The sequence below is a fragment of the Photinus pyralis genome, unplaced genomic scaffold (genome assembly GCF_008802855.1).
Source record: "Photinus pyralis isolate 1611_PpyrPB1 unplaced genomic scaffold, Ppyr1.3 Ppyr1.4_LG8, whole genome shotgun sequence".
NCBI lineage: Eukaryota > Metazoa > Arthropoda > Insecta > Coleoptera > Lampyridae > Photinus > Photinus pyralis.
Window position 1 is genome coordinate 21,822,054 of NW_022170819.1, and position 70,605 is coordinate 21,892,658.

Here is a 70,605-nt window from a genome sequence, read left to right on the forward strand (position 1 = left end):
GCAAACAGAAAACGTGGCTTTCTGGTGGGTTTGTTTTTGAAAGAGAGTCTTCTAACGTTGCAAAATAAGAAAGAAAATTGTATCGAACAGTTATCCCAAACGTACAGTTTATTCAGGTTCTCTTCTGATGTTTTAGATACTTCTGTCCGTTTTTTCACACCTGCCAGTTTGTAACGTTATTTTCATGCCGATTGATATTACTGATTTAAATCCAATTTAAGTAACTGTCCTATTTGCTATTATTTAAATTTTTTCGCTGTAATGTAAATTTAATATTCTTACGCCACCTGAGTGTTTACTTTGTAGTCCACTAGTTTAGAAGTAAGTTGTTCCTGGAGTAAATTTGTACCAAGTGTTATAGGTTTCTTTCACCTAGTTCTATGTTTCGCCGACAGAGGTCGTACAGATGTGTCCCATGGAAATTATAATTCTTCTTAAGTTTTATTAATTTATTTATTTTTGCCTTTACTTTAGAGTGCGCGGGAATTCAGCCAAAGCTCTTTATCTTGCGCGCAGTTGTATTTCTTTCTCTTTAAGTGCAGTTCCTGCCGTATTATTGATTGCATGCAATTTTTTCTTCAATACGCCACTACTTTTACTGATTTTTGTCTACCTGCTTAAGCGATTAGTGTTTTGGCTTTCCCATATTATTTTTGGACTGGTTTCTCCCTTTTTTCTGATAGCTCTATTGAAGCATCTTTCCGTATTTGTATTTGCATATGAACAATACGAGGTATGTTAAATAAACACTTGCTTTTAGACAGGTGTTGTAAGGATAACCCGGGGCCGATCAAAATGTTGCTTTTGCTAGTGTGAAGTCATTCGAATTATTGATTCTCATTGAGTACTAATTACAGTTTTAGTATACGATTAGCCTGATCAGTGTCAGACGTTAGCATTACTTACGCAATATATTTTGTGCCGCGCTATTCACTACCCCTTTTATTTGCTTGTTTGTGCTGTCTATTACAGATTAGGCTGAACGCACCATTTGGAGCTCAAAAGGTTGCGACCCGAAGTTCAAAGGCAAATTTTTTTATTCTCATTGACTCCTTGATATGTTTGATTACATATTGGTTTTCGATACAAACGAATTGTAATTACTACCTCCATTTAACGGTTATAGCTCCGTTGTTTTGTGCGGAAACTCGTTTTGATATTGAAAACACCGCCGTTTTGACATGAAAGTAACGGTGGCTCTGCTTGTGAGTATGGGGTAAGTCAAGATTGCAATTGCTCCTCGACTTCTGCATGATGCTATGTAAACATACTTAGTAGTGAAGTCATAATACATCAATGACGTATGCGCAAACTAAAGAAAATCCTACTACAACATTGTTTAGCAAGGGTTTACATTCTTTTATTTATAAAATAGTACGAAAAATTATGTATAAAAACGTGTGTAGAAGGTAAAGGAATACAACGAAAAGCTCTGTAATTTCATGGCATTTTGCTTGCATTTTGTTAATCATTAATCATCAAGTTTTTCCTTTGCTACATTTACACTTGTCGTAAAAAGAAACGCGTTAAAAATGAATGGGTTGGGTATTTTTTCACTCTCGTACCACACAGCGAGCATTCCCTTGTGTCACAGTTACCTATGCCCAATTTTTGTCTTAGGGCAACGAAAACCCTTCCCGCCTGATTGAATTTCCGATTAGTTCCCGGTCGATTTTCAAACGAGACACGAGATGGAAATGACTTTTATTGAAACTCCCTTTTTTTTTGTCAAGTTGAAGTAATCAGGATTCAAACCCGTTTGATTGTTTTACTCCTCGGTCCCGTTGTCACTTTGCATTTTCCTGATTAAATTTTCACATCTTTTGTAACTTCGCTGGAAATTTTCCCCCTTTATAATTTCAAATTTCCCGTCATATAAGGCAATGGAAATGATGGTTCCCCCTGGTGTAACTTTTTCCTCTCGCGGCGTCAGTGCAATTTGAATGCATTTGAAGTTTTATCGTAACTCACTTTACGGAGGACGTTGTTTTGTCATGTCACAGCTTCAAATGTAACAGCTATTGGATATAAATCTGACACGGGAACAAAGCTGTTCCAATTTAAAAATTAAACGTTAATTGGATTCGTAATTACATTAGTTTATATCATATGTATTTCAAACAATGGTATTGGATTTGCTACAGGCAACTAGTAATCGATTATTACAAGTTAATTGTGATTGTGTAACGTGAAAGGTGAGCTTTCAATATAAATCAAATTCAAGTTTTGAGTACTGCTGCAACGTTACAAACAGAAACCGATCTTTCTCGCTGGATTCACGTTTTGTAATAGCGTTCATTATACATAAAATTTAAAAAAATACAGACTTACCCAGTAAATGTGTTTTAAATAATGTAGACGTACCTGAAACAAGATTAAACATTGTCAAACGGTAAAGACCATATTACGGTAGAAATATAAAGAACAGTAATTGCGATCGTTAAATTTGGCATAGGTAATGGCTTACGAGTTGAGTAAAAGCATAACAAAAACACTGTAAGATTTTCATAAGAACTGACACCACTTGCTCTTTGGCGGTGGTGCGTTGTCGTATTTTTCGGTGGTGCATGATCGGTGGATGGAAGAAATTTTGGAGTTTGTTGGAGTGAGAGTTTGAAGTCGTCATAAGAAAAGTAATTGTTTTGTACGAGTTAGTGTAAAGGTTTATTTTCTTCATTACAAAGGAGTCATTATTTACTTAGTGAAAGATCCTCGTAACAGTTGTAACCTTGGACGAGACGACTCCATCTATTGTTGGAATTTGAACCAAATTTTTTACCGCGCCGTGGTTATCGGTTGTCGGCCCTTGTCGTCCTCTTTCGTTGGTGAGCTGTAACAGAGTGCATTTCGTTAGAAAAACCGTTGAGGCGTTAGTGAAAACACGTGGAATTTTAATTGCCGCCATCCATATTTTATTCATTTTGACAATTGAATTCATATATTTGAGGGATTCCGCAGCATTGTAGGGTGGATATAGTTGCGATCTTTTTTGCTTCTTCGTAAGTGCGCCATTTGCATTTTATGTATCTACTTGAAGTGCATCTTTCTTTAGGTTTCGGTGGATATAATATTTGACACATTGTAATTTTCCATCGACGACTGTTGCATTGGTCTATAATTAGCCCTCTTATTTAGAGAGGTATGTACATTTTACGTTATCAACAAAGAGGGTTACCTTTGATTTTCTTTTAGGGTTCAAAGTCTCGTTTTAATTCTAGGGTTCAAATCCTAGGTTGATTTGTAATTATCAGATTAAAGGACCAGCTTCAACTTCAACTCTCTAGAACCCTTGAAAATGGTTCGCGGAATCTCTCAACTCTCCTTAAAAGTCCTCCCAAAAATATTAATGGCTGGAGATTTTCTTAGAAGCTTCCTTTAAAAAACTTTCTATGAAATCGTTATCCAAAACCCGAAATTTTTATAGAAATTTCCTTATAAATCCTCGAAGAGTTGGTTCGTTTTATTTGAATTGGTATCTCTGTGTTGCTTTTCCTTTTAGAAATTTTCAAAATGCGCAATTCGTGTTTAAATATTATCGCATTTGTAATTTTTTCAATTTAGATAAAGTGTTAGAAGTCAGACGCATCTGGTCGTTTGCGATAGGGAGTTTTATCCGGCGAAAATTAATTACACACGTGTTTATTGCTATTAAGAGATACGGTGTTACGAAGAATTGCGCGTTTCATCTGGAGCAGTGGGGACATTTGCCGCGTTCCGTTTTGATTGGCGAGTTATTTTATGGTGACAGTGGTGCTTCCTTAAATACTGGAGACACAGACCCTAGTTTATTTAAACGGAATAGAATATTGCCTCTCTGCTTCCCAAATACAATCGGCAAGGATTTACCTGGCGACGCCCTTTAAGGAAACTTCGATACGTTTTAAGCGACTTCTCCCCTTAAGTCAGTTGAATCGAAGGGCAGGTACGGACATGCTGATTCTTGGACTCAATTCCGATCTATCGGCCGAATGCATAAACGCAAGATACTAGTGCCGTATAAGGTAGGTTATAACCCTACAAGGATCAACGACACCAGTAATAAGCGAATAAGGCGGCAAAATGAAACTAGCTACCCAATTAAAACGTCTGGGAAATAATGAAATAAATGGAAAGCTCTCTGTGAATGAAAACAAATCGGAAATAAATTAAAATTGGGTTTCTAATCTGGGTTATAATAATGCTTTGTATGGAATCTGGTTCTGGTTTCTGGTCGTTAAGAGGTGCAGGATTTCAGTTCTCCAAGTCTTAACAATCATACTTTTATAGGGACAAGGAGAAGCACAAAACAGATGGGATATTGACTTCAAAGGATGAGGATGACAATAGGCGACATCTAACGGAGGAATTTTACAACACATGGTTTGTCATCTAATTCTGTGTTATAAGGCAAAGTAAAATTCAGAAGCTGTCGGCGTTTGCTTGAGTTTAGTGCGCCTTTATACGCGGAACCTTGTACGACCAGATTATTTGGATTATTTAAAAAAATAGCTGTAAGTATCGTAAGAAGGATGACTTATGGTCAGCGCAACCTCTATTTGATAAATGTGGCTGGTCGCGATTGTGCACGGATGGGTGCAAGGATCTAAGGGATCGTGTTACTGCAGTTAAGTTGCTCTTAATTAATTAATAGACCTTTAACCTGAGTGTCTCCCACGTGTAGGTGGTGAGTGAATTGTACAGGCCGTGTTAATGTTATTTATGAGGATGAGCCTATGACGCGGTCTCGTGTCGCACCCAATTATTATGATTATACCGCTCAGTGACCTATTTAATCGGCTACTTTCCCTATTAAAGTACCAAGCTTCACAATTACAGTAATTTTAAGATTTCGTATTTTATTTGTCGAACGCTTGCGTGCGGGGTAATACGTCCATACAAGATTTGTAAGCTTTTCTTTCTTGCAGGTGTTTCTTTTAGAATAAATTTTGTCATGCCAATTAATTGTGTGTTTATTCTGGAACTCTTTTAGAATCCAAGCTCGTATCTACTTTGCATTCCTCAGCAATGTTGGTCCATTAATAAATTAAAAATAAATCCTCTGCGTTTTATTTTGCAGGTCTTTGTTTTAATCAATTTAATAACTTTAATGTGACATTAAATTGTAGCTATACTGAATTTCAAAATAAATTTACTTTTGACTCTCTGGAAAGGCTTTAAATTTAAGCTTAGCCTAAACCTTTGTGAACATTGTAGCAGTAAAGGTTCATTATCCAGATTTTATTTTTAACCAGCTTCGTCGAACCAAATACACATCAACAAAGGGCTTCTCTCATTTCTTTTCGTTTAATCTTTCCGAAAAATATGTTTTCGATAATTTTTGATGACATAGATTTTTGATGACAAATTAATCAAGTAAGAATTTTATTCCCCCATAGTGTCAGTGTTAAATTGCAAAGTGATTTAATCCAGATACATTCTCCTCATTTTCTTCTGGAATAATCGGCAAGTAATCTTCAAACGTTTACCCTCAAACCGTCATGAAGTTCCCCGTTATAGTTTCCTTTCATGTTCTCCTCAAAATGTTTTCACGTTATCTTTTCAGTTTCTTTTTCAATATGTATTATTTACAGTCTATTTTTTATGTGCATTTAATTTTGTTTAGGAAGCACCCGTTCGTACAATTTCAGAAAAATCCGTCCATTATATGATAGTCGAGTCGTTTTAACTCGTTTCAAAATTTCCCACAATTAGAAACATAACCTTCGAAAAAATTCAACCGCTAAACGAACTCCCGTTACAAGAACTTTCTATGCACCCCAAGCCCTTCTCTTCCTATGAACATCCTTCCAAACAATATTCGCCATCTTGAAAAACTATTTGTGTAATTCTCTAAATTAGTTCTGGAAATTTGGTTAGAAGGAATCATTTTTGGAATATTTGTTAAAAAGGTCCTAGAAATTTTTTTCAGAAACTGTACCTACAAAACATGTTTTTTCTTTTTAGAAACACATATTATTCTCTATTTCCTTCGTAAAGGAGTCTACGGATGTTCTATTGGAAAGCTTCTTAGGTCGCTTTTTAATTATTGTACAGAAATCCTTCCGCTGTAGATTTTCTTATTAAGAGATAGTTTCCCAAAAACTTTTTTTACTCTTTTCAATTTTGTTTAAGTAAGATGCCGTTTGGATTAGTTAATACCCCCACATTTCCTGAATTTTACAAAAAATCCTCACGTTGTATTTTACAAACATTTTTCGACAGACAGAAGGTACAAGAGAATGTGCAACATGTCAAACAGAAAGATCAATGAAGCACTTGCCCATACTCGATCCTACAAGAGACAACTGAAGAATGATTACTAACAAAGTTGGATCGTCTAGTGAAGTTGAATTAAAGGTTCTAGAAAATGAACCACATTGCGCGTTTTAACATTTCGAACTAATGGAAAACTCATTACCTACTGAAAAACAGTGAACTCCACTTAGACATTTAATGAGGTTCGATTTGCAATATAAAGCGCAATAAATCAGTTTTATTTTTCTCCTTTCCAAGTAAAAGCGAAAGAAAATGTAATCAGTTTTAATACGATTTTGGAATATACGGTGGGCCGTTAGGTAGCTATATGACGTAAATCTCAATGTGGATGTCAAACCATTAAATCTCGTGCAGTCTTATGATAAATCGCTTTAGTTTCGGTTTTATATCGGTAATGTTTCCTAACGCTGAGCATGTTGGAAACGACTATGGTGTGGAAAATACACGTGGACAAGCCGAACAACTCAAACATGTAATTTTTTAATGAAGTAGGTTATATGGACTATAAAATGGTTTATCATTTATATTATAGGAACTATGAGCTGTTCCAAAAGGTCATGTTCAAAGCTGAAGTGAGTGGTTGTTGTTGCACAAGTAACTGACACATTTGTTTTTTCCTTATTTGGTGGGTTCCCCCACGGTGGGTGTTTGGGAAGTAGAGGGATGTAGGGGAATTAGTCTGAAGCATTTCTCAATCCCGGGGGCCTCGACCAACTTCCCAAAATTCCACCTGAAATAAATCTTGGACACCAAAAAAATCTGAATAAAACTTTCTCCGTGTTAAATTGATTATGTGGCGATCCATGGGTGGATCTGGAACGTTTGTTTTTAGTTTACATGGTGATAATTTCAATATGTCATTTTAATCAAATATAAAAAATGTTATTAGTGTTATTTAATTCTATTCTAAACGCTGAATAGTGACCACACTACATTGGTGACCCTCGATAAACAACACACCGTCATTAAGAAACAAGGAAAATAACAGTTATCTACTGACAGGAACAGGCATACAGTTATATCTCCATAAACGTCATATAAATCAAACAGTAAAACGTTTGCATTTTTACGTTTAAAATGGCAAATAACAATGATGCATCCGAAACGAATACTCCAATCTTACCGCCAAGTACATCGACTTCTGTTACGAGCACAGCTATCGAGAAAATTACAGTCAAACCACCCGTATTTTGGGAGGAAGATCCAGCCTTGTGGTTCAAAGTGGTAGAAGCCCAGTTCGAGCTATCGCGCATAACTGCAGATACCACAAAATACTTTACAGTCGTAGCTGCATTAAGTCAAAAAGCACTAAAACTGGTAAGCGACATTATCACATCACCACCAGAAAACCATAAATTTGATACACTTCGAAATGCACTTATATCCCGCCTCACGGAATCGGAAGATGCGAAGCTACAAAAACTGTTACGCGATCTTGACTTGGGCGATCGTAAACCAACTCAGTTACTCAGAGAAATGAAGACGCTATCCGGTACCAGTATCTCCAATGAGTTGCTAAAGAAACTGTGGCTACAGCGACTTCCCCAACAAGTACAAGTAGTTTTAACAATTAGCTCTGAATCGTTAGACAATTTGGCCATCATGGCCGATAAAATTGTTGAAACATATTCTAACTCGGTAGTAACAGATGTCGCCACACGTGAAGTGCAATCAAATTCATCACGCATGAATACCCATCATGAAACCGATTTAGATAAGAAATTAGAAGAATTCAAACGCGATATTTTTCGTGAGCTGAACAAACTTCGTGGACACAGGAACCCTATTCCGCGAAACAGATCGAAAAGCAGAACGAGGGAACGATCTAATGCTACTCCACCACCGGAGGGATTATGTTATTACCACCGCCGTTTTGCAGAAAGGGCAAAGAAATGCACAAAACCATGTGCATTTGAAACAACTGCGGAAAACTAACAGGTCCGTCCCAAATAGCGGTATGCGACGGTCCCTTCACTCACCGCTTATTCATTTATGACCGGATAACGAGAAACCATTATTTAATTGACACCGGTGCTGACGTTTCCGTAATACCTGCCAATGTCAAAGAAAAAAATGAGTGCAACCGCGGCTCGCCATTATACGCAGCGAATCATTCAACAATCCACACATATGGCACACGTACTATACGTCTAGAACTAGGTCTACGTCGAAATTTCAACTGGAAATTTATTATCGCGGATGTGAAGAAACCCATAATTGGTGCAGATTTTATACATTATTATGGATTAATAGTAGATGTAAAACGGCGACGCATCATCGATCCGTTAAGTTCAATTCATTCACTCGCACAAATATCTAAAATCAATACACCATTGTCTCTCACTCCTATCTCAGATAACATAGGCAACCACAGCATCGTAACATTACTACGTAAGTTCAAAGATATAACAGTGGAGAAAATATTTTCGCCCGATACTGTGAAGCATAACGTTACACATGTTATTGAAACTAAAGGTGCACCAGTAACATCAAAAACAAGAAGACTTTCTACGGAAAAACTGAAAATCGCTAAGGATCAATTCGAGTTCATGATGTCCCAAGGAATTTGCCGGCCATCGGATAGCGAATGGGCCAGTCCACTTCAATTAGTTAAGAAAACTAACGGCCAGTGGAGACCCTGTGGAGATTACCGTGGTCTAAATGCGGTCACAGTCCCCGATAGGTACCCCATACCACTCCTAAGTGATTTTACACACAATCTGAATGGATGCAAGATCTTCTCCACACTGGATTTAGTGAGAGCGTATCATCAAATACCAGTTGAACCAAGCGATGTCCCCAAAACCGCCATATCAACACCGTTCGGGTTGTTTGAATTTACTCGCATGACATTCGGTTTGCGAAATGCAGCACAAACATTTCAACGGTTTATACACTCGGTTTTACGCGGATTAGATTTTTGTTTTTCTTACATTGACGACATTTTAATCGCTTCTACAAACGAAGTAGAACATCTGAAACACATCGAACAAGTTTTCCAACGTCTTCAACAGTATGGCCTTGTCATCAACACAGGAAAGTGCGTATTTGGGCAACCCGAAGTTACATTTCTCGGACATTCTGTTAATGAGAATGGAATTGGACCGGCACAGGGACGTGTACAAGCCATCGTAGATTATAAACCACCACGAACCGTTAAGGACCTAAGAAGATTTCCTAGGTATGCTGAACTTTTATAGAAAGTTTTTACCGCAAGCTGCTCGAAACAAGCACCACTCACTGATCTTTTGAAAGGTTCTACAAAAAATGACAAAACTAAGATAGAATGGTCCACCAGCTGTCGCACAGCATTCGAAGAGACCAAACGACAACTAGCAGAAGCAACAGTTTTGGCTCACCCAATACCCGAAGCTAAACTAGCAGTAATGGTAGACGCATCGGACATAGCGATTGGTGCAGTCGTACAGCAGGCAGTACGAGGCCATTGGCAGCCCCTCAGTTTTTTTTCCGCAAAGCTTACCGACACGCAACGTCGATACAGCGCATACGACAGGGAATTACTGGCAGCGTATTCAAGCATTAAACACTTTCGACCCATAATAGAAGGCCGTCCGTTCACATTATTTACGGATCACAAGCCGCTCACATATGCCTACCGACAAAAACCGGAGAAGGCATCCCCAAGACAACAGAGACACCTCGATTTAGTGTTCCAATTCACCACAGATATCCAACATATTTCGGGTAAAGATAACGTGGTAGCGGACACACTTTCGCGAGTGGAACAATTATCAATTCCTAGTACCATTAATTATGAGGAGCTCGCAGATGCACAAACGACGGATGAACAGCTCACAAAACTTTTACAAGGAAGTACAACGTTGCAACTCAAACGGATCTCGATACTTGGAACAAATAAAACAATTTACTGTGACGTTTCAACAGGACACCAACGCCCGTACGTACCGAAGAAGTTCCAAAGAACAGTTTTTGAAAGCGTCCACAAATTAGCTCACCCAGGTATAAGATCCGGCATAAAGACTATAACAAAAAATTTTGTATGGCATAATATGAAACGCGACATCCATCACTGGACAAAAACGTGCCCCAACTGCCAAATTGCAAAAATAACACGCCACGTAAAATCGCAAGTTGGAAAATTTCCAGAAAATATCAGGAGATTTGAACACATCCATCTAGACATAATAGGCCCACTACCAACGTCTGAAGATAAGCGATACTGCGTAACGTTAATCGACCGATATACGCGATGGGTCGAGGCAGTACCCGTTGCAGACATCCGAGCAGAAACAGTAGCTCGTGCCGTATTTGACAATTGGATAACACGATTCGGGACACCAACTACCGTTGTCACCGACCAAGGTCGCCAATTTGAATCGACCTTATTTTCTGAACTCGGTAAATTAATAGGATTTAAACGACAACGCACAACTGCATACAACCCGCAAGCCAACGGTCTCATCGAGAGATGGCATAGGACTTTGAAGACCGCAATTACATGTCACAACCAGCAGAACTGGACACGGATACTTCCGATTGTCTTGTTAGGACTACGCACGGCATTCCGCGAGGACTTCAATTCAACGTCGGCAGAACTGGTATATGGAACAACTATAAATTTACCAAGTTGCTTCGTAACCTGCGACCAGAGCTCTCAATCAATACAATCAGAGTTTGTGGTACAATTACGCAAACATTTCAATGAAATGCAACCCATTCCTGCGACCAACCACGCCAAACAATCCGACATCTTTGTGTTTCGAGAGTTGTCTAGCTGCTCACACGTACTGGTAAGGAAAGACTACGTACGATCTCCATTACAAGCACCATACGAAGGCCCCTATGAAGTGCAAGATCGAAATGATAAATATTTCACTATAGAAGTTAAAGGCAAACTCAGACATGTTTCCATCAACCGACTAAAACCATACTTTTGCGAGAGTAATGATTACACTCAAACTTCCTCACATTCTGACCCGACACCGCATAGTTTCATCGAAGTGCCAGATAAACCTAAGGTGAGATTCGCAGATACCCCAATGATCACAAAAGCGGGAAGAATTATCAAACCAACGAACAAATCGCTGACGTGACGTTAAATCGTGCATTAGCATGCACTGGCGGGGGAGTACTGTGGCGATCCATGGGTGGATCTGGAACGTTTGTTTTTAGTTTACATGGTGATAATTTCAATATGTCATTTTTAATCAAATATAAAAAATGTTATTAGTGTTATTTAATTCTATTCTAATGAATGAAAGATTTACAACAGTGCTGTTGTGAAGTACCTACCCATTAGTTAACACCGTAACACAGTATATTGAAGGATATACTGTGACCGTAATCTGTACCTAATAGCGAAGCAAAATTAGCGATATTACAAGGATTTTATGGGATGTTATAGTAATAACGATTTAAGTTCGCATGCAACATTCAACATACTTAATTGTTTATTGAAATTGACATGATGAGAAGTGCATTAGCAATTTTTGGCAAATTATAGGTAGTTGTGCTGCTTACCCAACCGAATCGCAACGGAAAGTAGGTACTTACTGAGAATTAGGATTGTCACACATGAATTCTACCGTATAATGTAAGGTATAATACTGTACAACTTGTAATACAGTTAAATAAATATTCACATTAGCCGGCTAGATAAGGATTTATCAGTTTTGTGGAAAGTGATGGGAATTTCCAATTACAGAGCAATGAGGAAAATCAAAAAAGTCCTGTTTATACTTACATTAATGCTTTCAAACAATACACAATACACGTACAAGCAATTGATAAACTCACACAATAAAGCGTCATTAGACTAAAGTACAAACTGTTATGACTGAGAAAAGGGGGGAGACTTGAATTAAAGTTATAAGATAATATGCTTTCTCCTCCACGTAATAGAAAACTACAGTTGTTTCATGGAATATAAAACGAATTTTGAGTAAAAAGGGTATATTTCTTGAATCTATGAGGCGACGCATTAGCATTTTGTTCCAAGTGTAGACGCATAGGAATTCATTCAAGAAACTGCCCTTTTACTCAGTCAACTACCAATTCAAATAATTACAGAGGGTGGCCCAACAAAAACGAAACAGACTGTATAACTCGAAAAGAAATAGTTTTTGAAACTAACGCAAAAACACGTCGACCTCCGTTGGAAGAGGCACATCTTTTACTTCAAAATTTACACCCCTGTTGTCAACCCCCTAAGCAGAGTTGCCACCCCTTCAATAATTTTAAATTGAACATTGGGTCGAGTGACACATCATTGGAAAGGGATGTACACTACACGCCTATGGTTGAGTTTTCAAATTCACGCGGCTCGTATATGTATCCATTCGCATTGGGCCAGGGGAGAGACTGTACCTGAAATGAGTAGGTATTATGACATTAGGGGTAATCAAAACGGACTAGTCCGAGGACGGGGTGGTAAGTAATGATGTGAAATTTATAGAATTATTTGTTCTAGGACTACTGTAGAAATACCTCAAATAAGAGAAATTTCCACCAAGAGAGGGCGGTAGTCTCGACGCATTGTATTTGGATAGTAGTTTAAGGGCCGCCTGAGCCAGACAGTCACATGCCGCGCCAGGCGAAAGTGAGGTTTGCGCGCACGTGTACGAGACGTACTGAACAGGTAAACATAAACAGATAAACAGGTAAACAGATAAACAGGTAAACAGATAAACAGGTAAACAGATAAACAGGTAAACAGATAAACAGGTAAACAGATAAACAGGTAAACAGATAAACAGATAAACAGGTAAACAGATAAACAGGTAAACAGATAAACAGGTAAACAGATAAACAGGTAAACAGATAAACAGGTAAACATAAACAGATAAACAGGTAAACAGATAAACAGAACTAGCTTTATTTTTAAAAAAAGAAGCAGATCTTGTTTACCTGTTTATCTGTTTACCTGTTTATCTGTTTATGTTTACCTGTTCAGTACGTCTCGTACACGTGCGCGCAAACCTCACTTTCGCCTGGCGCGGCATGTGACTGTCTGGCTCAGGCGGTCCTTAAACTACTGACATTAATTCCTTGGGAAAATTGGTGCTACACTGACTATGGAGTAACAGTTGTTATTTAGAAACTTAAGTTAAATCCTTGTACATCGCAGTGTGAATTAACACACCTTCTTTATCGACACCAACCTCATCAGTATAGATCCACACACCGCCAAAGGCGCCAGTTTGCTCAAACACGTCACATTCATGCCCGCGCTGTACTGAGTACTTTGCCGCGACAAGACCCGAAGGTCCTGCACCGACAACTGCCACCTTCATCTACAAAGATTACAAACTTAAGGTTGATATTGTTGCATTGCGATTTTGTAAAAAATTTCACTTAACGCCAGTCTAACGTTATGTAACATAACATAGTAACTGTTACATACCATAGTTATATAACTATTATATACCATATATGGTAAAATGTTATACTCAATACTGCAGCTTTCAGGTACATATTTTGTGGTTAGATATATTGAAATAATGACAATTTGTTGATTTAACATTGTAATAGATGCTCGCTTAACCGTTTTCAAAAGTTTTATTTTCAAAATTGTATTTTATTCAACATAGGAAAATTTACACATACCGCTTCATAGCGAACGTGAACAAAGGTATGCTTGGAATAAGAGCGATAAGAAAGTATGCATTTTAGAGAAAAAAAAAAGTTGGTGAGACCGAAATATAAAGTGGGCTTTCGGCAGACGAGGTCATACTTTCTAAGAATTAGCACGTATTATTTGTGTGTGAAAATTTTGCATAATAGCGGTTATTTGCAGCTAATTTCGCGAGTATCATTTAAGGCGCGCCAAAATTTTTGTGTTTACCAACTTCATTTTGAGTGAAAAAATCTAAACAAGAATGTAGTTGCTGTTTTTAAATCGCGTCGTTCAGAAAAGGTTATTGAAATCAGACTGGTGAGAGTGTGAGTTGCCTGCAAGCTTAATTTTATGTTAAAATAGAGGTTAGCCTATTTCGTAGCATTTCGAGTGATAAAAACTCATTGTGATAAACAACCAAGTTTGTTTTTCAAATCGCCAACAGTAACGGCCAATTAAAATTTGAAATTTTGTTGTCCATCCTGGCTCGAAATGGGGTATAATCAGTTTATTTAATGGCTCATTAAAAGCATGTCGTATTCTAATACAGCGCATTCACACTCAAAATATTTCTTTTTAAGTGGCATAAATTCGAGCGTGACGAAAACTTTCAGCGTAACAATCCAAAAATCTGCAAACTATAATTTGATTTTCCAGATGCTCGAAAAATGAACTAAAAAATGGTGGGTTCAAAGTTCCTTACATATTTAGTTAATCATTTGTTGATCAAATCACCCACCAAATTCAAATTTTGAATGGTGTTTGATAAGAGATCATTATACAGCCTGATACACTTTCATATCTAGTATGTAGGATTTATTTATAACAGGGCTGTTGTGAAATAATAGTTAACGCTATAGATAATAGCCAGAAAGTACAAGTTAAAACCGAGGATTACGATTGCCACACAGGAATTCTGCCATATAAGAATAATACTACACAACGTGTAATACAGTTAAATACATATTCCGAATAGTCAGGATTTATCAGTGGGAATTTCCAAATGACGGACCAATGAGGAAAATTAAACCATTCCTGACGTACTTACATTAATGCCTTCAAACTATACACTACACAAGCAATTGATAAAATTAAATGATCACAGAATAACATCATTAGACTAATTTTTTATTCAATGACTAAAGTACAAATTGTTTTGGCTGAGAAAAGAGGGGAGACTTAAATTAAATTTATTGTTAAAAAATTTCCTGGTGTTGCAATTTCCATGTCACTTAGCGTAGATGAATAATCATCCGTCCTAAAGTGCAATTTTGTATCTTTTTATACAGCTGAGAGCGTGGCGTTGTTGGACGACGTATACATACAAAAGTGGGAACCAGAACAGTCGCTGCGAAATAGTGGCCTGGGAGCATATTCGCGAATAACAGACCCGTAATCCCTTTGGAAAACTCCTCAACATTAAAAAACTGTTCATGCAAAGAATCGAACCAGAGCCGCCCGGTTGCAAGCCGAGTATCCTTGCCACTAGACCATTATGGCACAAATTCAATTCTGATTAAACTGAGTTTGCATTCCGAAATAGTTGTGAGGAAGGATTAATTGTCGCATGCATGCGGGTGCGTCTATCGTTTACAGATATGCGTGCACGGTCGTTATGAAATATTGACCGTTACAGTACCCCCTTTTTGTTTTTGAAAGTAAAACAACCAAATGCGATTTGAAAAACGACAAGTTAAAAATAAACAAGAGCTTATCCCCAAACGATTTCTAAAAAAAACAAACCTACAAAACCAAATTCTACCCTTTAAATTTTTTTTCACAATTTCACAAATCAACCCTACCAAGTACCTCTTGTATTTGACCTTAGTTCGATAAAACTTTTCCTAACTCGTCACAACTTACCTACTAATTCAAATAAAATCACACCTACACCCATGGGTCCTATTTAGTTATTCAAACCGTGCCTTGTTTTGGTGGAGGAAAAATAGCATACAGTGCCGTGGAAAGTACCCACCTATTGCGCTATATACAAAAAACTGTATCTAGAAACGCCACTCTCTAGACACCCAACAAAGAAGTATTGGACTTAAAAGCGGGGGCAACAACCACCCAAGACTCCGATTTCCGGTAAGCGGGACGGTCTAAAGGACCTACGGAGGGAACCTTACACTCGCCACTCTGCGTTTAAAACATCGTCTGTCCTACTCCACCCGATTATTTTTTAATATCTTCCGCTAACCGTCAAATGTGGGAGGACCTTCACCATTCCTAGCGGTCATATCTTCGAAAAGAAACAAAAACCTTTATATCGCGAACCCTACCGACCCCTTACGCAACTCGGTTCCAAAGTTGAAGAGCAATACTCGGGTCCACCCCCTAATCATTCTAGTTTGCTAGGCTAAACTGCCTGACTTTGTCATCAATCTAAACTTACAAATAAACGGTATGGTAGTAGCAAAAATTTGAACCCATATGGTAGTGGCAATTCACAAAGAGCCAATGTCAAAGATGCAACAAAAGATTTAAAAATGATCATTAATATGACTTTTTTCCATGAGGGGCTCAATCCTCACCGCGAAATACTTTATTTTAAGAAAAAAATTAGATTGTTATACGGTTATCTAGACATTTTAGAAAATATAAATTTGAGAAACATACCACAACTATATAACTCACGGATTTTAAAACAAAGAAAACAGTTGGGGTAGGGTGGGACTTTTGATTAGTCGCCTCTTACGACACGCAGTACCCTCTGCGGTAGGGTTATTGTACTGGTAGCTGTACTACTCCCGCTCCTACACAGGGAAAATGTGTAACAGAGATTTCACCTTGTCTCTAATTTGTTGTTGAACGTTACCCTTACCCCCTGTGCTACTAGGGCAAGAATTTCAATGAAACGTGACCACAATTATTACAAATACGCTCGACTGGTTTTACAGGGTTTTATAGTCAAATTATTTGTTCTATATAAAATTTATTTTTTGTACCTACAATTTATGTTGGTTCGACAATACTGCTTTAGGGTATTGTTACTTCAAAGTTCTCATCGTCAATAATTCTATAATTCATACGATCTCTCTTAAGTAATACTCTTTCAAATATTTTAAAAAGGACGGGGGGTAATTTAAAAACGTTTGCAGTAACCGCAAGATCTTCGGCATATATTTCAGCTGCTCTACCGTTATCGATTCTGTGAATGTGCTTTTTCGGGACATTTTCTTTGTGTTTCATTTCAAGAAATTTCTCCCATTCCTCTAACATTGCTTCTTTTGAGGGAAGTTTAAATTTTTCTTCCAGTAATTCCATTGCAAAACGAACCTGAAACTATTACTTATATACCTCCTAGTTTTAACGTACTTACTTGCAAGTCGAAGGTAGTGGGTCCTATGCCAACGTACGGAAGAGCGATAAAAAACATTGTAGGGTGCTCAATGTTGACGATTTGTTTGTATAAAGGAGCTATACCGTTATTTTCAACTTTAACCCCGCATCGTTCGGTTAAAAAGGGGCAGGTATACAGGTACCCTATAAAAGTGGAGCGTCATGGTTAGGTTTTATTTCGTCCGATTTCAGTCAGTACCCGAGCAATAAACTACGCTGTCAATCTGCTCCATCGAGCCATCATTGAAAAGTGCACTGCACTTAGTAAATCCAGTAACCTCGGGTTTTTGAGTAAGGTTATCTGGGACAACAACCTTTAATTCTTCACGCGAACTTATATAAACCTGTAAAGTATTTTAGTATTTGATTGCCTGGAATTACTATACGTACATGATTGGCAACCTTACAAATGAGTGTAGCGATATCCTGTCCAGAATGGTGACCTCCCACTATTAAAACTCTTTGTCCTTTGTAAGGGTCGGTCACTCTAAATGCGTGGCTATGTATTTGACTGCCATTAAACAAATTCTGTCCCGGAATTTTGGGGATGTAACCATCCTTAAAGCGACCATTACAAACAAAGACGCAATCGTAGCAAGTGCTGGTTTCAGTGTTCGTCTTGAGATTTTTAACTTTTAGTAGCCACTGGTTGTGTTCCATTGGATTTACTTGAGTAACACGCATGTGGTACTACAATATACATAAAAATATTCTTTGAACATTAGAGCTGTACTACCTACCATAATTATCTTGTTTAGTCCAAACATTTCAGCGTAACTCTGGTAATACTCAAGAACGTGATGATGAGCAATATACGATTCTTTCAAAGTTATTGGATAGTGATGATCTGAGTACGTCATTATTTCTTTAGGGACATTAACCCTAAACATGAGGGTGAAGGTGGTATTACATAGAATTGCAATATCGACTTACACTAAATCCTTGTAGATACTTGACTGAACCTCACTGCCACCTTCGCCTTCGCTGTACACCCAATTGCCTCCCAAGGAACCTGTTTGCTCAAAGACATCACACTCGTAGGATTTCTGTAATGCATATTTCGCCGAAACTAAACCCGCGGGGCCCGCCCCTATAACTGCAATTCGCAATTTCTAATTAAAAATCAGTAATAGTTTCAATTGTAATCGTTGATCTGCTTACCCGTTTCATACTATAATGTATGGATTTGCGACTTAATATGATATGATATCTTACAAATGGTTTGGTGATTAAGAGATTTAAGCGTCTCGACTTTACGTGATAAGATACAATAAGCTATGAAGTCAAAAGTTGGTTGAAAACAATGATTCGGATAACAGACATCGGATTGGTTCAAATTTCAAGTAGTATACAATTACTAGGGGATCATTCACATTATCTTACCATATGATACTGCATTTCATAACTTCTGCGAGGTTACAAAAAAATAATGATTGGCACACCATGATATGGAGACCAGTCCGGCTATCATTTGTAGGATGTCACAAAGTTTTGGTTTTTCTAATGGAAACAATAGCTTCTTTAACTTTTAACATTGGAAATCTGTATGGTTTTGTTTCGTATATGGGTATCCAGTTTCGTTCAAGCAGAAAAGACAACGGTGTCGCATCAAGTGACGATTGTATCGTACTCCGACCGTGATCGGTATTGTTTTGTTGATTTGTTTTTTACGTATGGCGTTATTCGGTTATCACTTTCAATGTCTTCGAGGGTTCCTGGATTGCAGCAACACAACTGTAAACGATTACTAATGGGCAAATATAGACCATAGCAGCTATCAATTAGCGAAGTCCCGATTGAACATGATATTTCTCATAGTAAGCGGGTGTATAATTTGAACAGCGCAACCTGAGGAGTCTATATATAAGTATAACCATAATATAACACAAGTATAACCAAGGAGAAACGTAATTTATTTATTTATTGTCCCTCTTGTTCTGGGCCCTCAACAGGATTTCGCCCAATTACAGAGTGACTCGTTTTAGAGGTGCCCCTGCATTCAGAGTAATCGTAATGCGGTCAATAGATAGGATCAGGTCGGGTATTTACGGAATTTAAAATACACGTATTTATTGTTTATTTTATTATTACAGTTTACTGATTTAAGGAACTAAAGCGTCACTGTTCTTACCGGGGTTATTAAACGGCAATGGGAATGAAAAGTGACAGTAGACATTGAATTATCAATATTATCTTTGACCTTTAATCAAACACTTAGTACTTTCGTGTGGACTTTGATTGATTGCAGACAATAAATAGCAATTTAAAATAAAATGATTGTTGATTCAAATTTACAAAAATCGATCCAAATTCCACTTTATCTTACATTTGTCTTTACGATGTGACAAATACTAAAGTATAATATCTACGTCGTGGCCACGTTTCCTCTAACTTACTCCCTACCTCATTAACATGTACTGATGTAATCATAACTCGGTTTGCAGTTTTAAATGTTTTGAAGTCGTATTTCATTGTATGAAAATTTACGTATTATTCGCTTCATACGAAAGGTAAACGCTAATTTGGGTATTGCGATTAGCGAGTGATAAAACGAACGTATTTAGAAAAGCCTGGGCTATCTGCGAGGTTGCATAGAATCGTTGGATCACAGCGGGCTTGGTCAGACATTTGCTTTGGTTCCGATTGGTCTTTTTACTTGGACCATTGACATGAACTTATAAATTAAGATGGACTGCTGATCAAACAGTTGCATAGCGGTAGAAATGGCCCTAGCATGGGCGCGGCCATGATGTGCATTTTTTAGTTATTTTCTAGGGGAATTTTCCTAGTGCTCAAGTTTTGAGACTATTGCAGCCTTGGAAAATGACATGTGTCACAGTAATTTATTTAGAAAACGTGATGTTAATGCTTGTTTATTAGTTGATTTGAATTTCGCGCTAAGTGAGTGCACATCATGGCTGCCCCCATGCTAGGGCGTTGCGAAGAAATGGTGACATAAACAAACTCATCGGCCTAAAATGGTCTTCATGGAAAATCAGAGACGCTTAAATAGTATTTAAAATGGCATTTGCTCACGAAAAAGTCAAATACTAAGCGGAAAAAAGAGCGTGTGCAGGGTCGTTGGAATGTCGACTCCGTTTGTTCTTGTTTCTTCGAGAATTTGAAGCAAGTTTTGAATGCAGTCGACAAGCTTCATTGTCCGGAAAATTTCCATACGCGAGATCTCCACAGTGGGGGATGTTGCCGTATCACCCAAAGCGATCCAGTTTCCATTTTTTCTTGGAGGGAGCAGTACTATTTGTAACCTAAGGAAAAACATCTGTAAGGTCCTTTAAGTTTTTTGAATTGTAAAAGATATTGATCCCTTGTCAGTGGATGTGTATTTAACGTAATCGCAATATCTTTAAAGGGACCGATCTGTGGAAATTAATTGCATGAAACAGACTTGTATTGCGTTTAATGATTATAATTGGGTCCATACATAGTAATCTGTTTTTTCATTAGTTGGGGACTTATATTTAATTTAGTGATAATATTTCTTTGCATGAATTCAAATTTTGTTTAAATATAAGGCGTGTCTAAGTACTTTATGTAAAAGTTTGTCATGAGTTTATTGTTATTATAAAAAATTTAGATAAGCAAACAATTGAAACTGATACTGGGCCACGATATAGGGTTTGTATTTACTGTAGTTATACGAAACAAATCAATATTTTAAATCAGAAAAAATGTAAAAGACTATGGAATTGGATCACCTTTAGTTTGTCAATATATTCAATTATATATTTTGGAATTCGTATTTAAGCGTGAAGTTGTGATATTCAGATTTAAAAAGGAGATATGAAGCCAAACTTCTCAAGGTAAGGGGTATTTAAATTTAGCCGTGGGTAAAATTACTTGTGAAAAATTTGTATCAGTGCCGTAGAGGATCAATTTTATTCAGTACACTTTACTAAGAACTGAAATACATTTAGTCAATGTCGTGAGGATGGTATCTATGCTGGCCACAGCAAATTTTTTCAAAAGGCTTCGCGTATTTTCTTTTTCCGTACTGAATATTTGCTTGGTTCTTTTTTTGAACACAATTATTTATCTCCTTAACATGACGCAACCGGAAACCAATGATCCGCAAAATAAAGATTCTTAAATTCATTCGAAACTATTGTCTTTAAAGCTTTGCAAATAACAAAATATTCGAATGATCAACCCTATAAGGGGACTACTGTGGTTCACAATGTATATAATAATATATAATATATAATAATAATAGGTTTGAAAATGTTGGTTACGCCAAACTTACTCGTTGACTTGTAATTGCTCCTTATGCTGCTAACTCGTTGCATGAACTTACCTTCGTTCTTGCCTATATAAATACCTGATATGTATTATGTGGTAAATAATGGGAACGTTGTGCTCAAATAAAGTGCCAGTTTGAACATCTGAGCAAGATCAAAATCGATACGTTACCTGAATTATAGCTTCAAATCAATAAATACTGTCAAGGTCATACATCATCTGCTTTATTTATGATGAAAACAATCCAATTCAAGGTCATACATCGTCTGCGTTAATTATGATGCAAACAATTTCTGTCTGAAATCTAAATCAATTCACAAACTGAATGAATATTCTAATGATAAATTGAACTATTATAACGAAGGCCTCCTTCCAAATCTTAAATCCTTTTAACATCAATCTTTGATTTGAATGCCACTACCCCATAAAATACGGCGGTTTGATAGCGAACAACAAAAGCTTTTCATGAAAATGCCTGAGTCTCCAAATACGAACATAAGTAGGTCGAATAATTCGTCCAAACTGGTCGAATGGCGTTGAAATGCTGTTTCTAAACGTAGACCTATTGCTCATGTGTATGTAAAACATTCTTGGAACAATATTTGGCGCTTTTCCACTGAATTTACCTAATTATACGTCACATAAAAATATACCAAGCACGCGTTGCGTAAACGCCCTCACGCGTCTCTCCCTCCCGCGAGTGACTCAATGTCAAATCTTGGCCACTATAATACCTATCATAAAAAAAGAGTACTCGTATAGTTAAACTGACATATTAAAGGTATATTGATTCTACAGGGTGTTCAGGGAGCAATTGTGTGGTACCCCGCGAATAATGAAATTTAACCCTGTATCTTGGAAATAAAGGATGTGTGGTAGAAGAAACATTACGGAATGATTTCCTCAAACGTCTCATCGTCGATAATTCGATAATAGTAACGTGCTCTGTTGCGTAAGACCACCCTTTCATATAGCTTGGAGATCACATTCGGGATCCTAGTTATTTTGGCAGTACTTGCTAGATCCTCACTGTAGCTTGTTGATGATTTACCGTCACCTAATCGATGAGTGTGTTTCCTAGGAACGTTATCTTTACTTTTGTTTTGTAGGAATACGTCCCATTCCTCCAACATTTCGCTTTTCGAGGGTAGCTTGAATTTTTCTTGAAATGCGGCCATTGCAAAGCGAACCTGTGCTATCACTATATCATTAATTTCAGTATGTACGCACTTACTTGTAGATCAAAGGTAATATTGGATGCGCCCAAATACGGAAGACCAATGAAAAACATTGTTGGGTGCTCAATATTCACAATTTGCTTGTATAAAGGAGCCACCCCATTGTTTTCGACTCTAACGCCGCAACTCTCCGTTAAAAAGGAGCAGGTATAGAAGTACCCTAGATACGGAGTTTTTTGTAAATACGTGCGTTGTTAGTAATTGCCCTACCTGTGCAATATATTACACTGTCGATATGCTCGACTGATCCATCGCCAAAAACTACACCGTCCTCCGTGAACTTAGTCACTTCAGTTTTCTGCGATACGTTAGGGGGGAAAACACCTTGCAAGACTTCACGAGAACTTACATAAACCTGAAATTTGAATTACGACACTCGATCTCATTCGTTGCCTCTATACGTACATGTTTGGCAATCCTGCAAATCAGTCCGCAAATATCTTGACCGGAATGCTGACCGCCCACTATTAAAACACTTTGCTCTTTGTATGGATCGATCACTCTGAAAGTGTGACTGTGCATTTGTCGACCTTTAAACAAACTTTGTCCAGGAATTGTCGGAATGAACCCGTCTTTAAAGCGACCATTGCAAACAAAGACGCAGTCATACTGTCCAGTCGTTTCGGTTTCTGTTTCCAGATTCTGAACTACCAGTAACCATTTGTCACATTCGATTGATGTTATTCGCTCGACACGTGTGTAGTACTGAAGTGATATTTTTGCTCACTTCCGAAAACGACTGAGATAGCTACCTGAATGTGCTTGTTTAAGCCAAACTTTTCAGCGTAACCATGGTGATACGCCAAAACTTGATCGTGGGTAATGTATGATTCTTTGACGGTTGTTGGGTAATGATAATCTGAGTAGGTCATTAACTCCTTGGGGATATTAGTGCTGAAAATACGAGCGATATACTTGCTCATCTAATAAGTAGACTTACACCAAATCTTTGTAAACACTGGATTGGACATGCACATCATTAGTATTCTCATTGTACACCCAATTACCACCCAAAGAACCAGTTTGCTCAAATATGTCACATACGTAGCCGTTTTCTATTGCATACTTGGCTGCAACTAAACCTGATGGCCCCGCCCCAACAACGGCAATTCGCATTGTTTCAGTTGTAAGTTATTTGAGACATTACCAGCACTTATCCAAACACTATCGATTTGTAGCACTTTTTACATCGAACCATTTAACTATTTTTAATACAAAGGGTCGTGATAAGATGGGACTCAAAGTACACTTAATATGAATGTTAAGATATCGTCAGCAATGAGCAGTAAGTGTTTAGTAAAATTGCAGAGTTATATACTTAGCACACTAGATTCGAATAGTGGAATAATCGAAATATGAATGTATTTAAATTCGAATATTGGGAATACTCGAATAATCCAACTATTCGAATATTCAAATATTCGAAACTGTTGGAATATTCGTGACTATTTGTGCCATTTTCTAGCCGGTGAAGTGCACGGTATGTGCCGCTATGGTCGCTTTAGGCTTACAAAGATTTGCTTTACAAATTTTCCAGTATAGGAAATTTTATGTGTACCGCTTCATAATAGAAAATATATATATATATATATATATATATATATATATATATATAATCAATAATCCCTTTTTACCATATACAGTAGAAAATAACGGAACTAAAATGCAGTAGAATGGAGCGCTTTAAGATAAAAAGCGAGTGTGCCAGTAGATAAGACTCAAACGTCACAGTGTTGCGGGATCTGAAGACCGTTCTTACTGACCATGGGCTTGGCGACTGTATAAGGAAAAAATTTGGTGGGAGAGGGAGATTCTTCGCTGAACCTTCAAAGCGAATCTATGTAACTTGAGCGCGGCGTTTAGATCGCGTAACATTTATTTTCAACTGAAAGTTTAAACAAAAATTTGTATAACCTGTAACGAAGCACTAGGTTTTCCTACCAGCATTAATGAACACACCGTACATTTCGGAGTCTACCAGCTTTAATGAACATCCGGTATCTAGAGGCGCTTCGTTACGAAAAGTTGTGTTCCGGAACTCTTTATTTCTTTTAGGAGTTGAAAACAGAGGGCAGAAGTAGCTGCTTTCATTTCTAGAGCCGATGAGGAAACCAGTTGCTGCATTATATAAATTATCATTTTCTAATTATTTCCGAAATTGTTTTGATAGCATCTAACAGCCCTCAGCACGGAGAAACAAGGGGGAAAAATGGCAGCCAGTGAGGCAGCTGTTATTATTTTATACACAACTGTATTTAATCACACAATCAATTCACTGATAACTTCTTAACGCGATCTGTCAAATTAATTAATATTAGATGTGACCTAAAATTTACACGGCTCAATCAAAATTCTTTATTTAATAAATATAATTTTTATAGTCAAAAGTGCATTTTCTATTTTTCAATCGTTTCCAAAATTTATTAGAGAGACCACTGGTACAAACCAACCAGCCAAATCGGTCTGCTCCTTACAAAATTATACGTAATTCAATAAATATCGATTTTATTGCCAAAAAGGCATTTGCAGTTTTCGAATCGCTTCCAAAAGCTTTTCAACTTTCGATACCATTTAAAGGAATATCTGCTTCAAATTTCAACCACAATGGTAGGGTAGTTTCGGCTGAACCTTGTTTACAAGAATCATGCCGCACGCAGATACACACTACGTACATACAGACATTTTTTAAAACCACTGTTTGGACTCCTAGGACCGTAAGTAATCCGATGGTTTCAGTTCCATTAATTAGGTATTGGTCGACTTCAGTTTCCCTGTGTTAATTTAAAACGAGAATAAAAGATGCAGTTTAGTTCATAATCGCAGACCTGTTGCGATTGAGCCGAAATTTCAGGTATCAATTGGCATTACTGGCCTACCGAATTTGGAAATTTCAGTCTGGTCATGTAAATGAGCATAATTAACCGCAGTTAATTAATTGAGTTGCAGTAACCTCGCCTGATTGGATTGAGTCTTATGACATTAGAAGCGCGCTTAATTGAGCTAAATTTTAAGACGAATTATAGATTTTATGTTTATCGCAGGTCGCACAATTAAATAAAGAAGTTTCAATTTTTTGATGTAAACAATTGAATACATTTGGGTAATCCGAGTTCCTTTCCACATCTTTTGGAAAGTTTCTATAAGGCAAGGGCTCGCGTATTTTTTATCTGTCACCGTACCGATAAATTTAGAGGTAAGCGTTTTATACTTTACATTTCGTTAATTATAAGGGGGGTACTGCCTTGCTTTTCCCGTATTTGATTTCCCGTAGCTAGGGCTAATTAATTATTGCTTTGTTGCTTGCGTTTCCGTCAGGGCAATCACTACCCTGCATGTGTGCCGTGATTTTGTTTAGTTGCTTCTCAGAACGTAACCGTTCCCCGAATTCTGGACTAAGCTGTTCCTTGAACTGACTGCCTGTGGCTGCCGATTGTGGCAAACCTCTTCTGGTGGCGTTCGAGTCGGTTCGTCCGTCTGTTCCACCGACCACGTCCAGTTTGCCACCGACTGCCACTACTTTCGCCCGCCGGTGTGGTTTAATCCCAATCATTTGTAAATTTATCTATTTTTCTTTTAATTAAATTTTAAATATGATTCCTTAATTACATTGTTTAATTTGATTGCCATTTTTTTAAAAACCGATAAAAAGTTTAAAGACGATTAATGAGTGCTTTTCCTGGCTGTTAAAATTCTAAGCATACAAGGGGAAAAATTTCCATACTACGAAACATTGGTAAATTATTCCAGTGAGTACACAAAATGTCAACTACTACATTTCGAGAAACCTAAAGCCACGTTTCTTCCTTATTAAAATCATCAACCATCTTTATTTCATCAATAATAATAAAGCAGGAGAAGGGACGATTACTTTATTATCAGGTAACAAAAGATCGATCTTGGGATAAGATAAGTTACTTGAATTTTTGGAATGTGCTACAAACTGTTGGTGTTACCGATTCCAAAGATCGGATGTGGTCTTAATAAGTTACACTGCAGCTTTGTGCAAAATATCCTGGAGTTTGTGTTTCAAGGTCTGATTCACAAAAGTTCCATTTCCGTAATTGTTTATGTAGAGTTCCGCTTTGTATACAGGTACGAGCTTTCTAATTTCCATATGTAACATTAATAATAAATTAATAGTAATGAAATAATAGGACTACTACTAGCTTATGGGTAGTAGATTTCAAAATTTTCGTCATCAATAATTCTGTAACATTTATCCAATAACCTTTGTTTTCGCGATTCTTCATAAATTCTACACAAAACCGGAGGTAGAGGTTTAATTGACGCAATTTGCGCAACTTTTGCCCAATATTGCTCTTGAAATTCTCCCATCCTGTGTATGTGCCGTCTTGGAACGTTAAGCTTTTCTTTCTCTCTTATTTCGTCGTGCAGGTCCTCCAACATTAGTCTCTTTGATGGCAATTTGAAACTCTGCTTCATCGCCTCTATACAGAATCGAACCTGAAGCAACGCATTAATTAATTGATATCTCGATGCTAGAACTTACTTGTAGGTCAAACATTGGTATTGCACAAACTATAAATGGGATACCTATGAAAAACATTGTGGGATGGTCGATGTTTACCATGTGCAGGTAAAGAGGATTAACGTGTTTATCTTCAATGGTTATACCACAGTCTCTACTTAAAAATGGATAACTGTAATCATATCCTAAAACAATGGAAGTATTGCAGTTTTCCGTTCTTATTCAGTACAACGCATGTTACCTGTACAATAGACTATATCATCGACTACTTCTTCCGTTCCATCCTCAAACACAACAGAATGTTCACGAAATTCTTCAACTAGTGGCATTGAACTAACTTTCTCTCCAAACGTCACCAAACATAAACCTTCGTAACTTACAAATACCTTAAGTGGTAAATATGTAAAAATGACCTTTATAGGTTGCATACTTACGTGATCGGCAACTAACGAAATATAGTGCACTATATCTCTGGCCGAAGAACGCGCACCCACTACAAGCACTCTTCTGTTTTTGTAAGCACTGGGTTCGTAGTACTTGAAGCTATGTACTTGAGTACCTTTGAATGTATACCGACCTGGAAATTGTGGCACAATTGGATGCCACAAATGGCCACTGCATACGAAAACGTAGTCATAGACAACCGTATCCACAATCTTTGTTGTTAAATTTTTTACTGTCACACTCCATGTGTCATTAACATTCGTTGCTATGTTCAAAACACACCTACGATACTAAACAAAGCACTCGCAACACTATCATGAGGTTCTTTTACCTTAATATGTGGATGCAAATTAAAGGTGTCGGCGTATCCTTTGAAATAATCGAACACCTCTACGGCACCAAGATACGATCGTGTTTCTTCGGAGGGATAAGGGTAATCTGGGTACATCATAATCTCTTTCGGTATGTTTGTCCTAAATTCAAATTGAAAATATGCTTGTTACAACTCCACCGAAACTTACATGACACCCTTGTAAAGGGTGGTGTAAATTAGGTTGTCTTCTTCATCTTCACCACTCTTGTCGCTGTACCAAGTACCTCCGAGAAAGCCTCGTTGTTCGTACACATCACATTCGAAACCGTTAGCAATGCAATACTTTAGGACAACTAAACCAGAAGGACCGGCGCCTACTACTGCAACTTTCTTCATTCTTACACGAAGTTTGGGCGCGTCTCTCTAGCAAACATTTTACTTTTAAAGAAAAGTTGTACCTTTATCAGTAATTCTTCTAACCATTAACATATTCTGCTTATCATGTTTAAATGGAAATATCAGTGCGTTGCGCAAGTACTTTGTGACCTTTGACACTCCATAGTCTTTTATTCTGATGCAACTAAACTTTCAGATTTTCATTAGAGAGCACATATTGACGACAAAACTTTGCTCTGACTGATATTTCCATTCTAAACTGAATAGTAATCGCAGTCGAACTTTGGCGCAGGCATGGATTACTTTACCTTGGAATTAAACCTCCAGGTGAGATTAAAGATTGTGTTTTTCAAACTATAAACATTAGAGTATACTGGAGCAGAGCCCTTTCGTTCGTCATTTATTTTACTTACTTTTAATTTAAAGTGCTGGAATAGAATATAACAATTAGCAGAGCGCGTGTATTACTTCCTACGCCACTTCACCAGGTCTTCGTATGGCCTCATGAAGATGCCAATACCTCCGTCGTCTTATTTAGAAGTACGAAGCGGTATATGGCTTGTGAAGAGCCCTGTAATGGATTGTAGGTCCTTCCTGGCCAGGGCTGAAGGTTTATCAGCTTTTTGTAACATGGCCTTAATGAGTAATTTGGCCTGTCGCTGTCGCTCTTCCCACTGGTTGATGGTTTCTTTTATGTGACTTTTGTGCAGTTCACAAATGGGATCAGGCCTTATTGGCTCCTTGTATGTCCAGTTCATCTGCCTGCATGTTGCCTGTAATGTCGGAATACTCTGGCATGCACTATAGTGTGATGTGTTTGCAAACTGTTTGGAGTCGCAGGTACGGCTTCAGTGCAGCCTGACTGTCTGTGAGGATATCTATTTTTACCGCCTTCTTACCCATTTCTAGGTTTATGATCCTGTCCAGTAGCCTTTTACATGACTGGGATGTCAGGGTCGCCCTTTTCATTACCCATCCAATATGGGAGTTCCACGTTAATCTCTGGGAAACGTTCACTCCCAGATATTTGACTTCTTTACTAAGATCTATGGTGGTGCACCTCCACCTCCCCCATAGTGGGTGCTCTTATGTTGAACTTCCTCCCCCTGGCAAAATTCACCACCACCGTTTTGATCGGATTCAGTTCTACGCTTTCTACTTCACACTACGAGAACACGGAAATTAATTCAACCTGGCAACGTTTAAAAATGCCCCCCTCCGCCCCGAACAACTATTCCCTCCAAAATTAAACAAAATCCCGCTTAAATTTGAAAAGTGGCACGTGATCAAACATTTAAAGCAAAGCCCCCTCACGTTAGTTGTAAACAACGCCATGACCTGAAGCACAGTAGGGAAGGAACATAAAATAAAACACTGAAATTGTGGAAAGTTTGTTTAATAATGATCGTTATTATTAAGATTGCGAAAGCCCGGAATTTAGTTGATGTAACGGGTTTTCCAATAAGAGGTGTTATTTTGAATAGCCCGCTATTTCGGTAGATGTCAGTTTTGAAGCTGTCGTTTTTTGACATTAGACAAGTAGAAACTACGCCATTAATAAAAATCGAACGATACACGCCTCAACACAAAAAACAACGAAACCATTGATCTTTTACGGGAAAAGTTTCCGGGCCGTGTCATCTCTCGAAGAGGTGATCAGAATTGGCCACTGAGATCTTGTGATATGACACCTTGCGACTCCTTCCTTTGGGGCCACGTGAAAGACAAGGTCTACGCCAACAGCCAAGCATCGATTCAAGACCTCAAAAATGGAATTGAGGCTATCGAGGACATAGGGCAGCCACTTTGCGATTTGGTTATGGAAAATTTCATGAAAAAGATATGGTCCTGTAGGCGTGGTCATGGTGGTCATTTAGCTGAGGTTATTTTCCATTATTAACGGCATACCTTCCTCTTTATAATGTAATAAATATCCGATCATTTATCTTAAAAAATGGCATTTTCCTTTGAATATCAAAATAACACCTCATACTGGAAAACCCTTTACAATAATGTAAGCAAATCAAGCAAAGCCAAAAGGTGCGGTACTCTCCCAGAAGTAACTGCCAAGGGTAAAAAGAGTACGACGGAGGAAAACCTTGCAGTTTGATTAACACAGTCCAAAAATTAGTTGACAAAAATGTTTGTTGAATTATCAAGTTTAAGCAGTGGTTAACAAAGATAGTGAATACACCAAGTTGTTTAACCCAACGTTAAAAACAAATGTTGCGAACAATGGGTCAGGTAAGCAGATACCTAAATTCTGAGAAAGGGTGAAGGGTACAGGATGTGACTCATCTTTGGTGCAATAAAGTCCTTGTGCTAGGAGCAAGATGGAAAATTACAAATTCAACTAACGACAAGATATGTGGAAATTAGGGAATCGCAATTCATTTATGGCACATAGATTCTAAACCGAAGAGTTTTGATTAGCATAATCTCGCCTCCGCAAGATAGATGACTTGCCCCTAGTTTCGGGGTTTCGAGCCTACAGTTGAATGTCCGAGACAATCACGGAATTAGGTGTTGTAACTCATTAGCATAATCTCGCCTCCGCAAGATAGATAACTCGCTCCTAGTTTCGGGGTTTCGAGCCTACAGTTGAATGTCGAAGACAATCACGGAATTAGGTATCGTAAATCATTGACTGTTCCGTGTGACCTTGTTGTTGCTCTTATTTGTTGGGCGACTGGTGCCGACACCTTTGGAATATCTTTCTCATCGCATCTTCCCACAGCCTGATGCTTGGCACCACTCCTTTGAGCCATTCTGTGGTGGTCTTATCAGCGCCGTTGACCAGCAACCAGCCCGATTTGAACGTAGAATCCAGGAATCGAAGACACACCGTTCCTCCTTCCAGGTTTCTGATGGCTTCAGGGATCCCTTCCTGGAGTGCTTTAGGCTCTTCTGTGGTGAGATTCACCTCCGGGTACCTGCCATGCAGTATCCCTACCTCCTTACACAATATAATTTATAAATTGTATAGGTATTAACCTTGTCTTGTGGAAACCTTACTCCCACTTGGGTTTGTCGTCTCCCTGCGTGACCTGTTCCTTGTCTGGGCATCCTGAGGCGTGGTCTCGCATAGTAATTTAATTAATCAGCATAACATTCTGCTTCTGCATAACTTTACCCATTATGTGACTTTGTATTTCTTACAGTTTACGATATCCATATAGTGAAAGTGAAAAAAAGCTCACCCTGTATAACCCATACCAATGAGTCAACGAGAGCAACACGCACTACTACTCCTTCTTCTCGATGTTGCGAGGTTTTGGGTTTAGGAAACCGATTTCGCTCCTGTAAAAACTGTGTTGGTGACGTGCTGCAATTCGTTTCGAAAGCTATCCTTATTGGAAGCGGTTACAACATGATGGATCAGGGAATTGATGACCGACAGTTTTTGAGCAGGATGATGGTACAAAGTTCAGTACCTATCGGTGTGAGGTGGGATTACGATAAACTGAGCGATTCTAATTTGTTGCTCAAAAATGGTTCACTTACTTACTAGACGCTAATTAATTCAAAACAGATAGGTAGGGAGTGATCTGGGAAACGTTTTTGAGAAGATTGCGTCTTTGGACTTGTAGAGTCCAGGTCAGAAAAAATTCGGGCTCAAGCTTCCAGAGAGTGACAAGAAAAATTGGTCTGGAAGCAAAACTTTTCTTTAAGGAATTTTTGTAAACGTAAATTGCACGCGAGTTTTCCGAACAGCTTACAATTAAAAAAAGTGAAACAACCGAAAGCAGCGGTCAAATTCAAAATCTTACACGCCTCTTACCCTATACGAAAATAATATAATCCCATCCACCTCCGAACTTAAATACATCACAAATAACATACAAACATAGAATTAAAAGCCTTTACATAGAAGATACATACAAGAAGGTGATCAGGATTGTGCTGATTCTACGGCAACGCACACATGGTTATTTGAATGTGATAAGTTTATAAGTAAAGAGAGATAGTACTAGGTCAGAACTTGACAAGACGAACGACATACAGACAGATACTAATCGTTATTTGGTTCTAATCGACGCGAGTAGTTAACCAGGCTAGACTTGCGCTCCAAGAAAGACTCACCATAGTAATCATAATGCGTTTATTATATATGAATCAAGTACAATGGGGCGAAATTCAGTTCTACCATTGAATAAGTATTACTTATTGAATGGTTCTACAGCAAAATACCGCAGCCTGCTCTACCACTTAACTCCGTGCATGACATACTACTAACTGAGTAAGTTATTATACAGAGTGCCCAACGAGAAGTATACAGAGGGCTTTTAGGGTATTAAATTTAGAAATTTCGAAAAATCCTCGAACACGTCAATTTTGTATTCGAGGGGGACAACTTTTGGAACGCAAATCACGAACCCAAGTCTTCACCCCTCTACGTACAGTGGTTTTTTCCCCCCGATTTAAGTCCTTTAGATTACTTCTTGTGGGGATATTTAAAGAATAAAGTTTATGCTACTCCGTCCGAAACATTACAAGGGTTGCGCGCACGTATAACCATAGTGTAAGAATAGAATACACTATGGTATAACTCAACAATTTCGAGCGATTACCCCTGAAATCTTGCAACATGTACGGTAGCGTTTTGAAGCAAATCTTTATTATTGCATGGAAGCAGGCGGAAGGCAATTCGCGCATTTATTGAAATAAATGTTGTGTGTTTAAAGTTATTTGTGATTTTTTGCACAATTTAAACCTTGTATTAAAATTTAAAAATTTTAATACAAGGTGACTTAGATCGCATTTTTTTTTTAGAAAAAACCATTTCAAATGCGAATATCTCCGAAACGAATCAATAGAATTTAAAAAGCAAAGCAGATTAGTAATCACGATTAAATTGGCTTTCAAATAATGTGCCATTTTCCATAGGATTCCATTTAAAATTTTAGGGGTTAAGCTCCCTACGTAGAGGGGTGAAAACTTGGGTTCGTGATTTGTATTCCAAAAGTTGTCCCCCTCGAATACAAAATTGACGTGTTCGAGATGATTTTTCGAAATTTCTAAATTTAATACCCTAAAAGCCCTCTGTATACGTCTCGTGGGGCCACTCTGTATATACCTATCTGGGTAGTAGATTCATCATCAATAATTCTGTAAAATTTATTCAATAATCTCTGTTTTCGTGTTTGCAGGTACAAGGTTTCTAATTTCTATATTGCTACGGGGGTTCCTTCTGGACTTGAAAATTACCATCGGTTCCGCCCGGCAAGGAAAACCGTCTTCTTCTCAGGCTGCTCAATCAATGAAAATAAATGCTCCGGCTAACTCAAATCGGTGGGCTTTTCACTCTTTTGAAACTGCGTAACAAACCTTAACCTGCCGCCTACCAGTCTCCTGCCTCAACTCCTACTCCTCCCTTTCCTTCCCCTCGTTCTTCGTTAAAGACATAGGCACATTGAAACCAAATAGATAATATATTGAAATGATATTGGAGATACAAACAAATTACAGGGATCTAGCAGTTCTTCTCTCCTCCTTGTAAAAACACTAGCTTAACAATGACAACTAAACTAAATAAAAAATCCTACCAGGTGAGACTAATTTACTCAAGGGGTGGCCATCCTCTACAGTTTGAAAATTGCAACAACAGGTCATCGGTTTTTACTCCAGCGTGGACTGGGACTTATTTAAATAAACACAAAAATTTATCCTACTCTTTGGTAATCGTTCATTGGACTTTAATAAACAATCAAATCAAAATTTTTTTTTTTTACTATAGCTTAATTACCAAAAAGTGGGACTTTACAGAACGCTACAAATTTAATTAGACTAACCTTTACAACATTTGTACAGCCGATCTTGTGAACTGCTCTTTCCTCTGGTACAGGGTGGATGTGATAAAACCTGACACTTAGGTCTCTGTGACTTCCTAGGGGGTGGCTTGAAATTAACACACGGAAACAAAATCCACGGTGCCTATCCTTCCTCGGAACGAAAGCAAAGTTTAGTGTTTGAACTGAAGCTTAGTCCAGGAAATCCTTCGCGTGGCGAGTGGGAGACGGCTACTTGCCAAAGTTTCTACACAGCAGGTGTATTTAATTTAAACAGTGACCCCTACTATTTCCTTCCACCGGCTCTTAGAGTTTATTAACTTTGATCGCCTGCGGGAGACAGATTTTTGAGTTAGCGGCACGGCAGAACACAAATTTTTATGATTACTATCCGACGGTAAACCGCGATTTGTTCTTGGGTGGTTCGACGTATTATTTCACCAGCTCTTCTTGGGACAAATGTCTCTCCAAAACGCAGCGCTCCTTCGACAAATGACCGTACGGCACTAGTAGGAAATTCCACCTGGGGCGGATCCCGAAATTCTGCGCCTTGAGGAATAGGGCAGCACTTTGAATTATATATCCTCGAGAAATCACAACGTATCCTAACGCGATTCACTGCATCCAAAGTAAACTGGGGTGAAGCTCAAGGGTTCGCCAAAATATCACCTGATCGGAACCTGGGTCTTCGTCGCCCAAAAATCAACGCGAAAAGAAAATAACACTTCGAAACGGGTGCAAAAAGCATGCAACTGCGAGCAACCGAAATAAACCGGTGGCTCAAACCGCTAAGTGTACCAAAGCGATCGCTCAAGGTACGTGTTGACCGCTTGACGTACTAACCGCGAGTCTCTTCAAAAACGATCACTCAAAGTACGTGTTGACCCCTCGACGTACTAACCGCGAGTCTCTCCAAAAACGATCCCCTTCTTCAGAATTGAAATGAGAAAACCACACCCAAATTACCATAAAACAAAAATGGCTCCCGCTAGAAATTCTCCCATTGGTTTAGATAAAGAAGACTTAACCCACTCTAACTTCGTCGTCAACCTCCAGGAACTGCTGAATAAACTGATCTCACGGTTTTCTGCTGACGACGTGAAAACCCCTCATCTCTTGATGGCTCGGTGCTATATCCGCTCCTATTCTCGGTCTAGACGGCGCCAAAGTTGATAAACGAACGACAAAAAACTCGCATTACTCATGATGACGTCAATCAACTTTGCACTCTTCCCACGACGAAATTAAATCTGAGCGAAATTAAATCTATCGGACCATAGTCTTGAGCGAACCGAAATGCCCAAACACAAAATCTCTAACCGAAACAAATAATGAAATATACAGGGTGACCTGCACTATCATGACAAGGAATTTCGAATTTTTTAATGAAATTTGGCACGAAATAAAACCACTCGTTACAATATCCAACTTAACCTAATAATAAATTAATATTAACTAAATAATAGGAGTACCTACTACCTTATGGGTAGTAGATTTCAAAATTTTCGTCATCAATAATCCTGTAACATCTATCCAATAACCTTTGTTTTCGCGATTCTTCATAAATTCTACACAAAACCGGCGGTAAAGGTTTAATTGATGCGATTTGCGCCACTTTTGCCCAATATTGTTCTTGAAATTTCCCCATCCTGTGTATTTGCCATCTTGGAACGTTAAGCTTATCTTTCTCTTTTATTTCATCGTCCAAATCCTCCAGCATTAGACCTTTTGATGGCAATTTGAAATTCTGCTTCATGACCTCTATGCAGAATCGAACCTGAAGTATCGCATTAACTAAATGAAAATTCGATCCTAGAACTTACTTGTAAGTTGAACATCGGTAATGTACAAACTAGAAATGGAACACCTATGAAAAACATTGTGGGATGGTTGATGTTTACCATGTGAAGGTAAAGAGGATTAACATGTTTATCTTCAATGGTTATACCACAGTCTCTACTTAAAAATGGATAACTGTAATCATATCCTAAAACAATGGAAGAAGTGCAGTTTTCCGTTCTCATTCAGTACAATGCATGTTACCTGTACAATAGACAATATCATCGATTATTTCTTCCGTTCCATCCTCAAACACGACAGAATGAATGTTCGCGCAATTCTTTAATTACTGGCTTCGAACTAACCTTCTCTCCAAACGCCACGAAACATAAGCCCTCACTGTAGCTTACAAATACCTTAAGTAGGTAGTAAAGATCATCTTTGATATTTCACGGTTTTATACTTACGTGATTAGCAACTAACGAAATATAGTGCACTATATCTCTGGCAGAAGAACGCGAACCCACTACAAGCACTCTTCTGTCTTTGTACCCACTAGGTTCGTAGTATTTGAAGCTATGTATTTGAGTACCTTTGAATGTATATCGACCTGGAAATTGTGGCATATCTGGATACCACAAATGCCCATTGCATATGAAAACGTAGTCATAGACAACCGTTTCCACAACTTTTGTTGTTAAATTTTTTGTTGTCACGCTCCATGTGTCATTAACATTCGTTGAAATGTTCAAAACACACCTACGATACTAAACAAAGCACTCGCAATACTATAATTTGGGGATTTTACGTTAATATATGGATGCAAATTAAAAGTATCAGCGTATCCTTTGAAATAATTGAATGCTTCTACGGCACTTAAGTACGATCGCGTTTCTTTCAAGGGATAAGGATAATCTGGATACATCATGACCTCTTTCGGTATGTTTGTCCTGAATTCAAATTGAAATGTTTGTTACAGCTCCAGCGAAACTTACTTGACACCCTTGTAAAGAGTAGTGTAAATTATGTTCTCTTCTTCATTTTCACCATCCTTGTCGGTATACCAAGTGCCTCCGAGGAAACCTTTCTGTTCGTACACATCGCATTCGAAACCGTTAGCAATGCAATATTTTATGACAACTAAACCCGCAGGTCCAGCACCTACCACGGCAACTTTCTTCATTCTCACTAATTGTGTCCGAATTTTGCTTGTTTTGTGCTCTTATCAGTAAGGTTGCGATTTTGTAATCATTGCCGATTACCGCATTGTCCGTATCAGTGTTTTGCGTAAGTACTTTGGGATCTGCGACATTTCTAAGCTTCCAAATTTTCAGTAGATGGGCATAGGTTTGTGGGCGACATACTCTTTCTCTGACTGAATTTTATCCGAAGTAAATAAATGTCACGGTTGAACTTTAGCCCATGCATCGATTATTTGCTTTAGGTTGAGACACAGCTTGGCTACGCGACACGATGCCGCGCTGCAAAATGGCGCGTAGCCAAGCTGTGTCTCAACCTAAAGCAAATAATCGATGCATGGGCTAAAGTTCAACCGTGACATTTATTTACTTCGGATAAAATTCAGTCAGAGAAAGAGTATGTCGCCCACAAACCTATGCCCATCTACTGAAAATTTGGAAGCTTAGAAATGTCGCAGATCCCAAAGTACTTACGCAAAACACTGATACGGACAATGCGGTAATCGGCAATGATTACAAAATCGCAACCTTACTGATAAGAGCACAAAACAAGCAAAATTCGGACACAATTAGTGAGAATGAAGAAAGTTGCCGTGGTAGGTGCTGGACCTGCGGGTTTAGTTGTCATAAAATATTGCATTGCTAACGGTTTCGAATGCGATGTGTACGAACAGAAAGGTTTCCTCGGAGGCACTTGGTATACCGACAAGGATGGTGAAAATGAAGAAGAGAACATAATTTACACTACTCTTTACAAGGGTGTCAAGTAAGTTTCGCTGGAGCTGTAACAAACATTTCAATTTGAATTCAGGACAAACATACCGAAAGAGGTCATGATGTATCCAGATTATCCTTATCCCTTGAAAGAAACGCGATCGTACTTAAGTGCCGTAGAAGCATTCAATTATTTCAAAGGATACGCTGATACTTTTAATTTGCATCCATATATTAACGTAAAATCCCCAAATTATAGTATTGCGAGTGCTTTGTTTAGTATCGTAGGTGTGTTTTGAACATTTCAACGAATGTTAATGACACATGGAGCGTGACAACAAAAAATTTAACAACAAAAGTTGTGGAAACGGTTGTCTATGACTACGTTTTCATATGCAATGGGCATTTGTGGTATCCAGATATGCCACAATTTCCAGGTCGATATACATTCAAAGGTACTCAAATACATAGCTTCAAATACTACGAACCTAGTGGGTACAAAGACAGAAGAGTGCTTGTAGTGGGTTCGCGTTCTTCTGCCAGAGATATAGTGCACTATATTTCGTTAGTTGCTAATCACGTAAGTATAAAACCGTGAAATATCAAAGATGATCTTTACTACCTACTTAAGGTATTTGTAAGCTACAGTGAGGGCTTATGTTTCGTGGCGTTTGGAGAGAAGGTTAGTTCGAAGCCAGTAATTAAAGAATTGCGCGAACATTCATTCTGTCGTGTTTGAGGATGGAACGGAAGAAATAATCGATGATATTGTCTATTGTACAGGTAACATGCATTGTACTGAATGAGAACGGAAAACTGCACTTCTTCCATTGTTTTAGGATATGATTACAGTTATCCATTTTTAAGTAGAGACTGTGGTATAACCATTGAAGATAAACATGTTAATCCTCTTTACCTTCACATGGTAAACATCAACCATCCCACAATGTTTTTCATAGGTGTTCCATTTCTAGTTTGTACATTACCGATGTTCAACTTACAAGTAAGTTCTAGGATCGAATTTTCATTTAGTTAATGCGATACTTCAGGTTCGATTCTGCATAGAGGTCATGAAGCAGAATTTCAAATTGCCATCAAAAGGTCTAATGCTGGAGGATTTGGACGATGAAATAAAAGAGAAAGATAAGCTTAACGTTCCAAGATGGCAAATACACAGGATGGGGAAATTTCAAGAACAATATTGGGCAAAAGTGGCGCAAATCGCATCAATTAAACCTTTACCGCCGGTTTTGTGTAGAATTTATGAAGAATCGCGAAAACAAAGGTTATTGGATAGATGTTACAGGATTATTGATGACGAAAATTTTGAAATCTACTACCCATAAGGTAGTAGGTACTCCTATTATTTAGTTAATATTAATTTATTATTAGGTTAAGTTGGATATTGTAACGAGTGGTTTTATTTCGTGCCAAATTTCATTAAAAAATTCGAAATTCCTTGTCATGATAGTGCAGGTCACCCTGTATATTTCATTATTTGTTTCGGTTAGAGATTTTGTGTTTGGGCATTTCGGTAAATAAAAATCTCTGTTTTTAAATGCGTGTCAGCTGCCATGTAATAGTTTTTATCTGCGTGGACCAATAATTACTGAACACCCTCTATATAGAGAGCGTGCTCGAATAGGAAGCTCACCTTATATACTTATTTACAGTTCCACGGTAAATTCTTAATGTCCTTGTGGTAAGTGGTTACAAATGTTACGACAAAGAAATATTTTTTGATTTGAGTTTATTAAAGTACCTCAACGAAGTTTATTTTGGAAGGTTCAAGTGTCAGCTGTAGTAATAAATCTAGTCACACGTGCGTACTAGCGATGGGCGCTTATCATACTTAAATATTGGCAAAAAAGTTGTTCAAGTCTTTATCTCTGTTGAATTTTTTCTGTTACAGCCGTTTTGTTTTACGATGAATACCTTATCTTGTTTTTATCTTTTGTTAGGGTTAAAATGACCTGCCAAAATCGAAAAGATTATTTACAGTAAAATTATAAAACAAAAACGTGAGCTCAAACTCTCCTTTCAGTACAGGAAAATATTTGGCTTTATCAAATGATGATAGAAATTTGTATAAAATGTTAGATACTGTTGTGTAAACTGGAGGGAGGTTCGTTTCTGTAGGTTGAAATTAAGAGCCAGTCATCCTGTGGTTGAAAATTTACGTGCTGTAAACGTAATTTAGATTTAGCAATAGGTTCAGGTGGGACATCCTGTACAATGTTTTAATTTATTTGTTTAGGACCTCGAGTGAAACTTTGTCAAATGGACACAGAATTTGAGGATTTTAGTTAATAGTTATGTAATGTTGAGTTTTTGTATCGTAAATTTGGAATTTGTGTAAGTAATTGAAGGGTTGTTATTGTATTTAATGGGCGTAATGAGCGCATAAGATTTAATTTGGAATCGCTGTAAGAAAGAAGTGTGGACAAATTTGTTTATTTATTTATTTATTTAAGCGTCCGCATATGGGAATCAATTTGGCGACGTAGTTTGGCTATTCGATTTTCGTCGTTTAACAACGAAGCGGATTAATGGAGTAGAGGTGATAATTGATTAAATAAGTGAAAAGCGACCGAAAGCGTGCGACCGTTAGGGCGCGAGACATAAGGGCGCATGGTCATAAGGGCGCGAGGATAAAAGGGCGCAAGGGCATATGGGCGCTAGATAGAGTACCTATTCTCTAAAAAATAATAATGTAGGTTAATATTGTAACGGAAACGCTCCAGACATGACGTCACCTTTGGCGCTCTGGAATTTTCTAGGCGCGCGAAAGTGGGAATGTTTGCAACGTATCTGGTAATTACGCGAAGGTTCTGGACTTACACTGCTTGCGTGTATAAATGGTTGCGGACCGAACATCGGTGAAGTCTACTACCGAACGAGATCGAGTACAGATGAAACATAGAGCGCGGAAATATAAATTGCGAAGTGTGTGATATAAATAATCGATACAAATTGTACAGTTTTTATAGTGTTTTAGTTTTGTTAATAAATATTGATATAAATCGAACCCGAATTTATAAATAACGTTACAATATCAACAGGGCATTTGAGACACCTTTTATATCACTTTTACTTCTACTTCTATGTTTTTAGCGTAGAATTGTTTAAAAGAGACTGTTATGCTTTCTTCCAATCGCTTGCTCACTCGCTCGATCGATTTTTTCACGTCCAGCCATTTAAAAGAGATCGGACGAACTAATTACAATGAAATTTTGCCGATGAATTTTTTTACAAATTTTTAAATCAAAGTTAGTGAATAGGCCATATCGGCAAAAAAATTAACACTGACCTCCGTCACCGAATTACATGAATTTCAAAATATGCATAGCCGACACGATACGATAGGCAATGCCAAAATTTGTGTTTGATAGGTTCAAAATTCACAATGCCTTTTTGACTTCTTCGTCACTTATAAATCGATGAAATTCCAAACGCAATTTGCAGGTCAACAGAGCGTCAGAACTGAGTGCCGACAAAGGAAAGTAGGAAGTCTTCGACGAGATCTATCCGGTAATGACTTCAAACGCGATTTGCGTGTGAACCGGAAGTCGGAACAGGTTACCAATACAGGTAAATAGGAATTCCTCCAGAGATCAATTCGGTGGTGGAGTCAAAACTTAAAACGCGATTTTCAGGTGAACGGAACGTCGGAAGTGGGTGCCGACAACAAAGGCACTACCGGATTTGCGCGTGAATAGATTCAAAATTCACAATGCCCTTTGCGCATATCCGCTATTTATATATACTAAATGGAATTATATCTAGTGTTTTTGTTTGTGATAAGTTGTATTTTTTGTTACAATCTGCTTTAATTATTTCGACATATTTGTCTACGGTTCAAAGTTACCAGTTATTTTTCTTAACATCTAATATTGTATCTGAACTTTTAGCTGTAGATATATTGCAAAGTTCATTAAGTAACTAAGTCTTATTTTTACATAGAGATATCAACAAACTACGCTCTTTCAGAATGTCCAAAAAATACAGGGTGTTATTAAATGTTTTTATCGGGGATGGCTGGGGTGGCGAATATCACGTTTGGATGGTTTCCCCCTCACTTCCTTCACGATATTCCAAAATCGAAACATTTTAAAACATCAGATATAATCCCTCGCGCGGACACCTGGTGTATAAATATTATATAAACAACGTTAAGTATAATTTCAATTGACATTGTAAATAAACGCATAGATTAAAGTGAGCGCCCTTGACCGGCAAACATGCGTACGGCAATTATCCATCAATTCGAACGTGATAAGTAAAAGTTATAGCGCATATGCGATAACAAAATTCGAACGCGTCAAACAAAAATTACAGCACGTATACGGTCACAAAGGTTAAACAGCAGGGAAGCAAGTAATATGGAAAAAATTATGTGTGAGACTTCAGCGCATTTTTGTGTGGCAGATCAGTATTATATTAGCCATTTTTGACTCCACCATCAGTAAAATTTTGTCGGAGGCCACCACGTTCCCTTTGTCGGTACTCACTTCCGACGTACTGTCCACTCGCAGTTCGCATTTGAAGTTTTGACTCCACCATCAGTAAGATATTGTCGGGGGCTACCACTTTCTCTTTGTCGGTACCCACTTCCGACGCGACGTACCGTTCACGCGCAATTCTCATTTTGGTGGATTTCGCTAAAAACCCTTCACGAAATAGTATTCAATTTTTTGGTTACTTCTCATACCTCGAGACACAAGAAAGAGAGATCGCGATTTGAGCTTTAAGTCGAGTACCTTTCGAAGTGCGCCTTGCAAAGGTGGTTAATTTCGCCTCTAGGAAAAAAAACAACAAAATTCCGTCAGTTGTGCGCGTTTACAAGATCTTTCCGACGACACCAATTTCAAAACAATCGGACCAAAACTGTAGAAGATAGGAAAAAACTGAAAAATCACCATGTTAGTAAGTAAACCGACGCTTAGGGATGGCGCCCAGATGTCGCTTATCCCGACATCATGTAGCCCCGTCCCTAAAGTTGTTAATTACACGGCCCCGGTAGGTACACGCGCATTTCTCGTCTTTCTACAAGGGTTCTTCTACGGGCTTTTCTTTGCTGCCAGCCAGCCAGCCAGCCAACCGGCCAAAGTAAGATTAAAATCTACGTTTTTACAAATAAATTGGCAAAAATGCACTAAAAATCATTGAATACCAAACGAATTAGGTAAATTTGAATTACTAATGAATGTAAGACACTGCAATCAGGAACAAAACCTATTTATGAAAGAAAAAATGGATGAAAAGAAAATTCTTTTCTCTGTAGTTTTAAAAGACACCTTATTTTTATAATTATACAAATTAAAATTGATAGGAATAAAGCTAATACACCACCTAATTTATTAGGAATAGAACGCAAAATTGCATAGGCAAATAAAAAATATCATTCAGGAAGTAAATGAAATCAGAAGAATGGGGAAAATAAAAATGAGTATTAAATACCAATAGTGATTGAATTAACATAAGGTATGAAGAAAACAGAAAACTTACATAACATAATATACCTACCAAAAGTTAAAATTTTCCATTTTGACATTTTGTGCATCACTTAGGTATAGAAGTTTTCAAATTATAAACGATTTTTCATTTTGAATTCAATAATTCCTAAGTGTCGAAATTTCTTCTAGTCGAGTTACCTATACAGAGTGACCATTGTGTTTGTAATATAGTGTAGGTATATCTCGGTAAATATCGACTGTATATAAAATTTTTCTATATGAAAGTTGTTTAACAGTTTATTTCCCATAATAAAGGCAGCGCTCCGTTGTTTTTATTTCAGGAACCAAATGAATAACGAAAAACAATTGAATTTTTTTAAACAGCAATGCACACTTTCATTAGGCTCATTTGATAGAGATTTTTTTCTCTTTTCAATGACGTAACGTGCTAGCACCCATGTAGAAGAAATTAATTTTTATTTCAAGCTTTTTGTGATGGGTTATGCCATTGCCTTGCAGCATTGATTAACATATAACGAGGAAGATAGACAACCGCAATGTGAAATCGTGAGCGTACGCTTCCTCCTTATATGTTAATCAATGCTTGCAGTTAATGGTAAATAATACTGTAATCAATTCGAAAAAAAACTGTATTTTACTGACAATCTTTAAGAATGGTAATATCAAAGATAATACTACACTTATCTTTGGTAATATTTACACACGACATCCATAACTCTTAAATTTGCTGTTTTCAAAATGTACTGGATGTTGTCTCACGATTAGGTATATTCCATACGCTATGGTTATATATGGAAATAATACTTTTGGCATTTATAAAGGAAAAATAACGTTTTTGCATATTGTATTTAATTACGTTTGCAAGTCGCTTTGTCGGCCATTATATTACTACGAAACATACAGTTCATTTTTTTAACTTGCAGGTGAGGTAGGTTAAGGTCAATATAATACATCGTTCAATAAGTACCGGGACTGACACACAGATCGCGTTAGTAAAATCTGCTTCGTTTTTCGAAAGAACCAATCTTTAAATGACATGTGTCTCATTTTCACGTCAATTGGATCATAAACAGCAAAGCTACTGTGGTGAAAGTGAACGAGTTGGGCTTCAATCTGCTTCCCCACCCACTATACTCTCCACATGTAACACCTAGCGACTACTGGCTGTTTTCTCGTCTCAAAAAGATGGCCCAGGGGAAAAAATTCTGGCTAAAATTAGGAAGTCATTGCTGTAACTGAAGGTTACTTTGAGGACAAGGAGAAATCGATTACAAGCATGGTATCGATTATTAGATAAGCGTTGGAATGGTTGTATAGCTCTTGAAGGTGATTATGTTGATGAATAAAAATGAACTTTGCGAAACAAATTCGGTTTCCTTAGTTAGTCCGGGGGCTTATTGAACGATGTGTTAACTATATTCCGAGCTCTATTCAACAATGCTGGTTAACGTTAAAGTTGTATAAAATGTTCTCCATCTACGATTTGAAAACAATCTTCTAAATTCCTATCCATTCGGGCTCTTGCATATAATTTACTAATGACAAACGGTACCGATGGAATGCCGGCTGCTTCGGACAACTCCAAGAAATATTCTGCTAAATGTTCGCTACCAATTTTGTGGTAGTATCGCAGGGGCATGTTTTTCAATTCTCTCTCGTTTACGTAAGCTTCGAGTTCTTCCAGCATACGTTTAAGCGGCGGTAAGAATTTTTTCCTTAACTGAGCCAAAGAAAATCTGACCTACACAAGCAAAAGGTAACTGTTCGCATCAGAGGGTGCTAACTCACTTGAATGTCACAAACGGGTATCACGGGCACTAAAAAAGGAATGCCTATAAAAAACATTGTTGGATGGTTGATGTTGACGATGTGCTTGTAGAGCGGATACACCCAATTGTCATTAACGGATATACCACAAGCTTCGGAAAGGAATGGGTACGTGTAGGCATAACCTTTGGCAGAGATTAAAATAAGTTGAATCGTCCGAATCTCCTTACCGGTACAATACAGAATAACATCCACATCTTCTTTGGTACCGTCTTGAAAAGTTGCACCGTAGTCACTAAGCTCTGTAATCTCGGGCTTCGTCGATAAATTTTTTCGCGAGACGATCTTTTCCTTATGTCGACAACTCAAAAACACCTGCATTACAACTTTTTACAAGGTTATAAGCCTTTGGACGCTTACATGGTCAGCTAACTCGGCTATCTTTGCAGCAATATCGGTACCAGATGATCCCCCACCAACCACTAGCACACGTTGATTTAAATACGGCTCGGGTTTACGATAGTCGTGACTATGAAGCTGTTTACCCCTGTATACACTTTGTCCACGAATGTTGGGAATCGTCGGAGAGCTGTAGTGACCATTGCATACAAAGACCGAGTCAAATTGGTAAAACTCTTGTGACCCGCTTTTCACATCGCTCACTATTAACGACCAATTCGAATTGTTTAAGGGTTCCACGCATGTGACGCACTTGTAATACTGAAAACGAACAGTTTTTTCATATCAACTCACGGTCGCAGGATTACCTTGATCCATTTTTGCAAATCAAAGACCTTCGCGTAGTTATTAAAATAATCTAATACTTGAGTCTGACTAAGATACGATTTTATTTCCTCCTTTGGATACGGAAAATCTATAAAATACATTACCTCTTTCGGCAGATTGGTCCTACAAAAATCTTACTGACCCAAATGACGCAGTTAAATATTACCTCATTCCCTTGTACATCGACGAGTGGATCGGTATGCCATTTTCATCCTTACGAATTTTGTCAGTATAAACCCATGTACCTCCAAGAACTCCGGTCTGTTCGAAAACGGTACACTCGTGCCCTTCATCCAAAGCGTACTTCAGCGATACCAGTCCCGCCGGTCCTGCACCGATTACTCCTATTTTCATTATTTAAACTACAACCCAAAAATGGAAAATTATGCACTGTAGTTGATACACTTGATCAGAAATGATTTTTGATCCTATCATGTGGTTTTTAATCTCTGGTGCTTGAATCTGAACCTACTTATGTCAGAAAAGTACCCCCAAGTACATTCAAATTTACAATAATTATTTAAACATTTTCGGTCAATGTCAGAGCAGTAACTAAATGACAAAATGGAATGATCGTGTTATTCTAGTATAATACGCAAACTTTTGTCCGTATCTTACCTACTGCAATTGCGATGATTAGTCGCAAATTTTTAAAACACAAAAATAGAATGCATTATACGTCTATAATTACCGCATGGCCAGTGAATGATCGTAAAAATATTTTTTAAGGAAATTTATGACTTAGTTTTAATTACACATAAAATGGTGCATTTTGTGCCCTACAACGTTTATAGTATAGAGATATTTGTGCCTTCCAAATCACTACGTTCTTCCGTCTGCTGGAACGACATCCAAACGTCACAAATGCTGTCTTTTGGTCAACGTTAAATGGGGAAGGGCGGGAGCCTTTTGGTGAATTAAATATACCATACGCAAAGTAGCTTATCAAATTATTAGTCGGCACGCATCAGCTTCTATTTATTAATGTTTCATTTGATACCGAAACTTTTATATTGTTTTGGTCTTGGTAGGACCTCGTCCTGCTCAGGATTTAAATAGCGCTATCGGCTAGCGCCCTTAACCAGTACCTATGACCAGTTTCGTGATAAGCTGATTATTTAACGATTTTAACCCGCTGAGGCATTTACACGCGTAGTGGGGTAGTACTAAACATCAAATAAAGTCCAATACTTCAAATTCTTTGTTGCGATCGCATTTATACCTTCATGAGTACATATAGAAATCTCATATGCAGTGAAAATACCTATTGTAGATGCATATTATGATCTTAGTTGCGACTTTGTTATGTACATCGCGCGTAATTAATGGAAATACCGGCCGGTTCAAGATAAGTACTGGCATTGCATCAAAAATAAAGCAGACGATGCATCACCTACATTTGACAGTACTTATTATTGATTTAAAGATACAATTCAGGTAACGTATCGATTTTGATTCTGAAGGGATATTTAAATTTGTCGCTTTTTTTGGCACCACGTTTCCCGTTCATAAATATACCCAAATTAAATTTTAGATATCTGAATACCGCTTGGTTAACTGTATTAACCACATAATACGTAACATATATTTATAAAGTAACACATGGTAAGTTTTATACGATGAGCTATAACCTAAGAAGCAAATCAAGTGCAAGTCAACGAGTCCGTAAGTAAATATCATCAGCACCATTGGGGTACCGACATGGAGGATAACATTTTCAACCTTATATCTACATCGTGAATCAGTGAAGTAGAAATAATTTTCATGTCCTTTGCAAAATTCCAGTTTTAATTTTTTTAAGGCAGGTAGTATTTAATTTCGTCATTATATTCAATGAAGTATGTTTTGTTGTTTTTCGATACCAAATCTGCCATTTTGTTTTCAATTAAAAAAAATATTTTCACATGTTGTTTACTAAAAACGTGTTGGGTAGATTTACAAATACAATAAATGAAAATAACACACGAGCAAAGTCAAAGGGTTACCTATCAACTTACAATAAATGTTTGAAATGGCAACCTCCCCGTTGGTATCATAACCGCAACTTGGACTCGCAGGCCGTAGACACTGCCCTGAGCACCACGGGAAGAGTAGGGTCACTTTCCCCTCCTATACCTCGAGCTCGAAAGCGTATGAATGTGATGAATATTGACTTTGTGCCATGTAGGTACTTGATATCCACAACATGAAGAAGGGCAATTGTTTCATTTGTGGAAGACCTTGTCTATAGAAGGGTGAACTACAATAAAGGAATGAGGTACCACCTCATTGAAAGGAGCAAAAAAAACAAAGACAAGTAACGCCTCCTGCTGAAGGCCTTTCCTTTGTCATCTTTCACAATAAATTCAGAGTACGTACCTGAAGTGAGGGGCAGCTAGAGCAGAGCAAAGTCGTGTTGCCGGGCGTAAATATCATGGACTTGGTTTTAAAAAAATTGTGTGCTATATTCGTCAGTCGAATTTGTGGTCAGGGAAAATAAGAAGAAGAAAAAAAGCCGCCCATGTTATGATATTGGAATGTAAGGATTTCCTTATAGCGGTAGCTACGAGCAGAGGCTATGGCGAGGTTCTCCAAAGAATCAACCTTGTTGCTGATCTCTGTTCAGAAGCAGGTCGTTACCACCGGACGTGCGGCAAGGCATTTTTAAAACCCACTCCAAGGAGCATTTGACTCCCTTGATGACAATAAAACCGTCCATGCCGTGGATGTATAACCCTGCACTGCAGCAAAGTCAGAGACGACCATAAGGAAACCGAACAAGTTATTATATACCATTGGTACCTTTCCAAGGGACCACACTGCAGGGCTCCAGTCCGTATGACACCAATGAGCAGAAACCACTCACTGAAGACTAACTTTCTCCCAGTGACTTACCTACTATGGATTTATGACATTCGTCGCTAACAGAGGTTTTCTGCAGCCACTGTCCTATTTACAGAAACCGTGAAGTCTATAATGTCGAAAGAAAGGTTCTTGTTTAACGAGAAGAATAAAGACTGGCTAATATCCATGTTAAAACCAAGCGAACATCAGAATGCTTTACAGTGCGCCCAACTGTTGAAGATGCCCATCGTCACGGAATCTATTGCAAGAGTTAATTAGTACACTACTGTGGCAATTGTGGGATAAGATACAGATCTGTTCAGCCTTCTGCTTAAACCGGAAAACACTTTGTTCTCACCATGGCTTCTGAAGCACTCCACCACCATCAAGGAGCAACTTCTCTTCTTCCACGGCATCAGTGGATCGGCAATCGGCATCGGCAATTTTTCGGCAAGGAAAGATGACGTAACTGACTACGTAAAGCCCTGGAGAGTAACCCGCTGTTGCAGGATGCTGTCCAGAACTTTCAAAACCCTGATGCATCCCAGGATGAGGTGATCAGTGCAGCGGAAAGGCTCTTGGTTGGAGTGTACGCTGGCAGGGTCACAGCCTCGATTCTTGATTAGCTGCGATAGGAGATGTTTACCTCATCTCTCCCTCGTACCTCAGTAACAGGCAAGAGAACACTCCCTTCGTGCATACCACCAGGTAAGGCGTGGTGTGCCCTCGATTGGAGAAGTGGAAAAGACCGCCGACTGACATTATCCCAATAACCACTTCAGTGAAACCTGCCCCAGCAAGGTGCTTCACTCCATCTCTTACAATTGTAGGGTGGAGTGCAGGACTTGTTTGACAATCTTGAATTGGAAGGTCAAGCGTGCTCCAACGCTTCTGTTGAGGAAGAAGCATCCAGCACCCCTTATCTATTGGAGGAAGAAGAGGAGGACCTCAGCAACTAATTGATGGAGGAAATGCAAGATGATCCAGAATTATTAATAGGATATTCCAAAACTGTTTTTAAAATTTGGCATATAAGTATGGTCAAATTTTGGGCGTTCTTTGAACACGCCATTAAATTCTTTACAACTTTGATTGCAAGAATGTTTTGATAGCACCAGTACTTTGGATGCTACAAACGACAGAGTTGTCAAATGGTACATTTTAGCGAATATAGGAAACATTATTGTTCTTCAGCCGTCGATTACTACCTTATAAATGGATCCAGTTTTAAAGTGCAGCCAATCGACGCAGAAAACCTGAAAAAAAGCCCGAAAGTTTTTGGGGCACCAACAGTTAAACTAAAAAAATAAAATATGTACTTATTGGCAAGGAAGGGAATTGTATGTTTTTTCCCCAACTTTCAAGCAGAGTAACTATACACAGAAAACCGATAATTTTCAATAGGTTTTCCTACGTCCCTAGCTCTGCAACTTCAGTAAAATTGTGCCTTTCTTGACTGGGTACGTAAAAAATTCTTATAACGTTAATGCATCCAGAACACGAAATTTTAAATGAACTAAATAACTATAAGATATAGAAAGTGGTGTAAATTAAAATTCGCCATGAAATAATTTAATTACAGATATTAATTAAGATACATCTCTTTTGCGTAGATTGACTTTCCATTAATTGTTAAGTTACCAAGCATAAGCTTACATAACCCTCCTTTAAATTACAAATTAATATACTACAGTTCATTCAGTTTCTCACTTAATATACGTACGTTAAAATTCGTCGTGAAATAATTTAATTTAAAGCACTTCTGTTTGGCGTAGGTAGTTCTTCTATTGATTCTCCTTAAATTGTTAATAGTCCAGTCAATAGAGACCTAAATAGGGGAGTTTAGTCAAAAATTTGGTGTCCAAGAGGTTATGACTGATTCTTATGTATTTTTTGGCGTAGATTCCGAATGTTTAATCTCCCACCAACCTTAGGGGGTGGGAACCCCCCCAAAAATGCAAAAAACCCCAAAATTTCGGCCCAAAATTCAGAATTTTGGAAAAATCTCGCTAAATTTAGATTTTTGGCCCAAAGTACCTTAGTTCAAAATTAAAGTACACAAAATTTGCAGGAAAAGTGATATATACACTTTTGGTCTAGGACCAACGGGGGCGGAGATAAGAGGGAGGTCAAAAAAGGGTACTTTGTTGGAAAACGTGAAAAAAACGGAATTTCTCTGAATAACTCTCTAAATGTTGGTTTTAGAGAAAAAACTCAAAGGACCAAAATGAAAGTAGACGAAAAATTACTTCGGAAAGTGCACGTGTGCGGAGCCGATGAAGGGGGGGAGGAGGGGAGGGGGCGAGCGCAAAACCTCTCTTCCTGGCGCCGCGCGACGGCACTGGCATAAGGCGCTATACGCGCAGTTTCGGGTATCTCTGGCGGCCTCGGTCCCGGTCATAACGGATGCTTCTTTGTCCTTATTTTAGAAAGGGGCCTCTGGCTTCCCCCTCCCTCTTGTTGGTCGTTTGTATGCTTTTTGTGTCCTCTGGAAACCAGTTCAAGATCCTTCTTCAGTGCGTCTGTGTTGTCGCGTCGTGCGCATCACGCTATATTGCTCCGTGCTTATTTACTATTTTTCGCCTGAGCCAGTAGAGGTTGAGTTTTTATTTAAAGATGGCCTAAAAAAGTGCGAAAGTAACGTTTCTTGCTGTCCGCCATGCAAATCAGAATTTCAGACAAATACTACAATCTCCCCCAAAAATTGTAACTCGAGCACTAAATAAACAAGTATAAATTGTGCACAACTCCTGTGCAGATAAAGCGCATTTTTTTAACCGAAATAGCTTTTGTATGGACATCACCAATGGATATATTTCTTGCAGACGTTTCAATCGCCCTTTGATAGTACCCTCTTCCGACAATCCGTTCTTGAGGTATAAGGTAATATACCCGATCACGATAAGAGGTCGAGGAGGAGGGCTATGGTTGGTAGAAATTAATTCCTTGCGTTGAGACCTTTCATTAGAGTACCATGAAGGTTAAAACTAGTTCCACTCTCTCCCCTCGAGAGTATATGCAAGCGAACAAACTCAAAACGCACAGGCGCGCGAGCACGATATTACAGAAAATTTCGGTAAAAACAACAAACTTTTAACCGAAAAATAGTAAATAAGCAGGGAGCAATATAGCGTGATGCGCACGACGCGACTACACAGACGCACTGAAGAGGGATCTTGAACTGGTTTCCAGAGGACACAAAAAGCATACAAACGACCAACAAGAGGGAGGGGGAAGCCAGAGGCCCCTTTCTAAAATAAGGACAAAGAAGCATCCGTTATGACCGGGACCGAGGCCGCCAGAGATACCCGAAACTGCGCGTATAGCGCCTTATGCCAGTGCCGTCGCGCGGCGCCAGGAAGAGAGGTTTTGCGCTCGCCCCCTCCCCCTCCTCCCCCCCTTCATCGGCTCCGCACACGTGCACTTTCCGAAGTAATTTTTCGTCTACTTTCATTTTGGTCCTTTGAGTTTTTTCTCTAAAACCAACATTTAGCGAGTTATTCAGAGAAATTCCGTTTTTTTCACGTTTTCCAACAAAGTACCCTTTTTTGACCCCCCTCTTATCTCCGCCCCCGTTGGTCCTAGACCAAAAGTGTATATATCACTTTTCCTGCAAATTTTGTGTACTTTAATTTTGAACTAAGGTACTTTGGGCCAAAAATCTAAATTTAGCGAGATTTTTCCAAAATTCTGAATTTTGGGCCGAAATTTTGGGGTTTTTTGCATTTTTGGGGGGGTTCCCACCCCCTAAGGTTGGTGGGAGATTAAAAATTCGGAATCTACGCCAAAAAATACATAAGAAACAGTCATAACCTCTTGGACACCAAATTTTTGACTAAACTTTTCTCTATTGACTGGACTATAAGTCTATTATGGAGCAATGAATCAAATGAATGCAAAATTTTAAATCTAGGTAGGATTTAATATATAAACTGAATTAAATTAAAATTCGCCATGAAATAATTTAATTTAAAACACTTCTCTTTGGCGCAGATTCCATCCCCCACTGCTTTTCCTTTAATTTTTAAGTTAAGTTATAATATGTACTTCTTCAAAACATGTAATTGTTTATTAATAATAATGGTGTTAATAACCTCCATTTATTGTTATATGAGATATCAAATTTCGGCGTATAAAGTTAAAAAAATTTGAAATTAGCTTTAATAGTAGGTACCTATATATCAAAAGTATTCCATTATCTGTATTTTGCAAGCCACAGAGTGATAATTATTAGAGATTGCAATCAAATTCCATAATTAGATTTAATTACGCTAGCACCATCTGCTGAGCATGTGTTGCAGAGACTACGTTATCCAAATCTGTACGTACTGGGGAATAGCGCATTCTACTTTATAGTAATAATCTTACATATCCTCTTTAAATTTTAGCATTTATAATTATGTAGTCAAACTAGACATCTACTTATCAAAACGACCCATGGCAATAAATGGTAAATTTACTATTAGAAATAAGAAACAAAAAAAACTTACCACCCCCGTATTATATTTATTGCAACGTGTCATTACACAGTAAGGATACTGCAATAGTTGTCAAATTAGTCCACAAGATGGCGCTTAACGTATCATTCAGAACGCATTTTAAAAAACTACCTAGAAATTTATTCAACCCCGTCCATTTTTTACATTGCGCACTTTATTTATCCTCATAGTAACAAATAGATAAAAACGCGTGCATGTGATTATCAAACTAAATTTTTTTCTTCACGTTTCCTTTCTCAATTAAAAATTAATCTCTGCATATCTAGTCCAGAGTTTACTAAAAATTCCATGCACTTATATTGCGAAAAAGATGACGAAACAGTCTTTACGTCAATATTTTTTCTAAATTAGGAAATGTCTAAAGCATTAGGATTATGAAACAGTACATTAACTTCATCGTTCTAGTTCAATTTTTAATTTAAAGCGAGCGAGTTATTTTCAGTCAATAATTTATTTAATACCTAACCCGAATATAATAAATATACAATAATTTTAAAAAGTTAACATTTAAACTGCACAAAGTTTTCGCTATCAATGATCTTAATACAATTAGTCAAATCTCTCTTATTGTTATCCACCCAATCCAGAATTTTGTTTAACACAATAGGCATCGGGCGGATATTCGCTACCGAGGAAAGCTCCTTAAAATACTTTTCTTGACTTTGGACCCCCTTAATGCGGTGCGCGTATCTTTCGTGCAAACCGTTCGTTAAGCGTTCAACGTTCTGTTCCTCCAACTCACGTAGCATTTCCTCCTTGGGAGGCAGAGAAAACTTACCCCCTACGGCTGCTAAGGCAAAACGTACCTAGAATTGTTTTAGTTAGTGTTTGTCGCATTTTGGGATGATTTACCTCTATGTCTAGTGCGGGTATCTCGCATAGATAATACGGTATTCCAATAAAGCACATGGTCGGGTGGTTGATGTTCACGATGTGCTTGTATAAAGGCTTCACCCAGTTATTTTCAATTCTTATGTCGCACCCTTCCGTTAAAAATGGAAAGGAATATTTATAGCCTGTGCAATACAGGATGGTATCAAAGGTATCTTCGGTTCCATCTCGGAAGACGACTCCGCTTGGCGTAATATTCGAAAGTTCTTGCTTCTTTTCGACGTTGTCTAAGTCGCTACTCTTCAGCCTTGAGCGATAACAAAGAACAACCTAGGAAAGAAACTAATTCAAATACCCGAGCTAGTACGAACTTAAACCTTACCTTATTGGCCACTTTCGAAATTAACCCGGCGATATCAACCCCCGAGGAACTGCCACCGATAACCAACACGTTTTTTCCTTTGAAAGACTCGCAAGTCCTGAAATTGTGACTATGAACTTGCTCTCCGGTGAATTGGTCGTGTCCTGGCAATTTCGGTACGTAGGGAACGCTGTAGTGGCCTGTACAGATGAAGACGGCGTCGTAGGCCTGCGTTTCGGTCAACTTTGTTTTCGCATCTTGAGCCGTAATGCCCCAGCCGTTAGCGCCTTCTGCTGCTATCTTAGTGACACGTTTATAGAACTGAAATAATCTGCATTAAAACACGTTTCCAAAGTGTTTGTGAATAAATACCTTAATGTGTTCCTTTAAATGGAATGTATCGGCGTACTGGTTGAAGTACTTTATAACTTCTTGCTGGGAGATGTACGATTTCGTTTGTTGTTTCGGGTAGGGAAAATCCAAGAAGGTCATTATTTCTTTGGGGACATTGGTCCTGAAACAATTAAATGGCGTTAGATGGTCATCAGGTCACATTATTCCTCAAATTTCGCACAATTTCGAACTCAATGGGCTTTCCTAAGGCTGCAAAGGCATGTGGCATTAAAATTTTTATATGTATGTATTAGATAATTTAGCATCTACGTTGGCTTTAAAGTAAGCCGAGTATACAGAGGGTTTTTTTTATTTTTTTGTTCAAATAATAATAGAAAAACAAAATTGGCAAATTTCGGTTTTTCTTCGAAAATCATTGGAATTTACCGGTTTTGTTTACAGCACTCTTTAATAGATCTTTTCTCTGGTTTGACCATCGTCGTATCTTTTATGGTTTCGAAGATCCCCATGATAGACATCCTTATCTTGGATACAGTGTACACTACTACAGGGCCTCGTATGAAACCCTGCGGCACACAAACATTGGTTAATGCTTCTGTTGAAGACATTCTGTTGTATGGTACTAGCTGTAAACGACTTCAGGATAAAATTCAATTTTTCAATGATTGCTTCTTGAGAATAAATCGTTAGTTTCATTTCAATAATTTAAACTAATTTAATTTACCACGTTGCTAATTGAGAATTTTCGGTTTCAATAGCCACGCGATCGTGTGATTTAATTCAAAATACCTACTAAAGTATGTATTCTATTTTTATTTGCCCTGAAGAATAATTATTTCCTATAAATATCGGATGACGTATGACGATATTTACTATTGGAAATCGAGGTTATTATGCTTTATCTCATTGGACGTCACTTCTGGTAAAGAGAACTACAAAAAGTTGTCGATATGACCTTTGTTTGGGTGGAATCTCTTATGTTAATGCTCCAATTCGTTTTAGGTATCAGTTTTTATACCGTGTGTAAACCAAATTATAGGCTCATCTCTGTAATTTTGGCACAATTAGCGGTATGAATATAAAATTTTTGTGGTGTTACAGCTAATTATTTTCTCGATCGACCTCGGATAAATTATCGAAAACAACGCATTAGATGTAAAATATCCAAAAGTGTATAAATATACGGGCTGTGTGGGCTAGTTCTAAAGCTTCGAAATTTAGGGTCATCTTGTTGTCCCATGTGGGCGCCATTTTGCAACGGGTTTGCGTATTGCCTTCCTTAAAATCCGATATTTTTCCAAAAATGGCCTCGAAAATTGTATAGCAAATTTTGCAAATGACCCACGGCTAGCCCTCAACATAAATGACTTACTGAAAATTCCTCCTTATTATTTGTGAAAGTTGACTTCAAAATCTGTTTTTCTAAACACCGAATTACGATAGTTTGGATATATTAATGACAAAATCAATCATGAAATCGATCCAAACTCCATTTTACAGAATTACAGCATCCACTACGATTTTTTAAACCAAATGTTCTTTATTAAAACTAAAAACAACTTTAAATCGAAAACTGAGCTTTTCTAACAATTTCAATGTACATACAATACAAACGGCTTCAATTTATCCAGAGATTGTTATCTTTAAGGACGTTGAAATTAGAATTTTACTTGAGAATGTTTAAACGTGAAACAAAATTAGAAATCATGGTTGTTTTCTTAAAGATAAACAACTTTTAAATTTACATAAATAAAATAACGGTACCTTATGTGAAAAAATGTCCTTCTAGAGATGACGAAGTTGATACAATATTTCGTACAGCTATAGGATGATACGGACTGTAAAAAGGATCTTTCCGTCGGATACCTTTTCTTCTACGAATTTGACAGGGAGTCGTTGCCCTCTGGACGAAATTTCAATGTTTAGAGGTCGCTACCCCAAAAGCGTAATGTTTTTCAGGGGTTTCAAACGTCTTTTGTGTTAATTTAATTGGAGAAATTTCCACTAGGCACCCAGGATTATACGCCTTACTTTTACGAATGTTTTTCTAGTACGTGCATTGAAAACCAGTTCATTTTTTTTACGAATTCTAACTGGGAAGGTCCCCCTCTTTTTTTATTGCTTTCGCGCCCGAGAAACTGACTATTAATCATAAATAATAGCGCCTTTGTAGGGAACAAATACAATATGAAAAATTTAAGCGATTTTGTTCTCGACTAAATAGAGTAGCAATTTTACGCGACGATAAACCGCATAGCCAACTGTTCAAAAATTTGTATTGTCTTTTATGTATTCACTAACCTTTTTCTTGAGCATAGATAATAACTGGCACGTTCGAATTAATTCCTTATGGATGTAAGTTCACTCAATTGTAAACGCACGTAACTTGCGTTTTATGTTAAGGAAAATACCCGCAATCACAAGTTATAAGACCGCAATTTTTACTCCGAAAAAGAACGAACCAACTTTTTTTGTTGCTTGAAATGTTACGCAGAAAGTATTAATCTGCGCGATTGGTATAAAAATGAATCTATCAGAAAAGTTTTTCTTTCGGATTACAACTGCTTGCGCTGGCAATCCAGACTCGAATTAATCTTGTGTTTGGCGCTCAAAAAACAACTAATATCTTGGACCATGTACGTAACGATCTCGTAGCCCAAGAACCAATACCTGCAAATCTCCCGGTATGACAATTAATGCAAGAAATGGAGGCCGGATTCGAAGCTGGTCAACAATCAATGGAACCTAATTCGAAGCTGGTCAAATGGGATGATGTTAGGGTCTTCTTAAAAGGGTTATAGAAAATGACGATGGCACGACCACAACTGCACAGATACTGATCCAGGAGAACAGAATATCTGAAGTACTACGGCAGATGCACGATGTTACATCGGGAGGCTACCTGGGTGTGACCAAAACAGTTAAGTTGAGGGAACGATTCTACTAGGTAAATTGCAAACAAGATGTGAAGGAATGGTGCAGTAAATGTGCAGTTTGCGCCAAGGATCAGTCGGAAAGAAAAAGGCACCAAGCAGTTGGCTGGCAGCGTGAAGGCCCAAGCTGGTGGTTATCAACCTGAAGATCTGGTTTGGTTGTATTGTTCCCAGAGGAGACGCGAGATATCCTCGAAATTACAGAGAGCTTGGGAACGACCGTATGTTGTCGTGAAGAGAATAAATGACTTAGTATACCGGATAATTAAACTACCACGAGGAAAGCCGGTGATCGGGCGCATAAATCGTTTGGTTCCATGCGCAGAACAGAATTAGCCCGAATGTGATGCCACTTTCGCGGAATTTGTGGCACATTACTCTAGAAAGCAGAGGCACGCCTTGCTGTTGTTCGTGATTTCAACGCCGAAGTAATAAATAGTTCGCGTCGTTATAAATTGTGTATGTGTGAGTAATAACTAATATTTTCACTGTTACAAATCGATTCGTTTCAATACTGTTATAAATTTAACGGTAATTGGTTGTAAATAAATAAAGCACGTAATTAAATTTACGTTTCAGTATAAATGTTTAAAATTATTACAATTATTTAAGAAAAGATTTTGAGTTTATTTCAAAGCGGTCTTGTTAAAGTCAAAAATAGTACCCATTTTTAACCATAACAACATTAAATATAAAAAAATGAAAAAGTTAAGTAAGTAACGCGTGAAACAATCATAATTTTGGTTACCATTATCACAAGTGACTAACGTTATATAAAATGTTACAATTGTGCAAGTAAACGTGATCTCTTTTATCGTTACGATAATATAATAGAGGTTAAAGACATTTTCAAATTTCTCACGCTTTGAGGATCTAAGCAACGCGGTGGGTTAATTGCAAATTTGGGCAAGTTTATTTTCTTGTAAATTCTGGTTAAATTAATCGCAATTAAATCGAATAATTACATAATATGCAAAATGATGAGTTGGTACCATGAACACGAGTGTCTTAAATTTTAAATTAAGTAGTTGATTATAAACCACTTTTGACCCCAGCATTCCATTTGCATGTATCGACAAATAAATGAAAAGTATTAGACCTCTTGACGCTTAACTTAAATTTATTATCAAAATGCTACTTACATTAGCCCTTTGTACATGGAAGAATGTACCGGAAATCCATATTCGTCCACCCCAATACGGTCAGTGTACATCCAAGTACCACCAATATAACCCGACTGCTCATAGACGTCAATTTCATGCCCTTCATCCAAAGAGTACTTCGTGGAGACTAGTCCAGATGGTCCAGCACCGATTATAGCAATTTTCATTTTAAACCCTTATTAAGTAACTGGTATCTAATTGTAGACTCTTCAGTTGAATGTTTATTTTTGATCGTACCAAGTAGAATGTTTTATCAGACCTGAACCAGAAATATATATATCTCCGTATCATACGCTTATCTCTTTCGTTAAATCCTAAAGAACAATTTGATTAGAAAGCTTTTTATCTATTTTTCCTTGAATCGAATAACGCCGGAATGATTCCATATCCGTTAGAATCCTTCTAAACGTTTCCATTTGATTGCCATCGACGCTTGTTTAAATTAATAATACGCTTAGATACACCCTTCGTTTGGCTCTTCAGTTTCAATTTCTGACAATTGAATTTGATTCCTGTACCAATTTAAATCAATAGGGGACCATTGATGTCGAACCGCTAACGTAACAATCGATCACTTCTGACACTATCGGTCAGTTGAGTGATGAAGTTACTTAATCCTTAAGATCTTTCCCAACTAATCAATTTCACCAAACTACATTTCATTTATCTAAATCACAGCGGTTAATAATCTCCTTCGATTAATTCACAATTTGTATCGCGTTGTGCCACCGGGAGAACATTTTCGCTATAGTAAAGAAATAAAATTTTTACTGTAACCGGCATTTTCCAATAAGCAAACAAAGAAAATATACATCCATGTGATTGCAAACGTTAAAAAATGAGAGTCGAAAGGGCGACATTAGCTAAATCTATTTGGAACGTTCTTTTAAAATAATGAGGTTTTGTAATCGAATTGTGCAAATTTTTACGGCTTATTTGACCTCAACATTAAAACTGGAATTTAACTCCATTGATAATTACAATAACTGCATTTGTTTACTTCATTTTATAAGGACGTACACGTTGCGTAATCGCACGAGATACTAAATCGAAGGATGTCGTAGACGTAAACTGGAAAAATTTCTCCTTTGCAATGAGAAAAACAAACCACATTCCGGTTATTTACCTACTTCGTAGGGGAAAATTGTTTTACCAAAAACCTAATGAGTTTGACGTAATGTCAGCTGTTATTTCGAAATGCATGGCCAATAAATAAATCCTTGATAATACTGAAATGCATTAAAATTTCCTGCAACAAACAACAGAAAAGCGCGCTGACCGATAGAGACAAGTCTTGGTCATGCATGTATGAACCCCTTTTGACATTTATGCCCAGTTTAACTTTATAATTTGGACAAGCGGCAATTGATCTACAAATAAGAGACATACGGTGTACGCATGACTGTGTGATCCAATTTTTGAAATACGCTTTTCGTTAACTTTTACGAGAAGACGGTCAAACTTTCAAAAAAAAATCACCTCACAAATAAGACAATTGATGTTGACCATGCGCATTATTTGCGGTCAATTTAATTTTATGAAAGACGAGATGAAAGATCTGTTAAAATTTCGGAAACATCCGCCTGCGACTCTGCGCATACACATTTCATGTGTCTTTTAGCCTGCGGATTTTTTTTGATGTGCGTTTATTTTTTGGCGCACTTAACCAACCCTTAAAATTTATTTCAATACATTTTTTTAACACACCAACATAATAAATAATAACCCAAAGTAATAACAATGGCCGACAACAGAGCTCCTCTCCACAGTCAAATATCGCCACAGATATACGTGTTTAAGTTTGCTTAATCAAAGGATCAAAACGTGTATAGGATTTAGCATAACAAACGACAAATGAAAGGTCGCTAAAACAACTCAATACATCTGATGAAATAGGCGCTTTAATTGTGGTATCATCCGTCACCAAAAAGTGGTCAGTTTTGCAAAAGAAGAAAAGTGATTTGGGGATCGAATCCTCCTGCACCAAGGCCTATAAACTGTCAATATTGTCGATAAAGACTATCTTGTTTGGTGTTTGTCTCCGTTTTTTTTAAAAATAATAATAATCGCTTTTATAAACACAATAGTCACTGGTGAAATCTAGCTCAAGGTTTATCTACTTAAACAGTGAGTATGCGACCGATATTAAAATAATATAACAAATATAAAAAATACTTGGGTGAATTTCCAAATGATGCAATTATTCTTTAGTTATTGCAGTTTGTTCACGTTTAAATCCTGGTAGTTTTCTGGATTGCGTTCAAGCAGATTTTTATCTATTATTATAAGAGTTTGTTAATCGCAGGTTTTTAAAATTTTTCAAATCTTTCTGATATTAACGCAACAGGAGGAAGTTGCTCTGTCAGTTTTACACCTTGATTTTTTAACGGTCGTTTCTACTCCGGTTACTATAATAACTTTACAATTACGAGTATACTGAATTTATTCTTCGCCCTTGCCTAGCCGGATGTCTTTAATCGTTTACTGGCTTCTTTCCACCTTACGAATAAAATCCCACGTACTCATAAAATATGCCAATTTTGCTTTTTTCTACGTTACCGCATGATCTCATACTGCATTTGCAGTTATAACCAAATTAACTGAGTTCCCGAGATCCAATCTCCCGGCATAAGGAATCCATTAAGAAAACAATGCTCTACAGATATCAAATGACGTAGGATAGATGAGCTTCATTTCCACTACTGCTCGCAGTCGTTTATATTCAATATTCTTACACCATCTTATTTTCATTTTAACCCGTTGAGTTAAAATGTAAGTTATTCCTGTAGTAGAGTTGCTATTACCTTAGTTCCTTATTTTCGGCAGCTAGAGGCCATCCGATTGTAATAGGTTTCTTTTACAATAGTTTTTCATTTTCCCCGCTGGAGGTTGCCATCTTCTTTTCTTTTCTACATTATGAATTCCTTTCATTCCGTTGGCACAGTAAAGATTTTGCCTTCATATTGGTTGCATACAAATTATTTTTTTCCTAGTACACTATTACTTTTTTCTTGACTTATTGCTTACTTGAACCTTATGGTTTTGACTATCACCATATTTCTTTGGAATGGTTTCTCTTTTTCTGATGTTCTGTGGCTGATGTGCTCCATTGAAGCACTTTGCGGATTTGTTTTTGCATGCAATAAGTGTGAGGTATGTAGATTATGATTCAGCATTTTTCTTAATAATACGTATTTTTTAAAGTTTTATCTTTCCTCAGTTCCACCACAGTTTTCTTTTAAGTTCTCTTTTACTTTTTCGATATTATCTATAGTACATATGAATGCTATGTTGGGAGTTTCCGTGTTATTAAAGTTTGACCACCCTTCCTGGATAGTTATTTGTGGGTTGTGGCATGGGGATCAGTTTTTTTGGGGAGGATAAACTCGGCGGTCGCCATATTGGCCGCCATCGTGGAAAATGGCGTTGGTTAGAATAATTATTACTACAGCTCCATAACCACTGGTCCAAATTGAATAAACCCCTAAAGAGCAACTAAAAAAGTGACAGAGCAGCTCGGGGTCATTGGATTTGATCCATTTTCAATAGACTTGTTAAATGCGGCATATAAGTCTACTGTGCAAAGTTTCAACCGAATAGGTTCAAGCGTTTGGCAGCGACAGACGCCACGGGGTCATTGGATTTGAATATATAAGACTTTATTAAACCTGTTTCTATCGACTGCCTGTGTTGCGTGATTGTCTCTGGCCCTGAGTGATTTTTATTTGTAGCTTATTATTGAATAAATCTGTGATTTGTGTAAGAGAACAAGTTCGTATTAGTTATTATTGTATTATTTTTACCTTCTTTAAAATTTTGACCTTGCCCGAATGTCTTTTTTTGTTTGTATTTTTATTTTCGGCACAAATTCAACAAAAATTGTTCATTCTAGATAAAGATGTATAGTTATTGTCGTACATTTTCAGTGTAGAATTTAACTTAGAATAGAAAGAAGGAAATTTCTATAAAAATTTAGTTTACACATTTCCGAATCTACGAAATTTGATGTGAATTCCTGAACACCCTATAAAAATCGAAAGCTAAAAGAATCAATTTGCTGCGGATAGCACAGATACAACCCGCACATCTGCGCATGCGCGATTCTGTTAAAAACTATTGCTATCTATGTGTACCAAATTTGGTTCCTATCGGTTCAGTCGATTATACGGAAATGAGAGTACAGACAAACAGAGTGACAGAAAGTCTAACCGACATCATCGACTTCATTCAGGTTCCTGGTACAACGTGTACGTGTATTTTCGTAAAAAAAGTGGGGATCATTTTTCACCCCGCAATAACTCCCTTACTAACATATGGGTGGTAAAAATTGGCTGTGGCTAGCACAGACAACACTCCCACATACGTAATTAGGTTTAGTTCTTTGCAAAGTTTGGTTCAATTGGAGGTAATAGCTCTTCAGCTCCTCCTTCGTCTAAGAACATGTGTACCAATTTTGGTTTCAATTATTTCAGTCAGAAATGAGAGTACAAACAGGCAGACCGACGTCATCCAGATTTTCTTTGATTCGGCTTCTTGGTGCTTCAAAACGTGTATTTCCATCAAAACAGTGGATCACTTTGGATTCTACTGCCACACCTCCCTTTACTAACGTGCAGTTAATTTTAATTTTAGCACAGAATATAGTTCTCGTTTTATAATAATCTTGTTGATTGTTCATTATTAAGGCAGCGTGTTTTTCCCTTTCTTCGGAGAGATTGGTAAAGAAATGTTAACAATGTTTGGGAATATTACGCATCCTTAGGTGAGTGTGCAACAAAAATTCCGATATTGATGATATTTGTCTGGGTGTTCGCTAATATAAAGATATTGTAACGTAAATGTAATTACGTGATTTACTTATTTACAATTAATTATTAATAAATTTAGAACAGTCCTTAAATGGATTGATTTATAAGAGTTAATTGTTATTTATTACTCACTTATACACAATTTATAATGCATAAATGTATCGCATACGAGCGCGAACTTTATTAAGAGTCACTTCGGCATGTATATTGGAATTGCCATTAAACACATTTAGATGTGCTTATATAGTAAAATTTAAAACTACTATAACGCTTCTACAACTCTAGAGCTATATTGTATATGCTATTAAAACTAGTAAGCAAACTTTCGGTGCTTAGAAACTGTGAAGGGCTTTAAAACTTGAAAACACTATGCCACATTTCGATGCCTACGAATTGATTGCAAAAATTTACAACTTTTTTTCTTATTTACTTGGCCTATAAGTTGTGGAGATTCGATTAGAAACCTGAACTTTTGTTTTTTGTTTCTTTTAAAATGGTGTTGTAAATCGCCTCAGAAATGGGGAAATTTACAATTCCCAAAATGGAAAGGTTAAATGTATTAGACATTACGTCAGTAGCGCAAGTGCATTTTATTTTGAAATTATATTAAGAAAATTAGTTTATATCAAATCAGCATCACGAAAGGACAATGCACTCCTAATACGGATAAGTTGAAAGGCGTAAGAGATGATGGGAGACGATGTACACGTAACAAGAATACGGTTGCGGTTAAATTCATTTATGGTAATTTCGAATTCTCCAAAAAAATCGAAAAAATAGCATAAAATATTGCCTTACGTGTACTGCAATTCATATTTTAGACGTGACTTTATTGTGATATGTGACTCAACGTGCATTCTTAGTTACCCGCCTTACTGTTCTTCACGACCTAATTTTTTCCGCATACTGAACGATGCACAAACACAACATTTCTATTCTAATTTTTTGTCTTGCGGGGAAATGGGCGCTCGTGGTTAAATTTCGAAAGAAATTCGCAGAGAAGAAATTAAGATTAAAACTGGATGTAATATCACACCCGCAACATAGGAATACTTAAGCAGGTGTTATTCTTGTCAGATCCTGCGATAATTTGAATTACGGACTCGGAAATGTGTGTAGTATGGTGTTTCTGAATTAATTTCCCATTCTCGAGTACACGATTTCTATAGAATTGCACTCGAATGCACTTTATTCGATTTACTTCATCGATTGCTTCCTCATTTGTTGTGCGAGCCTGATTCTTTTAGCTTCGCAGCTAGCTACAGCGTTGAACGTTTCCATTAGTAGTAAAAATCTATGTACCTAATCTATTTTAAACAAATAGTTTAGTGTTAATTTAGGTACAATTAATTTTACAGTTAATTATCGAATATAGAGCTTATAGCTATCAGAGAGGACTGTCAAAACTAGACATACTAATTCAATTAAAGTATATGTGGTAAATTTTCTTGTAGACTACTTGTGAAGGAATATTCATCTCCAGATAAATTCGTACCCGGAACGGGCTCCCGAAATATTCTTCCCAAGACTTCACTTACCAGAACTTGCCCCTTGCGACTAAGGAAAATTCGTACCCGAAAAACTAGTCTTAAAGAAAGTCGACCAAATAACTGTTTAACGTTACTTTAATCTGCCACTGCCTTTCTGTCACTATCCATATAGTTCAGACAGGGAAATTCAGTTTCTTTAGATATTCTTACATCTCTTATCGACTTTTCTTCATTTTCCGATATATTCTCATTTAATTTGTAGGTACATTTTTCCCTACTCGCACAGACTATTACAAATGTTGTCGTACAGGCTAATAACTACTATAAGTAATATATTTGTAAAATGCAAATTGGAAAAGTAAGAAAGTAAGTAAGTACACTTCTTGGGAGGTTTTCACTTTTCAGTATCTCTTTTCTTTCACTGTAATCAATGAGAACCCTAGAGCTACTTTCGTGGTAATGAGAAGGCAACTCTTGTTTTGTATTTCCAATTTGAAATATTTTAACGTTTTAATTAAATTTCACTCTCCCCCATTTCCTGTGGAAATAATAATGCTGGTTTAATCGATCTTCCGAGCGAATACATCCTCAAGAAACTTGCTTCACAACACAACGTAGATTACAGCACTAGACAGGTCTGTTACTTGCCGATCATGTGCCCCGAGTGTTCAGTTAGTTTTGGCGGGAGTTTTGATTTTTGGTTTTGAGTTGCACAGTCCCTTCTCGGCTGGACTTGGTTTATTACAGTACGTACGTACCGTGTGTCCTAACTTGGTTGAGACTGCGATGTATCTCCGCTGTTGTTGAAGATCGAGACTTACTACCCATGTAAGATAAAAAATAAGGTAAAAACTGCCTATTTTTCTTCGAGAGAGCACACGTATGTTGTCCACTTGATTCCCGAAAGATTTTGTGACCAGGGGATTGTAAAAAAGCAGCCGTTTCGTATATGAAATCTACCAGCTTTAATGACCACCCGGTATGTTTGGACGAGTAATTTGGCGTTTCCTTACTAAGAAACCATAGCTTTCAGATTTTATTTTTTATTTATTATAAGTGAGAAATTTAAGGCAAAGCAATGTTTTAATTTATAGAGCCGTGTTAGCCGCCGTGAGGAAAACCAGCTACCGAACACGATTGTATAGTTTCTAATTGTTCCCGTAGAGATATGTAAATTATTTTTGTAGCAACTGACAACTGTCGGCATGGGAAAGCAAGGATTCATATTTTAAGATTTTTGTATTAACCGATTTCAGTTTCCCTATGTTAATTTAAAACTATGATAGAACCTGGCAAGATTTCTGGTAGATAAATATGATAAAGTAACCTGTCGCTTGATTCCAAAATTCGTGGAAGTGATCGTTGTGAATTGAACTACCAAATTTTGGAATTTCAACAGTAGCTAATTAAATGAGTTGCAGTACCTAAACGTTATCAGAATGGGTCGTGCTTGGTGTCGTTGGAAACAAGCTCATTTATTCAGACGTTCGCAATTTATAGCCCCCAATTCTTAGCATGGCAAGCAGCCGAGTAATAAGTTTTAATTTTTGAACGATATTAGTCGAATACGCTGGTTCGGCTGGAAAAACCGTGCGTCCTTCCATGGATTTTCCGAAGTTTATAAAAGGAAGGAAGGATTCATTTGTTATGCCGGAATTGGGATATTATTTAACCGTGTGGAGACTAAAAGGGAATTGGCAAAATAAAGCAATAATCGCGGTTAGAAATGCAAATTTATTTGACATGTAAATGAATAGGATCATAAATACTGCTTTACGTATGTATATTCGGAATGAGGGAATTGAAATGCGTCATTGTAGTCAAATAACCGCAATGAGAATCGTTAAATAGTACGGATAAGCGCCTACGAGGACGGTAGATAAAGTGGGCATAGTTATACTTATAAGTGAAAAGCGTTCGAAAGTTAAGTTATTCCACGGGCTACCTCAGAGACTGAGTCTGCACCAGTTGTTTTTCAAACCGTACGTTGCCAAGCGGATCGTGTGCGTATCGATACGAAGAACAAATTTACACCGAGAGCCAGACTACGTCGTACCGGTGAAGAATGTGGTAACCATTTGTCTTACAGGAGTTAGTATTTTTTCTTTACCTCTTATCCTTAAGGTCAGAAGAGGGTTAGTAACCAACGAGCAGCCGAGGAATATTAATATAATTACACAACAAGAACCACACCCAATTTAATTAACCAGAAAAATTTGCAGTTATTAGCTGCGTATTGGAGTAAAGAATTTCTCAACGTACCGTACCGGTAAACGTTTTATGCTTTCCTTTCCGTTAAGTATAAAAAATGGGCTGTGTTCCTTTTTTCCTACACATCGTTTCCCCGTAGATACCGCTAATTAACTTGACTTCTGTTACCGTTTGAGAAATCGCTACCATGCCCGTGTACCGTAATATTGTTTTAGTTGTTTCCTTTGATGTTACTGCCCGCCGATTCCTGGTTGTTTCTTTAACTGATTCTCTGATTTTTCAAAAACCCCAAGACGAGATTTTAATATGAATGATGGTTTTTGAAAATCTCACCCCATTTTAACCCACCCGATTGCTTCTTTTTGGCGCCAATGTCATTGGTGTTTTGCTGAAAACGTTTTCGCTCAAATCAGGTACAATTAATTAAAAAAAACCTACTAACTCAGATATTTAAATAACATTTTATAAACATAATTATTTATAATTCTAGCATTGTTTACTATGTGGTAGTAAATATTTTGCTTGATACCTTTGGAATCGTCTGCTTGTGTAGCGATATTTTTTCTTCACAAAAAATGCTTATCGAATCAGTAGTCTGCAGATTTATAGACTTTGTATTTAATTTTCATTGATTATGGGATGGGTAGTCTAAATATAAAGATATAAGGTTTACTGTAGAACTTTTAGGTTATCTAGGATGACCGAATTGTGCTAATTTTTAGAGATTTGATAATTGCATGAGATATTCGAAATCGTACCGCTTTCCATAGCATAGTCGTACAAAAATGACCACCATTAGCAATGGTAACACAACGTGATTCTTGTTAGAAGTTAGAAGTTCACAAATTTATGTTTCCAGTGACATACCTTTAGGTTTCCTGTAAAATGGATTACGAACCCAATTCTAAGCGGACAAATTGTCATAGGTACCTATTCTTCTCCAGAAAGTATTGTGGGAAATTCATGCTCAAGTTTTTGAAATGGCTTTCCACAGTGTTCAACAATAACATTTTTATGATTCTCTTCTAGAGAAAATCCTGGATAATCAAATACGTTCAAATTGGTTAAAAGCCGGTCTTTTATGTTTCAGCTAAATTTATAACTACGAAATATACCCTCCTACGTTAAATACATGAAGTTTTAGATACGTTGGTAGCATGGAAGACCGACTTTGTACAGAGCTCCGGCATAAAAAATATTTGACTGTAAACCCCCTTATTCTTTAATAATAATTATTTTAATCGTCTTCAGGATCATGAGAAGTTACTCTACAGGTCGAAATAACATTTAAAAGTCTGTCGTTAATCAGCGTGTTCAATAATGCAATTTTGTGGAATATTCCTGATTTTAAATTGGATTATCTTTTCATCATTTACTATTAAATAAGTATAGTATCTACTTTCAATACCAGTTCCATCTGGCATTAGTCTGGACTTAAATCTAAATCAATAGTACAACCCTCCTGCTAGCGAATCAAAAATTTCGCATGTTCTCCAATGGTATTGTTTCTAAATTTTGTCTTTGTGCATAAGTGCCTTCCAACATTACCTGTACAAGTTATTTTTTTAAACTTATCACAAAAAAGATTTAGTGCAAATGTTCGAAAGAGATTTTTTCTTGCGAGGTTAAATAATTTATATTTAGAAGCCGTTTCGATTTAGTTGCTCTATCTGTTGCGTTACTGGTTTCGAAATGAGAGGTATGGTAATGGATTAATTTATCAAGTTCATGATAACATTTTTTTAATGAATTAGAATTTGCCGTATATACGATCTTGTATTTAAGATTCGAATAGAAAGTTGTGTATATTCCTAATATATAAAATTAATTTGTTATTAATATATAGAGGGTTGTAACTTACTAACGGATAGAAATTAAGGAAACGATACTTAATACCTAAACATTTACATAAAATCAGAAAAAAAATGTTCCAAAACCCACTCGTGGGTATTGCCGCGTAACACAAAGTATTGAAACGACGCATCGTCACCAAAAGCACACAAAATGTCGAATCTGCATATTGAAGCACGTCCACGTCCAGAGAAAGAGAGGAGTTAAATAAGTAAAATAAAGCTTCAAAGAAATATTGCCATACATAAGAAAGTTGGCTATGAGCAGCCTGTGCAGCCACTGCGCATGCCCACATGATTTTTACTATGCGCGAAATGCTTATCTTTACTAGAAGCGTCTGTGGTTAAAATTTCAAAGAAATATCCCCATAAATATGAAAGTTGGCATTGCGCAGTCTGCGCAACATATGGAGTTAAATGAAACTGATCGAATTGGGCAAATATAGACCATAACAGCTATCAATTAGCGAAAACCCGAAGTCTCTAGGTGGCCCAGAGGCCGAGATCTCGATGGAACGGACGGACGGACGGACGGACGGACGGACGGACGGACGGACGGAAACACGAGCACATAAGCTTTACCTCAACTTCGTTGTGTTACGCTAATTACCTCAACTTCGTTGTGTTACGCTAAAAAAGAGAACTAAGGTCATTAGGACGTGGAATGATTCCCAATATCGCAATCGAATTACCCTGTTGAACTTTAATAGAAACACATTGCCACAGTTGCCGATGTCCCATCGACTCAAAAGCAACTGGGTAGGAGATGTATTGATGACCTCTGTATTTATTAATTTTCCGACGTTCAGCCTCAGGATCTCCCTGTTGTAAGCCACATTGAGAGCAATATCTTCTCGCTATAAATGTAGGTAGGTACCAATAAAAGAATGTCTATAAGCTTGCCATATAAATGGATATGAGCATGGAATCTTATTTTAGTTGCATAAAATTAGGCGCCCTTCAGAAGAGATTTTGTCATTTAAAAGTAAACATAGAGAAAAACAATACACATAAATCCCTATTAGTCCAGTCAAATTAACTCAAAAAGTAGTCTAAACTGGGTCTAGGACAACTCGCCGTCGCCGACTGGCGGTCGGCGATTCGCCGTGCCGACCCGCCGTCGAACAAACTCGCCGCCGGGTAAACTCGCCGTCGGTCAAGTCGCCGTCAGCGGAATAAATAATAAAAAATACTATTAAATGTTTGTAAGTGCAATCAGTTTATTCTTCTCAAACAAAACACTAAAATTACAAAAATATTTTTGGTTATACATTATACATTTACATTTCATAATTATGGGCTAACCCCCTAAGATATTTCGAAATATCACTATCGTCGTAACATGACTTTTTCTTGAAATTTCTCAATCCGTGTATTTTACGACGGGTACAGGTAAAGGATTAGTCTGTCAGCATTAGAAGAAAGAAAGGATAACATACT

At 37.5% G+C, this 70,605-nt stretch overlaps 7 protein-coding genes across 12 annotated transcripts; 1 reads left to right on the plus strand and 6 right to left on the minus strand.

The window, feature by feature from the left end:
• Positions 1–16,779: 16,779 nt before the first annotated feature.
• On the minus strand, positions 16,780–19,295 carry LOC116178765 (dimethylaniline monooxygenase [N-oxide-forming] 5-like). 4 transcript variants are annotated; one of them, XM_031498356.1, is made up of 7 exons: positions 18,356–19,291; positions 18,128–18,306; positions 17,935–18,076; positions 17,585–17,884; positions 17,394–17,538; positions 17,175–17,338; positions 16,780–17,131 (listed from the first exon to the last, which is right to left on the minus strand). In XM_031498356.1, the coding sequence occupies exons 1-7, from the start codon at positions 18,362–18,364 to the stop codon at positions 16,832–16,834; spliced, it is 1,239 nt and encodes a 412-aa protein (XP_031354216.1). In that variant the 5' UTR covers positions 18,365–19,291; the 3' UTR covers positions 16,780–16,831. The 4 variants fall into 4 exon arrangements, with proteins under 4 accessions (XP_031354216.1, XP_031354217.1, XP_031354219.1 ...); XM_031498357.1 differs by having other exon boundaries at positions 18,128–18,290; positions 18,578–19,289; XM_031498359.1 differs by having other exon boundaries at positions 18,128–18,290; positions 18,356–19,289.
• A 2,358-nt stretch (positions 19,296–21,653) lies between these two features.
• LOC116179706 (flavin-containing monooxygenase FMO GS-OX4-like) lies at positions 21,654–24,085 on the minus strand. Its single transcript, XM_031499525.1, has 6 exons — positions 23,630–24,085; positions 23,442–23,583; positions 23,095–23,394; positions 22,900–23,044; positions 22,686–22,849; positions 21,654–22,641 (listed from the first exon to the last, which is right to left on the minus strand). The coding sequence occupies exons 1-6, from the start codon at positions 23,803–23,805 to the stop codon at positions 22,339–22,341; spliced, it is 1,230 nt and encodes a 409-aa protein (XP_031355385.1). The 5' UTR covers positions 23,806–24,085; the 3' UTR covers positions 21,654–22,338.
• Positions 24,086–26,543: 2,458 nt separating this feature from the next.
• Positions 26,544–28,554, minus strand: LOC116179087 (dimethylaniline monooxygenase [N-oxide-forming] 3-like). Its single transcript, XM_031498796.1, has 7 exons — positions 28,416–28,554; positions 28,144–28,358; positions 27,954–28,095; positions 27,613–27,912; positions 27,420–27,564; positions 27,200–27,363; positions 26,544–27,153 (listed from the first exon to the last, which is right to left on the minus strand). The coding sequence occupies exons 1-7, from the start codon at positions 28,422–28,424 to the stop codon at positions 26,857–26,859; spliced, it is 1,272 nt and encodes a 423-aa protein (XP_031354656.1). The 5' UTR covers positions 28,425–28,554; the 3' UTR covers positions 26,544–26,856.
• Positions 28,555–35,534: 6,980 nt separating this feature from the next.
• Positions 35,535–37,267, minus strand: LOC116179451 (dimethylaniline monooxygenase [N-oxide-forming] 3-like). The gene is given in 7 exon segments (XM_031499242.1): positions 35,535–35,897; positions 35,944–36,107; positions 36,164–36,224; positions 36,226–36,298; positions 36,353–36,666; positions 36,708–36,849; positions 36,895–37,267. Coding segments are annotated over 7 exon segments (1,239 nt in total). The 5' UTR covers positions 37,083–37,267; the 3' UTR covers positions 35,535–35,600.
• A 224-nt stretch (positions 37,268–37,491) lies between these two features.
• LOC116179452 (dimethylaniline monooxygenase [N-oxide-forming] 3-like) lies at positions 37,492–39,224 on the plus strand. Its single transcript, XM_031499243.1, has 7 exons — positions 37,492–37,864; positions 37,910–38,051; positions 38,093–38,406; positions 38,461–38,494; positions 38,553–38,595; positions 38,652–38,815; positions 38,862–39,224. The coding sequence occupies exons 1-7, from the start codon at positions 37,677–37,679 to the stop codon at positions 39,156–39,158; spliced, it is 1,182 nt and encodes a 393-aa protein (XP_031355103.1). The 5' UTR covers positions 37,492–37,676; the 3' UTR covers positions 39,159–39,224.
• A 4,897-nt stretch (positions 39,225–44,121) lies between these two features.
• LOC116178013 (dimethylaniline monooxygenase [N-oxide-forming] 2-like) lies at positions 44,122–53,455 on the minus strand. 3 transcript variants are annotated; one of them, XM_031497245.1, is made up of 7 exons: positions 53,156–53,455; positions 46,009–46,204; positions 45,824–45,965; positions 45,477–45,776; positions 45,287–45,431; positions 45,078–45,241; positions 44,122–45,030 (listed from the first exon to the last, which is right to left on the minus strand). In XM_031497245.1, the coding sequence occupies exons 2-7, from the start codon at positions 46,194–46,196 to the stop codon at positions 44,740–44,742; spliced, it is 1,230 nt and encodes a 409-aa protein (XP_031353105.1). In that variant the 5' UTR covers positions 46,197–46,204; positions 53,156–53,455; the 3' UTR covers positions 44,122–44,739. The 3 variants fall into 3 exon arrangements, with proteins under 3 accessions (XP_031353105.1, XP_031353103.1, XP_031353104.1); XM_031497243.1 differs by lacking the exon at positions 53,156–53,455 and adding an exon at positions 46,461–46,553; XM_031497244.1 differs by lacking the exon at positions 53,156–53,455 and adding an exon at positions 46,315–46,443.
• A 141-nt stretch (positions 53,456–53,596) lies between these two features.
• LOC116178012 (flavin-containing monooxygenase FMO GS-OX-like 3) lies at positions 53,597–59,356 on the minus strand. Its single transcript, XM_031497242.1, has 5 exons — positions 58,786–59,356; positions 54,729–54,870; positions 54,378–54,677; positions 54,017–54,325; positions 53,597–53,970 (listed from the first exon to the last, which is right to left on the minus strand). Exons 1-5 carry the CDS (start codon positions 58,971–58,973, stop codon positions 53,665–53,667), a joined length of 1,245 nt encoding a protein of 414 aa, XP_031353102.1. The 5' UTR covers positions 58,974–59,356; the 3' UTR covers positions 53,597–53,664.
• Between the last annotated feature and the right edge of the window lie 11,249 nt (positions 59,357–70,605).

What these genes read in the sequence shown, in the direction of transcription:
- LOC116178765 (XM_031498356.1), bottom strand. An exon ending in CAGCGTAGTTTATTGCTCGG is followed by an intron (nt 17,339 to 17,393) that starts GTACTGACTGAA and finishes CCACTTTTATAG; the next exon opens with GGTACCTGTATACCTGCCCC. An exon ending in CCACTACCTTCGACTTGCAA is followed by an intron (nt 17,132 to 17,174) that starts GTAAGTACGTTA and finishes TAATAGTTTCAG; the next exon opens with GTTCGTTTTGCAATGGAATT.
- LOC116179706 (XM_031499525.1), bottom strand. Translation starts at nt 23,805, where the DNA reads ATGCGAATTGCCGTTGTTGGGGCGGGGCCATCAGGTTTAGTTGCAGCC. An exon ending in TTTGCAGGATTGCCAAACAT is followed by an intron (nt 23,045 to 23,094) that starts GTACGTATAGAG and finishes TTCAAATTTCAG; the next exon opens with GTTTATGTAAGTTCTCGTGA. An exon ending in CAGTGTAATATATTGCACAG is followed by an intron (nt 22,850 to 22,899) that starts GTAGGGCAATTA and finishes CTCCGTATCTAG; the next exon opens with GGTACTTCTATACCTGCTCC.
- LOC116179087 (XM_031498796.1), bottom strand. An exon ending in TGATATAGTCTATTGTACAG is followed by an intron (nt 27,364 to 27,419) that starts GTAACATGCGTT and finishes CCATTGTTTTAG; the next exon opens with GATATGATTACAGTTATCCA. An exon ending in TACCAATGTTTGACCTACAA is followed by an intron (nt 27,154 to 27,199) that starts GTAAGTTCTAGC and finishes GCGTTGCTTCAG; the next exon opens with GTTCGATTCTGTATAGAGGC.
- LOC116179452 (XM_031499243.1), top strand. Translation starts at nt 37,677, where the DNA reads ATGAAGAAAGTTGCCGTGGTAGGTGCTGGACCTGCGGGTTTAGTTGTC. An exon ending in ACTCTTTACAAGGGTGTCAA is followed by an intron (nt 37,865 to 37,909) that starts GTAAGTTTCGCT and finishes ATTTGAATTCAG; the next exon opens with GACAAACATACCGAAAGAGG. An exon ending in ATTTGCATCCATATATTAAC is followed by an intron (nt 38,052 to 38,092) that starts GTAAAATCCCCA and finishes TGCTTTGTTTAG; the next exon opens with TATCGTAGGTGTGTTTTGAA.
- LOC116178013 (XM_031497245.1), bottom strand. Translation starts at nt 46,196, where the DNA reads ATGAAAATAGGAGTAATCGGTGCAGGACCGGCGGGACTGGTATCGCTG. An exon ending in ATTTGCAAAAATGGATCAAG is followed by an intron (nt 45,777 to 45,823) that starts GTAATCCTGCGA and finishes GTTCGTTTTCAG; the next exon opens with TATTACAAGTGCGTCACATG. An exon ending in TAGCCGAGTTAGCTGACCAT is followed by an intron (nt 45,432 to 45,476) that starts GTAAGCGTCCAA and finishes GTTGTAATGCAG; the next exon opens with GTGTTTTTGAGTTGTCGACA.
- LOC116178012 (XM_031497242.1), bottom strand. Translation starts at nt 58,973, where the DNA reads ATGAAAATTGCTATAATCGGTGCTGGACCATCTGGACTAGTCTCCACG. An exon ending in ATTTAAAGGAACACATTAAG is followed by an intron (nt 54,678 to 54,728) that starts GTATTTATTCAC and finishes AGATTATTTCAG; the next exon opens with TTCTATAAACGTGTCACTAA. An exon ending in TACCCGCACTAGACATAGAG is followed by an intron (nt 53,971 to 54,016) that starts GTAAATCATCCC and finishes AAACAATTCTAG; the next exon opens with GTACGTTTTGCCTTAGCAGC.